The sequence below is a fragment of the Helianthus annuus genome, chromosome 3 (assembly GCF_002127325.2).
Source record: "Helianthus annuus cultivar XRQ/B chromosome 3, HanXRQr2.0-SUNRISE, whole genome shotgun sequence".
In the NCBI taxonomy this organism is placed as follows: Eukaryota; Viridiplantae; Streptophyta; class Magnoliopsida; order Asterales; family Asteraceae; genus Helianthus; species Helianthus annuus.
In genome coordinates, this window is record NC_035435.2 from 166320051 (window position 1) to 166392139 (window position 72089).

A 72089-nucleotide genomic window follows, 5' to 3' on the forward strand; every position below is an offset into this window, starting at 1 on the left:
AGGGTAAAATGGGAAAATTTTGTCTTTTATAGAAGCACGTGACTTGAGCATGCACTACTTTTTTCTTTTTTTTATTTACCTCGGGAGTTTTTACCGTGGTAAAAAAGAAAATTATGGTGGGAAGTAGTACCATCAGTCTGTGGTCAATGAAGTATAGTACAAGTGGTTAATGCATAAAGTTAGTGTACTAGCTAATCTTGTACTTGTAGTACATATATGATGCATAATAGTAACAAGTCCTTTATGCAACCATTTTTGTTGTGTGTTTGGCCTTTTCTATTGTATGGAAATCACGTACATTACCAATTTCTGTTTGGTATTATCAAATTATTATTGGTTTACAATTTATGCAAAATAATAATAATGAATTGTTGCCATCCTTGTGACCAATTTGCAAAGTTTTTGTCCTTTTTATAACTTAAGAGCAATCAGGAGATTTTGTTTTCTATAGCATTAAGATATAGAAAGCTTAGTCACATACAACTATATATGAAAGAACTGATTAATCAAACCAGAACTGAATTAAGCGACAAAACCGAAATTGACAATCAAACTACACCAAACATATTAACCGAATTGCATCGAACTTGTACGAATGTTTGTTATTAGATTTATGGGTCAAGTTGATTGAATGTCATGTGTGATTTTCCTCTTAAGTCTATCGAGGATAGATGCAAAAGTTGATATGAGAGTAAAAGTTCATACATGATTAACTATTCATGCATAGTATAGCTATTTTTTATATTTTTTGTTATATTACTAAAAACTAAAAATGTATAACATACTTAGAAAAAACTATCTTCATCTTCATGATTTTATTTTATATTTACTTTCAAACACTTGTAAAATTGGGGTTCATACTAACATATTGTTTGCTTTAGACCATGTGTACTGGTTAAGCCATATAATGCCTTCACTATGGGGCATTATTCGATACGTGACAGTCCAGTCACCATGGAACATTATAGTAAAAGTGGCGTAGTGGAAATAATGCCCAATAACGCTCATGCAATCATTTCACAATTAATTTTTTTTAATTTAAAACATAAGACCATGTGTAGTGGTTAAGCCATATTAATGACCGTTTTTGTACGTCGAGGTTCGTCCTTTTCCTTCTTCTTATGCGACCTTCTACCGCGTTTCGATTTCTCTGGCACCGGTTCGGGTTGCGTCTCCGGCACGACATCGACATCGACATCGGGTTCGGCTTGTTGTTGTGAAGGTTGCGACCCACCGGCTTGACCATAGCTGAAGGTGGGAGGCATGAACGTGGCGCCACTCAAGTAAGCCGCGTACGTTAAAATGCTCGGGTCCAAGTCTTGAAGGTTATACGGGTGTTGCGGTTGGGTTGTGTTCGGGTTCATGGGTCTTGCGGGGACACCAAAGGGGGGTCGGAATGGATGCATATTTGTATAAAATATAGAAGTAGGAGAGAAAGTGTGATTTTTTTTATAAAAAATAGGATGAAGTGGGTATTATTTATATACCCCGTAAATTTTGGAATTAAAAAAAAGTTAAACATTTGACCGTTGTCAACGGTCATCTCTTGGCCCAAGTGAATTTTCAGCATTTTAATTAAAATGCCAACGTCCATTTTTTTTCGAAGATAACGCCCTATAAAGCCTGCTTTAATGGGGGGGGGGGGGCGTTTTGCGGCGTTTTTTTTCAATTTTTTTTTAAAATACCGCCCCACTACGGATGGTCTTAGTCACAAGTAGCTTGTAACTTTTATTTTTAGTTAACATGAGTGGAAACTTTCCTTTAAGGCCACCAATCTTAAACTGATCAAACCTAAAGACGTTTATGTAGAGTTTTTGAATCAAGTTGACTCTGATTTAGGCTCGAGCCAACAATAATATGATTCGAGCCGAGCTGGCTCGACTTGATAATGCTAACTCAAGTTGCTTGTGAATCTACAAGCTGACTCACTTTTCTCAGTTTTGTTGATTTTCCATACCTATTTCAAACTGTGCAAGCCTTAAATTATACCAAATCAAACTATCAAGGAATTGGCTAATTTATATGATCAAATTGTTTTTGGTTTGCAATTATAGGAATTACCATGCTGTTTATTAAAATTAGGGGTGAGCAAATTAACCGTCATAACCGAACGATTTTAATCAATAACCAACATAACCAATGGTTATGGTTATGAAATGTGTTTAACCGACCGGGTGATTATGGTTATGGTTATGAAGCTTTGGTTAACCCATATAACCGAAACCGAACCGAACTTATAATTTAAGTCTGTGTAATAGATTTTCATTTAACACTAACCAAACAAAGGTTTTTTTTTTTTTTAAGATAAAAGTATTTTTGTAACAAAATGATCTTAATGTAGGTGCCATTTATTTTGATAAAGAATTGTACTTCTAATCAAAGACTTAAGTATTTTTTTTGTTGTTGAGAAATATCACGTTAAAAGAGATCCCACATTGGTAGTTTAACCAAAAAATGTAGTATTGATTATCTTATAAAAATACCAAAGCTCAATCCAACATGGTTGGTTCCATTGGTTTAAAAGTTTGGTTATTAGATTTTATCACCCCCAACTATTGGGTATTAGCCGCTGTCACTATCAACTATTACTTTGACTCTCACCACTTCTAACTTAACACTTTTTGTGTTGTGTCACTCCGGTTGAGTAGTTTTCGGTTCTCTTTTTGTCTTTTAGGAGTAGATTCATCCGTCGTCATTAGTAACTTACAAAGTGTTAACCTAATATCACCAATAACACAAGTCAACCACTTAGAAATGTTCACATGCGGGGTGACACAACACACAAAGTATTAAGTTGGGAGTGAGGGAGTCAAAGTGATAGTTGGAAGTGACAACGACCAATATCCAATAGTTGTGAGTGATAAAATCCAATAACCCTAAAAAGTATGAACTTTAGCCGAAAGTTAGTTTTAGTTAAAGTTTTTGGTTAATAACCGAAATAATCATAACCGAATTTATAACCGATAACCGAAACTAGTGGTTATGGTTATGATTAATGGTAAAAACTGAACCAAAACGACCCATGCACACCCCTAACTAAAATAAAGAAAATTACATGAGAATGCCTAAGTAAACAGACAACAAGATGCGTTGCAATATCTTTTTGAATGGCAAATACAATTCTACCGAGAACAAAACCTTGGTTCTTTGACGTCAAAAAATTGTTATGCACGACCTTCCGTACACTGTGCAGGAAACTAACAACTTCAGAAACCAATGAGTTTGAGAAGCATATTATTAGCTTACTAGAGCCAAATGAATAACTTATTAGAGCCAAATAAGTTTGAGAGCCACATTAGCTTTTGTTTTGATTTTTTTATATACGTGAGCTGGATTTATTTTGACCTTAGCTAAAAACTTCATATGACTCAGCAAGTTCAAAGCAAATTAATTTTGGGTTCTATACTAGAGAGCTACTTTCGACTAAAAAATTTACATCATCCAACAAGCTCTAATCAAATCAGCTCAAGGTTTTAACGAGTTTCTATACTAGAGAGCTACCTTCGACTTAAAAATTTACACCATCCAACAAGCTCTAACCAAATCAGCTCAAGGTTTTAACGAGATTCTATACTAGAGAGCTACTTTCGACTTAAAAATTTACACCATCAAACAAGCTCTAACCAAATCGCTCAAGGTTTTAACGAGCTTCTATACTAGAGAGCTACTTTCGACTTAAAAATTTACACCATCCAACAAGCTCTAACCAAATCAGCTCAAGGTTTTAACGAGCTAATGTATACCAGAAGATGAGGAAGCTATCATTTGAAAATCTTTAATTTAAAGAATTATTTATTTAAAAAAAGCCCTAGACTAGATGTGATAATGTATCTCAAGGGCTATGATCATTTACAGGTACTTTCCTAAAGTCATCCGTAGTCATAAAGCCCCTTTTGGGGCGTTATGCGACACATGTTGTGCCACTTCACACCGGGGCTTTATGGGGCGTTATATCACTAGAGCCCGTAGTCATAAAGTCTCTATCCATCATTACCTAATTCTTAATTTTCAATTTTATTAATTAATTATAAAAACCTTGCTTGTTTTTTATTGGTCCAATCTTTGAAAACTTCCCCCATACCGCCGCTATATATCTCCCCCCCCTCCAAAATTGCATTCATACCGCCCCTCGTGGCGGTCTTACCCGGCGTTATCAAGCGCTATGTGGGGGCATAGCGCCCCACTACGTTTGATCTAAACATACTTAATTAGGCTGAAAGGTGTAAGAGTCATGGTTGAGATATGATTCGTGACATAGGAACATGAATGGAAGGCTACAACACCCCCTTGCCTGATCTACCATGGTTCACATGTATTAAACCATGGCAACCATGGTCCTCTTTTTCATTTTCCAATATTTCCTTTCGTTTTTCCAAGATTTCCTTTCCTTTTTCTTTAGACAAAAATAAATAAGGGGATAGTGGTTTGGTCATGACCACACCCTTAGGATAGTTGTTTAGGATGTTGGATTAGAGGTGGTGATATGACGCTGATATGGAGGGTCATGATGGTCATAAGAGTCATGACCACACCCTATAGACTTAGTGGTTTTATTTCATTCACAACTAATGTCTCCAAAGTGCGTTGATGGTTTTGAAGGTCAAACACCTCTTGGCTAAGTATTTCAACCACACACCAAGCGATGTAACATTTTGCTAGGCCATTACAAACGCCTCTCTTAGAGACTTATTGGTTATATGTGACTCATAAAAAATATGTGGTTCGCCCTGTTATCATGAAACAAAAGACGAGCGTTTTGATACTAGTAGTAACAATTAATCAATATTGTTCGTTTACTTAAGAAGAACTTCTATAGTTGTTTCTGTTACATAAGTAGTAGCTTCTGAGAAGTTCACACATCATGAGATGCTTACGTAGTTACGTGCATTGTTATATTATTCCCATCTTTACTGGTATGCCTAAAAAACGTTGACGGTATATTATTAGCCTCTTCTTATGACCTAATATCCTTTTATGGACAGTATAATATTAAAGTTAACGAAAGTGTCATTTTTTAATAAACACTCTCAAACGACGCTTATATTATCATTTAAAATATTCTTTTTGTGTTTTCTTTTTGTTTATGACTAAAGAATAACTTTGTAAGATTTGATAACGGTATAAATGTCTCTACCTAGTATTTTTAACCTCTAGAGAATAAAATAAAGCATATTAACCTTTTAAGATCTTTTTGGTTAAATACTATTCGCACAACGACAATCTAGTTAATTCATACGAACAAGAACCTAATAACAATAATGTAGGTGATATTATTGTGAAATTATTAGTACATTATTGATAAACTTTGTAAGAAACCAATATAGTGCATAATATAATTCGTGACATTTATATCGTGTTTAAAAATATCAAGTTACCCATTAATTATTAGATTTTTTTATACGAGAAAACATGTGTATATATATTAGTGTTGTTAATGAGTTGAGTTAACATCGATTTAGACTCGAGCCAACAATAATAAGACCCTTCGTACTCACACTACATATCTGCCCCCCCCCCCCCCCCCCCCCCGGTAGCGTGGGGCAACACCTCCCAGGGGGCGTTATGCGGCGGGTTGTACGATGGAGGTGAAAATTATAACAGGGTGAAAACTAATCCTTCTCTCTCACACATATATATACATACATATACCCCTTGGCTCTCCCAGATGCGCGGAAAACCGACCTCCACTCGCCTTAAAGCACGACAATGGAATAATCGGTAAAATCTCGCCTACCGTCCAAGATGAACCAGCGCCACCCATATTCGCCACACCTGGATGCCGCAGAAGATAATAGGGAGAGTGGGAGTCGAACTTGGGTCACAAGGAACACCAAATCTTTTCTTAACCACTCCACTACTACCTCATTCACCCTTAAGAGTCGAAGTTATTTGGCGTTTTAACTTTTAATCCCTTTTCTAACTTTTTACCTAATCTTTTTATAAAAACATAAAGTAATCATGTTAGTTTTGAACTATAAATGAGGATTTTGTTATAATATGTTTGTTAGAAGTGGAAAATCTCCTTATATGCTGGATTGCTGGTAAAGTGGGTTGCAAGTGGTTTTTTCACGCATGTTATTTCAGCATGAAACTATTTGAAGGTATTGAACTTAATCTAAACTTCAAATACTTAGCTAGCGTTTGGTATGAAGGAATGGAAGGTGGAATGGAATGGATCATTCTGATGGAATGAAAATAAATATGTTTGGTTATAATGTGGTAATGGAATGGAGCATTCCAAAGAAACGTAACTCCTTCCAAATATAATAATTTCTATTCCTTGGTATATAGGTGTTTTTTTTCCATTCCTTCAAGGAATGAAAAGAAATATGTTCTTCTTCTTCTTCTTCTTCTTCTTATTATTATTATTATTATTATTATTATTATTATTATTATTATTATTATTATTATACTTATATTTTTATTTGTATTTATATTTATATTTATTAATATTCATACTAATATTATTAATTTTTTTATCATTAATATATTATTATTATTATTATTGAGGCAATTATATTTTTGTCATTTTTAATACAGTTGTGTTTCGTTACTTAATCTTTTTTTGTTTATCAAATTGTATAAAGTAATGAATCATTCTATTCACATATGAGTAACCAAACATCATAATGGAATGGAATGATCCATTTCATTCCGTTGTCCATTCTATTACCTCGTCCATTCCATTCTCTCATCTATTCCATTACCCCATACCAAACAGACCCTTATTATTTATATAAAACACTTCAATAATTATGTACCAAAAAATTTTTAAAAATAATTTATTATTTATCAAGTATTAAAATATCATCCAATAATGATAAAACAAAAGAATATTCAAGTCATAGCAATAATGTATCAGTGTTGTGAATAAATCATATATACGATTGTTGAAGTTTCTAGATCTTGTGGGAAGGTGTAGTTAAAATATATGCAAAACTAATGTATCATATAAATTGGTTTTACAAATACCCATAACTTATTTCTATATTTTTCTGAGTAACCCAAATCACCGGGTAAATAAAATCTATTACGTATTAAAATGAGTGCTTGTTATGACAGGTTGGTGATTGAGTAAGTGGATGATGACCTATGTAACTCATTTATCTAAACGTTAAAAGCTATGATAATATAAGTTAATTTATTCTACAAAAGCTTCTAATTGTTTTTTTCTTTGTCTTGTGTGATAAGTTATTATATCCGCCTTAGGTTTCCTTTTTTTTTTTTCAAACGGAAAATCCTAGATTTTCTTGAATAAATACACTACAACATGTATTCCAGAATTTGAACCTCCAACCTATTTTATTGTGAGACACACATCTTAACCACGAGAATGTTTCTTTAACGACATATGCCCTAGTTATATTCATATATAATCTTTAAAATCATAATATTTTGTTTTTATTCACTTGTGAATTATGAAAGGCATGCATAAAAGGGAAGGCAATTAGGCAAATGAGAATAGTCCATAATATCCTGGAGAAATGAGCTGTAAACTCTATGATTATGGTCCCAACAGTGTCCACCAATCTAAAAAAAAAAACGAAAATGGTGAGGTCTTCACTCAATTACCAGAATAATTAAATACAACTGCACTATATATACTTTAATGATTGGTCAATCTGATGTGTTATATGTTGTCGTTTTATAAATCAATATTTTTGTTTACATGTTTGGTTTCTTGTATTTTTTAAGTTAACAATTAATAATTTAATACAATTATACAAAGAACTCAGATATCTAAATGACCGAATTTCTTAGGTTCATCTAAGGAGTGATACTTAAAGAGAGAACTTAAGGTCGGGTATTAAGCGATTGTGCTACGTTTCAAGTCAACCGGCTGAAGTTGAAGGGTTTTCCTTAGAGAAAGAGGTTGTGTTTTTAATGGCCCGATGTGTCTTTTACTTGTGGGTTCGTCCGTCGTTACTTACTGTTAAGAATTTTATCATTTTTGAATTGCTCAGTGTGCCGAAATACACTACTGGTACAACTTCATCGACGTATCTGTTGGTATGTTACCCCTTCTTTAGCGATTACATATACAAAATCCATTTGATAAATATTTATGAAAATTTATATTTATTTAAAAGAAAAACTAAAACGAAATCTTAGATATTTAGTTGGGGAAGAAAACAATATTGGGTGTGTATCCGAGAAGAAATTAGTTTCTTGCGTATTTAAGGCCCAATGGAGGATAGCGTGTGTGCATGGTTGCATATATTATACAATACGCTTTTAGAGCCCAAAGAAACGTAGTAGCACGTCTATAGGCCCAAGAAATGAAACATATTTGGGCTTAATAAATTGGGTTTTCCCTTTCTATCGGGGGAGGGTTGTTTTGGTGAGATCGGTTTTGGAGAGCCTCCCTATCTATTTCCTCTCTATCTTTAAAGCCCCTGTTAAAGTCTTGGAGAAATTATAGTCGATGATGAGACGTTTTCTTTGGGGAGGGTCGGAAAGTGTTAAAAAAACTCAATGGGTAGCTTGGGAGGTGGTTTCCAAACCTAAAAAGTGTGGCGGTCTCGGCATTAGCAGGTTAAAAATTGTTAATGATGCCCTTCTTGCCAAGTGGGTGTGGAGGTTTTTGTCTGAAGATCTCAGCCTTTGGATAAGGGTTGTTTTGGCTATTCATGGCTCTAATAGAAGGTGGTCTTGCATTCCTTCGAAACAAGGTCTCACGGGGGTGTGGCTTAATATTGTTAGAGTGGAAGCTAAATTATTGCTGAAAGGTAAAAGGTTTACTGATTATATTTCTGGGGTGGTTGGAGATGGGGGCTCCATTAGATTTTGGATCGGTAGGTGGCAAGGGGACACCCCGCTTATGTACAAATGGCCGAGACTTTTTGCAATTGAGAAACATAAAGGTTGTTTGGTGAATCAGCGGATTCAGGTGGAGGGGGGGCGTTTCGATGCTGTGGAGCTGGAGTAGAAGTCCGTCTACGGCTTCGGAGTTATCTGATTTAGTGGAGTGTGAGTCGGTGCTTTCGGGGGTAGGCATGTCAGCGGATAAAGACAAATGGAAGTGGGATGCCGATGCTTCGAGTTTGTTCCGTTAAAGTCCTTCAAGGAGTTATGCTTGGCTCAGCCGGATCCGGATTTGGTATGTTTGGTTAAAGGTTGTAAGTGGCTGCCATCTAAGTGTAAAATCTTTGCTTGGAGAGCGGGCCTGGATTGCATTCCTACTAAACAGGCTTTGGTTCGAAGAAACATCATTTCCGATTCGGATGAGTGTGTTTTTTGTCAGGAAGCTCAGGAATCTGTGGATCATTTATTTACCGGTTGCATTGTTGCTATGAAAGTTTGGAGCGGAATCAGTTCTTGGATCAAAAGTCCTCCTTTATTTGCTTTCAGCTTTAAAGATCTTATGGATTTCTATTTGAGCTCGGGTGGAGGAGCTCCCGCTAAGGATGTCATCCGTGGTATTATCATTGCGGCTTGTTGGTTCATTTGGAAGGCTCGGAACGAGAAGATCTTCAATAATGGTAAAGGGGATTGGTTGGAGATTGTTGGTATGGTTAAGTCCTATAGCTTCTTTTGGTTTAAGAATAGGTGCAAGTTTAAAGATCTAGATTGGGTCGAATGGTGTAAGTTCCCTTTGTATATGTTGTAATTTTGGGGAGCGCGGTCCTGCTTTTTTGAGTCAGGCCGGCTGTTTTTTATAAAATTTCCTTTCAAAAAAAAAGTACTTGGTCCGTTGCATACATCGATTTAGGCTTGAGTTCCACAAATTCTAACCTGCCATATCATTTATGTCATCAACTAAGGTAGTGTTTGGTTGGCAAGAATTATAGGTGGAATGAAATGGATTATCACGACGGACTAAAAAAATGTGTTTGGTTGGTCAAGGTAATAGAATCACCCATTACATAAGTCATTTCATTCGCTCAAATTCATTCCGTCCACCTCTCTTTTTTTTTTCATTCAAATCCCCCTCTCATCCTTCATCACCAACATCATCCACCACCACCTGCAACCACCGTCATCACCACCACCCTCCACCGTCGGCTGCCACCGACCACCACCCTCCGCTGCCACCACCCGCAACTGCCAACTATCACCCACGGCCACTGCCACCACCTGTTGTTTCCGCCACCCGCCAACACCACCGGCACCATCGTCGACCACTACCAGCCATCGCCGCCACCACCCTCCGCCACCGACCACCGCCATCACTTGCCACGGGCCACCGCCACCCATCGGTGTCGACGCTACCAGCCGCCACCCACCACCACCACCCATCGTTGATTTTATTCCATCACTGTTTACGCCACCCGTCGCCGTCGGCCGTCGCCACCCATCGCTATCAAACCATATTTTTTGTGGATTTTCGACTTTCTTGTTTTTGAAGCAATGGACCCACGTTTTACATTAAGCTATTTCTAGCTCGTTTGTCCAATCTTTCATTTCTAGGGACTTGTGGGTGTCTAAAATATTATGGCGGATAAACATTTGGTTGGGTATAAAAAGGTTGCGGTGTATACCCTTGACAACTCACGTTTGAACTACCTTCTCTCGCGCTCGAACCATTTCTTCTCTACTCAAACCGACTCCTGTCGCACTTGAACCCCCTCCTTGGGTTTTAGAGGACTTTTTGCTTGCGCCAAGTGGCCAACCTTAGATTTTTGTTTATTCATTTCGAAGATTGGTTATGTACGTGTAGTAGAATATTATGTGTATTTTGTGTGAAATAAAAATGGTAAAAAGGTTGGGTATTTATAATTGAAATAATTACGATATATATATATAGAGTGTATATATATATATATATATATATAGAAAGGCATGAATAAATACCTAATTACCCTAATCACGTGATGTAATCTCGTACTCACGTACGCTTCGCACGTTAAGTTACTGTACATTTCGACACTGCAACAGGTAAAGTTACTAGTTTGTGTTTATTTCTAGTTTACTAAATACCTTTAAATTTTATAATTTATCAATTTAATTGACAAATTATTTGAAATACAAAAAAGTACATGACATGTTAGGTTGCCCGCCCCACCCCCACATAATCCCATAAAGCCTCTACAGGGACGCCATAGGGGGGGGGGGTGGGCAAAGTTGAATTTGTTGTGACAATGGCGAGCGTCAAACGCATGGAAAAGGGGAAAGTTCATTTTTTTTCTCGTTAAGCAATATTTAAATTTAAATAATAAATCAAATCTTATTATATATATATATATATATATATATATATATATATATATATAAACGTATATTATTCAATAAAATCATATACAATCCAATCACACATCCACAAATCATTCTAAACCCTCAATCACTCATATTCTCTCTACTTGTTTATTAAAAATATCTTTAGACTCGTCACCCGACTCATCACGTTCTGACGTGGGAATGATCGACGACTTGATTATTACAGCGGCTAAGGGGGTGGTTCAACTTTTAAAAGATGAAGTTGAATCTTCACAGCCACGTACAAGAAAACCAACTCCTGAACGAGATCAGTTGGGTGCTTATCAACGTTTGGCAGCTGATATTTTTTTGCTGAAAACCCTGTGTATGACCATACATAGTTTCGGCGTCGCTTTCGTATGACGCACCGAGCTTTTTTGAGAATTTGAGGCGATTTAGAGTGTAGGTATACATATTTTAAACAGAGAGAATGTTCTAGACGTAAACTTGGATTCTCTGTTTTGCAAAAATGTACAACCACAATTTGTTAGTTGGCATACGACAAGTTAACTGATGCATGAGACGAGTATTTAAGAATGCTAGAAATAGTATGCCGAGATAATCTTGACAATTTATTGTAACGCCCCCGAATTTAATTGTAAGCATGCATATTTATAATTTTATGATATGTTCTAATAAGTAAATAGGAAGTAAACCTAGTTAGAAAGTAAATTAAAATTTTTAGTTAGGAGAAACAAGTTATGGCCATTTAAAAATAAGTATGTTAACATAAGGGGTGGAATATGTAAATAGTGAAAGTTAATTTACTAAAACATAAAAGAAACACACGACCCACACATATGAGGTGTGGGTGTGTCGCCTGGAACAAGGAGAAAAGAGGGGAAAACCCTCTTATTCATCAAATCAGTAAAATTGAAAGGGAAATCAAAGTCTGATTGTATGCATGAACACCAATCCTTGATCACCTAAGAATTTCCTACATAAGGTATGTCGAAAATTATGATTTAATGATCATGTATGGAATGGGTTTTTAGTAAAACTTGAAGTTCATATGAAATTAGTATAAGCATGTGTTAGAAATTCCATGTGGAACTTGAAATATGCTTGAATTCGACCTAATTGATAGTTAAAGGTAAAAACCCACTTGGAATTTGGATAATAGTGACTTGTAACATGAGGTTATGATGTAGATTAGCATAAATGATGTTACATGATGATGTTCTTGATAAAATGTCACCTCTGAAATCGAATTAGGATGAGGGTTGTATGAGATTTCAATTAAAATGGATGTTCTTGATGATTTAGACATGAACTAGCTAAGTCATGCAAATAATACTTGTACACTATGCTTAATTAATAGTATGCACGCTAAGTGTTCGTTAAAATGCTTGAATGATATAATCGGATGATTTTACAAGATAAATGACTAGAATTGGGAAATTGTTGCTTGTAGTAAGAATATGTTAAAAACGGAATGAAGAGAATGACATGAACTTAAAGTATGTGATTTGAATTGTAGGAATCAAGGAAGAAAGCTCGAGTCGTTCCGGGTCGCAAACAAACAACGACAAAGGTAAGTTCCTTTACTTACGAAATGTTATTAGTTGCATAATCACAAATAATATCCTTTTTCATGTTGAGATCGTATATTAGTAATGAGTTAGTTGAAAATGAAGTATGGTAAGAACATGGTTTGAATGACATGAAGTGATATAGATCAAGTTGAGAAATTTATGTTTGGAAGGAGTTATGAATATTCTCTCGTAGTTGGCTAGTATGTTATTGTCGAATAAACTTATGTTCTAAATTGTCTAATGGATCGATTGTATGTAGGTAAAGCGACTTGTTAAACGGCGTTACTTGGATCGGACACACTCATGATGCACGCTTCCGCGAAGACGCTAGTTATGGTTTAAACTTTTGTTAAACGGTTTTCTTTTGTAAAAACGGGTCTTTTGTAAGTAACTTAACCCGGTTGTGGATAATTGTTGAACTCGTAGTTGTAGACTATGCTAGTAGTTTATGAAATGTTGGGTTGTTAACTATTTTAGAAACTCTTCGTTAGTTATCACATGGTTAAATGCAGAATTTTTGCTTATGAATCATTTGAGCCGTTTGGTATTTTTGTCAAATGAAGCTCGTTGTTTTCTTTCAAAAGTTTAGACCTTACAAGTTGGTATCAGATCCTAGGTTTGAGAGATTCGAGCAAGTTATGGTTCTCGAACTCAAACCGAAAGCTCTTGTGGAAGTGTGTTCGTTCCAAAGCGCCATGTAAGTAAGTAATTTAAGGTTTTGAACTATGACCTTGAAGGAAAAACGGGAGGGGATTACGGTTAAATTTCAATAATAATTTGATTGAGGTGTAAAGCAATGTTGCGGGAGGTTTCGGGGGTCCACGGATCCATTTCGGGTTGATATAAGGCCTGGAAATGAAAATGGTGAGCTGAACATCGTCTGCAGGTCAGAAGGACCGTCGGCGACGGCCCCTTATGGCGTCGGCGACGGTACCCCTTCATCCGACGGGCTAACTTGCTGCCTATGGACAAGTTTCAGCGACGGAACTTTATAGAAGCCGTCGGCGACGGACACATGTGCCGTCAGCGATGGTGCCTCCTTTTCTTGTTTTTCTGATTTGCTAGTTTGATGTGTGAGACTCTTTAATTCGGTTCTAATACGTCGTTAAACCCTAGTAATGTCTCGAATTGATTATGAAACTAAAAGTTCATGACAGTTAATATGTTTAAATGAGGAATGCATGAAAGAATGGAGGGTCTTGTACACGAACGAATGAAGCAATTAACGCATTTAGAATGCTCGTAAGGAAAGATTGGATGAGTCCATGACTTATGAGAATGAATTATTAAGAACGAATAAAGTATAGAATGACAAGGGGAACGAATGTAATAATGTTTAACATGAATAATTATTTGTAGATGGCAAGTGGAGGGAACACGGATGCCACAGAACGGATAACTCGAAACGAGTTAAACAAGATGATTTCAGATGAAGTAACGAAGGCGTTTGATGCAAACGTTTCAAAGCTAGCACAAGAAGTGGATGGCCAAGTACTAAGTACGGTGGAGAATATGATAACAAGCAAAGTGGATGAGTTGAAAGAAATGATAACCGGAATTCAAGGCAAGAAGGAAGCAAGACGGTGCACCTACAAGGATTTCATGGCATGTAAGCCTACAACTTATAATGGGGAAATTGATCCCATCGAATGCCAAAGATGGATAGCTAAGGGTGTTCATTCGAAGTCATTGTGACAAGGAAGATCAAGTCATGTTTGCCACAGGGCAACTTTTACGAAGGGTTAAAGATTGGTGGGATTCGTATAGTAAGGAGATCGGAGAGAATAGAGTTCAAACTTTGACTTGGCAAGAATTCAAACAACCTTTTGTTAAGTACCATTGTCCACAATCAGCTGTGGATCGAATCCAAGAAGACTTTCTCCGACTCCGACAAAGGGACGAATCAGTCAATGAGATCACAAACACCTTCCTTGATCAACTAAAGTTTTGTGAAGAAATAGTCGGAACGGAGAGGAAGAAGATTATCCGTTATCATGGCATGCTTAAGGCTGAAATTCGGGAGTTCATAACTCCTTCTAAATGTGAAACTTTGGACGAGATCATTGATCTGGCAAGGGATAGGGAAATTGAGATAAAGAGGCAAGATGAACGTGGGGAGAAAAGGCAAGCCGAGAAGGGGTCAACACAAGGCTCTTCTAAGAAACCTAAAACGCATGATCAAGGAAAGAAAGAAGCTTCCAAAGGAGGGTTTCCACGATGTAAGACATGTGGAAAACCCCATTCGGGTGAATGTTTATTGGGAAGGAAGGGGTGTTACAACTGCGGACAAGAAGGGCATCCATACTATAATTGTCCGAATCCCAAGAGGGTGTGTTACAACTGTAATGAATCGGGCCATGTGAAGGCCGAATGCCCAAAGCTTAAACAAGGGGCGAAGAAAGAAGGAAAGGAGGAAGAACCCGCTAAAGCTAAAGGAAGAATGTTTCAAATCTCTACAGAAGAAGCAAGAGCTCATCCGAATGTGGTGTCAGGTATTTTTATGATAAACTCTATACCCACTTATGTGTTGTTTGATACCGGGGCTAGTAAATCATTCATTTCTAGCGAGTTTGCACATTCCCCTTTGTTCACAATAGAAAGAATGCCTACACCACTTGAAGTAGAAATTGCCGATTGTAAGAGTTACCTTTTGCACGAAATATGTAGAAATTGTAGAATCACTATAGAGGACGAAGATTTTGATATTGATTTGATTCCCATGGTCTTGGGAGAGTTTAAGATAGTGGTAGGTATGGATTGGTTATCCCATTATCACGCGGAAATCTTGTGCGAAAGCAAAATTATACATGTAACATCTCCTAAAGGGAAGCGGGTAACCATTCATGGGGAAAGGGAAGTAGGGGCAAAATTTTGTAGTATCTTAGAAGCAGTTAAGTACTTAAGGAATAGAAGTAAGGCATTTTAGCCTATGTTCTCGATACGAAATTAGGAGCCTCAAGAATGGAAGATACTAAGGTAGTGAATGAATACCCGGATGTGTTTCCGGATGAATTGCCGGGACTTCCACCCGAGCGGGAAGTCGAATTCCGTATCGAGTTAGAACCAAATGCCAAACCGGTAGCCAAAGCCCCTTACCGGTTGGCACCCCCGAATTTAATTGTAAGCATGCATATTTATAATTTTATGATATATTCTAATAAGTAAATAGGAAGTAAACCTAGTTAGAAAGTAAATTAAAATTTTTAGTTAGGAGAAACAAGTTATGGCCATTTAAAAATAAGTATGTTAACATAAGGGGTGGAATATGTAAATAGTGAAAGTTAATTTACTAAAACATAAAAGAAACACACCACCCACACATATGAGGTGTGGGTGTGTCGCCTGGAACAAGGAGAAAAGAGGGGAAAACCCTCTTATTCAACAAATCAGTAAAATTGAAAGGGAAATCAAAGTCTGATTGTATGCATGAACATCAATCCTTGATCACCTAAGAATTTCCTACATAAGGTATGCCGAAAATTATGATTTAATGATCATGTATGGAATGGGTTTTTAGTAAAACTTGAAGTTCATATGAAATTAGTATAAGCATGTGTTAGAAATTCCATATTGAACTTGAAATATGCCTGAATTCGACCTAATTGATAGTTAAAGGTAAAAACCCACTTGGAATTTGGATAATAGTGACTTGTAACATGAGGTTATGATGTAGATTAGCATAAATGATGTTACATGATGATGTTCTTGATAAAATGTCACCTCTGAAATCGAATTAGGATGAGGGTTGTATGAGATTTCAATTAAAATGGATGTTCTTGATGATTTAGACATGAACTAGCTAAGTCATGCAAATAATACTTGTACACTATGCTTAATTAATAGTATGCACGCCAAGTGTTCGTTAAAATGCTTGAATGATATAATCGGATGATTTTACAAGATAAATGACTAGAATTGGGAAATTGTTGCTTGTGGTAAGAATATATTAAAAACAGAATGAAGAGAATGACATGAACTTAAAGTATGTGATTTGAATTGTAGGAATCAAGGAAGAAAGTTCGAGTCGTTCCGGGTCGCAAACAAACAACGACAAAGGTAAGTTCCTTTACTTACGAAATGTTATTAGTTGCATAATCACAAATAATATCCTTTTTCATGTTGAGATCGTATATTAGTAATGAGTTAGTTGAAAATGAAGTATGGTAAGAACATGGTTTGAATGACATGAAGTGATATAGATCAAGTTGAGAAATTTATCTTTGGAAGGAGTTATGAATATTCTCTCGTAGTTGGCTAGTATGTTATTGTCGAATAAACTTATGTTCTAAATTGTCTAATGGATCGATTGTATGTAGGTAAAGCGACTTGCTAAACGGCGTTACTTGGATCAGACACACTCATGATGCACGCTTCCGCGAAGACGCTAGTTATGGTTTAAACTTTTGTTAAACGGTTTTCTTTTGTAAAAACGGGTCTTTTGTAAGTAACTTAACCCGGTTGTGGATAATTGTTGAACTCGTAGTTGTAGACTATGCTAGTAGTTTATGAAATGTTGGGTTGTTAACTATTTTAGAAACTCTTCATTAGTTATCACATGGTTAAATGCAGAATTTTTGCTTATGAATCATTTGACCCGTTTAGTATTTTTGTCAAATGAAGCTCGTTGTTTTCTTTCAAAAGTTTAGACCTTACATTTATGTGAAGGTATTCTATCAATTATAATTATTATTATTATGATGATGATGATGATGATGATTATTATTATTATGATCATCATCATTATTGTAATTTATAAGAGTTTAATATAATTAGGTGTTATCAACATATACGGAAGATGATATTTGAGGAATCCGACGCTTATTGACATCCTACTTTTATAAGAAGCCCACCAACGAATACACGGGTTTCCTGGGATGATAAGTAACTTAGACTGTATGCACTGGCCGTGGGTGTCACAGCCCCCGATCCCTATCTCCCGGGAACGGGCGGCCGTGAGCCAGTTTCGGTGGTATCACATTTATTTATCCAATTTGGCAGCGGAAATTTTCATCAGGACCGTAGTTAGGAAATATTTTAATCAGAGTAAACCACCATGATTTATAACATTAAACAAATGGGTAAAACCCAAGTTTTCAATACACACATTTCATAGGAATAAATCCTATTTATTTAATAAAAACATCTGTTTTATTTTCAGGTAACTTTATTTGCCACTTTTCCAAGCCTCCAGTGCTGTCCAGCTGGCTTCCATTTGGCTTTCACATATTGTTACCTGAAACGCGTTTTTAAAACATTTTGTCAGTGGAAAATACTGGTGAGTGATTCCCAGTTTAATCAAGTTTAAGTAAAAACCAATTTGCAGTATTGAGGGCACATCCGCAATTACATTTGTATCCAAGACATCACAATTAACATCAGTGGTACGGTCATACTCAACTTATGGGATGTTACCACGCCAGTAACCAATTTTGTATACAAAACCCCAACATACCCACTATAATTGTATTCTTTACAAATACTCAATAACTGCTTTGTACATATTTAATTAAGTGAGGTTTTGTTAAAAACAGTAAACAAAAAGGTTTACAAAAAGTGAATCAACTCACATTGTTGTTTTAGGTTTTTCGTAAGGGTTTCCTGGAGATAATCTATAAATTACACAAATGCACGTGTGTTAGTATAATAACCCATTTTAACATTAGTAATACTCTCCCCGAGACGGCATTCCAACGACTACGTCGGGCAGAACCACGACAGCCGTTACGGAACCCTAGATCAATCGGGCAGCGTATCTAATACGTCTCCAGGGGTTATAATACTTACATCGTAGCAGAATCTCGCTATTTTAGGGGGTATAATGCCCGGGTATAGTAACGCCACTATAGAATTTTAAGAAAGAAAGGAAATGAACGACGGAAACTGAAAGCCCGTTGCCTTCTTATATAGGGCTGTAATCGCGTCTCCACGCGGCCCGCGTAAAGAACAGGCCAACCCTTACGCGGCCCGCGTCAACCTGGGTCAACGGCGTAGCTTGGTCCGGTCACCATATAGGCTCGACACGCATCGGACACGTGGCCGCACCGGGCTATGCCACAATTCTGGACACTCGCGGCCCGCTTAAACTTAACCAAACTTGTACGCGGCCCGCATGAACTTATGGTTTAAGAGAAGTCTGGTTACACCCTTGCGCGGCCCGCGTTATATTGAGGTGAGGTCCCATGCGGCCCGCCTCAACTTAATTTTTATTGTTTTTAATTTACTATATATATATATATATAATCTACTTTGGGCTCGGTTTTTCACATACGGGGTGCATATAAAGACATATTGATATATTTTGAGATATATTAGGGTGTTAGAAATATTATGAGGATGTCGGTTTTACCGAGGGTTGTTATATCCTCCCCACCTTGTTTTAGAGCTCGTCCTCGAGATCTACTGGAACAAGTGTGGATATTTCTTTTGCATTTCTGATTCAAGTTCCCACGTGTATTCAGGTCCTTTTTTGGAGTCCCATTTCACTTTGACCAGAACTAATCTCTTATGCTTGAGATTTTTAATTTTTCTATCTTCAATCTGTAGAGGCTTCTCTACAAATTTGAGTTGTTCATTAACCTCTATATCCTTGAGAGGTACTACGAGTGATTTATCAGTTAGGCACTTTTTGAGATTAGATACATGAAATACATCATGTATTCCTACCATTTCCTCTGGCAGTTGTAGCTGATAGGCTACAGGTCCTATTCTTTTAAGAATTTTGAAAGGTCCAATATACCTGGGACTTAGCTTTCCTCTTTTGATGAATCTTACCACTCCTTTCCAGGGAGAGACTTTCAATAATACTTTATCTCCTACTTGAAATTCTAATGGTTTGCGTCTGTTATCGGCATAACTCTTTTGTCGATCACGTGCTGTTTTCAGTCGTTCCTTGACTTGAATGATTTTATCAGTTGTTTCTTGTACTATCTCGGGTCCAGATAATTGTTTTTCCCCAATTTCTGCCCAACAGACTGGGGTTCTGCACTTTCGTCCATAAAGTGCTTCGAATGGTGCAGCATTGATACTTGTGTGGTAACTGTTATTATAAGAAAATTCTATTAAAGGTAAGTGTTCGTCCCAGTTACCTCCAAAATCAATTACACAAGCTCTAAGCATGTCCTCCATTGTTTGAATTGTTCTTTCGCTTTGCCCGTCTGTTTGAGGATGATAAGCTGTGCTTACATTTAACCTAGTTCCCATTGCTTTTTGGAAACTTGACCAAAAATGAGAGGTAAAACGGCTATCCCTATCAGAAACAATTGATAAAGGAATGCCATGTAAAGAAACGATTTCATTTACATATAATTTGGCTAATTGTTCCATACTAAAGGTTTCCTTCATTGGTAAGAAATGAGCTGACTTGGTTAACCTATCTACAATCACCCAGATTGTATCATTACCTTTCCTTGTTTTAGGCAATTTGGTAACAAAATCCATTGTTATCAATTCCCATTTCCAAACTGGTATTTCTAATTGTTGTAACAATCCTGAGGGTTTCTGATGTTCAGCTTTAACTTGTGAGCAAGTTAAACATTTAGAAACATAAGCTGCTGCATCCTTTTTCATTCCTATCCACCAAAATTTTTCCTTAAATCCTGGTACATTTTATCACTTCCTGGATGCATCGTATATTTAGACTTATGAGCTTCTTCTAATATACGGTGACGTAAATTTCCTAATTTAGGTATCCACATTCTCTTTTGATGGAACCTCCAAATTCCATCTGTTCCTTGTTCTAATTCCTTAATCATTCCTTTTAATTTTTCACTATCCTCCTTGATTACTGATTCTTGTGCTTTTCTAATCTGATTGTTTAAATCTACTTGTAGATTTAATTTAAGAGAACGTACCCTTTTTGGCTTTTCGTGATACTTTCGACTTAAAGCATCAGCCACCACATTGGCTTTTCCTGCATGATACTGGATATCACAATCATAATCACTAAGTAATTCCATCCAGCGTCTCTGTCTCATATTCAACTCTTTTTGCTCGAAGACATATCTTAAACTCTTATGATCCGTGAATATGGTAAACTTACTACCATATAGATAATGTCTCCAAATCTTAAGGGCAAAAATTATGGCTCCTAATTCCAAATCATGGGTCGAATAATTTTCTTCATGACTCTTAAGCTGTCTAGATACATAAGCTATAACCTTTTGGCGTTGCATTAATATGCATCCATAACCTAACTTTGAAGCGTCACAAAAGACTACAAAGTCTTCAGTTCCTTCTGGTAACGCTAGTATGGGTGTATGGGTTAATCTTTGCTTAAGGATTCTAAAGGCTTCTTCTTGTTTTGGTCCCCATTCAAACTTAACAGATTTACAGGTTAACTTAGTTAAAGGAATGACTATTCTAGAAAAATCTCGGATAAATATTCTATAATAACCGGCCAATCCTAAGAAACTTCTAACTTCAGTTGGTGACTCTGGGGTTTTCCATTTGGTAATTGCCTCGATCTTTGTTGGATCTACATGAATTCCTTCATGGTTAACTAAATGTCCGAGGAATTGTACTTGTTCTAACCAAAACTCACACTTTGAAAATCTAGCATAAAGCTTTTCTTTTCTCAATAAACTTAAAAGTAATTGCAAATGCTTTGCATGCTCTTCTTTACTTTTAGAGTAAATTAGAATATCATCTATGAAGACAATTATGAATTTATCCAAATATGGCTTACATATTCGGTTCATCATGTCCATAAATGCGGCTGGGGCATTGGTTAAACCAAATGGCATGACCGTAAATTCATAATGACCATACCTTGTTCTGAATGCGGTTTTAGGAATGTCCTCTTCCTGTACCTTTAGTTGATGATATCCTGATCTTAAATCGATTTTAGAGAAAAATCGAGCTCCTTGAAGTTGATCAAACAAATCATCGATCCTCGGTAATGGATACCGATTCTTAATCGTGACTTTGTTCAATTCACGGTAGTCAATGCACATACGCATTGATCCGTCCTTCTTTTTAACAAATAAAATCGGTGCTCCCCATGGCGATGAGCTTGGCTGTATGAATCCTTTCTCCAACAATTCGTCTAGTTGTCTCTTCAGTTCTTGCATTTCAGCGGGTGCCAAACGGTAAGGTGCTTTGGCAATCGGTGCTGTCCCTGGTAATAGGTGAATTCTGAATTCAACTTCCCTGTCCGGTGGTAGTCCTGGCAATTCTTCTGGAAAGACATCTGAAAATTGGGACACTACTGGAATGTCTTTTAACTCTTTTCCTTTAGTGTTAGTGATTATAGAAATCAAATACACTATAGATCCTTTCCTTATATAACTTGCAGTTTTTATCACAGAGATGAATTTAGTGGATCTAGATGGCTTATCTCCTTTGATTATGATCTTTTCACCTCTTGGTGATTTTATCTGTATTACCTTTTGATCACATAAGATATTTGCTTTATTGGCTATTAACCAATCCATTCCTAACACGACATCAAATCCTACCAGATTCATTGGGTAAAGGTTTGCAATAAATTTTTGATTAACAATTTCTATTCTTGCTCCCTGCAAGATTTCAGAAATTCTAATGGTTTCTCCATTTGCGGTTTCTACTAGACATTCTTGTGGTAGTTTAGTTAATGATTGATTTAGGAGTTTGCAAAATGAAGTATTAATAAAACTTTGGTTGGCACCAGAGTCAAATAATACTTTAGCAAAAATATCATTAACTAAAAACGTACCAGCAATGACGTCCGGAATTAGTCTAGCTTCGTCTGCAGTTAGCACGAATGCTCTAGCATTTTTAGGATTTTTGTTGGTTGCAGCTGGAGCCAATTTCGGACAGTTTGTCCTAATGTGACCTTTTTCTCCACAATTGAAACACATTCCATTACTGGATTTCTTCTTGCAATTTTCTTCCTTGTGTCCTCGGGCCTTGCAAAAATTACAGTAAGTAGAGCATCTTCCAGAATGCTTCTTTCTGCAGGCTTTGCAGTATGGTACAGAGGTAGAACCTACATTCCTACGATTGGAATTCCCAGAAGGGAATTCTTGAGTAAGCCTTTGGGTTAGGTTTCTCCTCTGGTCTTCTTCTCTAGTACGGATTAACTCATCTGTCAAGGTATTGGCTAGTTCTACAGCTTCTTCTATAGTTTGGGGGCTAGCTGCCTTGACTACATGTCTAATCTCTCCAATTAATCCCCAGATATAACGGGAGATTAATACCGGTTCAGGTGATGCAAGGGTAGGTACTATCCTAGCATATTCAAAGAATGTGGTAGTGTAACCCTTACTGTCTACCCCGGTCATTCTAAGATTTAGAAACTTATTTGCTATCTGTTCCTTTTCATTGGGAGGGCAGAATTTCATTTCTACCATGTTCTTAAATTCCTCCCATTCCATGTTATAAATCCTATCACTTCCTTTTGTCTGGAGGATAGTGTTCCACCATTCTAAGGCTGCATTTTTAAACAGATTTGAAGCAAACATTATCTTATCTTCTTCAGCACATTTGCTTATTTTTAAAACGGCCTCAGTTTTCTCTATCCAGCGTAGGGCTGCAATGGGTCCTTCATTGCCCGAGAATTCTATTGGTTTACAGGACCATAATTCCTTGTAAGAACAACCATATGGCATGGTTCTTCTTCTTTTGGGAATGGGCGCTTGAAGTACGGGTCCATTGTTCACGCTGTTTTCCGGTTCACTTGGTCGTTTACTGCTATGCTTACTTTTATTATTCGCTTCTTGAACCGTTTGAATAATAAATGGCATTGCATCTATAATTCCTTGTGCCACTATATGTTGAACGACACTATTATCCATTTGGTTTCCATTGTTATTGTTGTCCGGATTCTCATTAACCACGTTAATGTTACTCTGGTTATCGTTATTCAGATTATCTTGATTTCCCTCGTCGGCCATCTGAATTTTAAACAATTTACCAAATATTAATATCACAAAAATATTTGAATATAGCCAATCACATGTCACGCACTTTTAACCAAAAGCGTCGAGCATTGCGACTTTTACTCTATTTATATAGTATGCATCATTACACACTAGTACTGAAATTTAAATTACAATACTGACTGGAATGTAAAGCTACAATATTAATAGTAGGCATCCGTATTGTTTTTTTTTTTTTCTAACACATACACACATATTTTATTATTATTATTATTATTATTACTACTACCATTCCTGCCATCACCTTCACTGATATGGATTCATCCAAAAATCCATATTACGCACATCGTATTTCCATACGAGGCGTTCTCCCACCTGTCGCATACGATCACTGCTTTCTAAAATTTCCTCCCCAAAAGTCCTAAGTTCTTGGACATTTTCTGCACTCATTGGGGGTGCAGGTTCTAGGACTGGGTTTGGAAACTGAGGTACGGGTTCCTGATACGGAGGCATAGGGGCCTGGTACGGGTATGGATTCTCTAAAATTTCCCTAACATATGCATCACTAATGTTATAGGGATCTTGAGGATCTAACCCTGGGTAAGCTCCTAAGTTGGGCATTGGCACATTTTCCTGTATTGGGTTTTGTTGCACGTAGTCCCTAACATCGTCCCACCAGGGGTCGTAATTGTTTGGGTCTAGGGGATCTGGTGCAGGTACCCTAGGTATCTCCTCTGGGTTGTAATCAGGCATTTCTATCTGGTTTTCTACTTCCATGGGTTGGTCAGGATTTTGTGGTTGTGGTGCTAGCATTTGTTCCAGGTTTGGGTCAGCAGCAGTGGTTGCTAAAATATGGATATTAGCGATACCCCTATTGAGCATATCCTGATTATAAGCATCAGTCTCTCTTTTTGCTGCGGCTAACACTCGCTGTTCCTGCAACTTTTTCATTCTTTTCCTACGCTCGTGCGCTCCCCTACTGAACCATCCCCTCTTTTTTTTCTGAGGAAATGGCTCTTCAGACTGAGCCTTAAACACAAAGATTCCTTCTTCTGTGTCAGCAGAATACCCTGAGAGGGCAGGCTGAGAAGAGGAGGTGCCTTCGCTCCTAGGCGAACCAGATAGTTGACGATAAGCGTCAGAAGGTCCTTGGTCACTCATACTGTAAACTAACAAATAGTCAGATAACACAGAGCAAGAAATACAATCATACACGTATTTCCATAATTTATTTCCTAACACTTTGAATTTTGATGTCAGCAGAACACTTCTGTGGCTGAATCAGTGGCATAGCTCTGATACCACCTTCTGTCACAGCCCCCGATCCCTATCTCCCGGGAACGGGCGACCGTGAGCCAGTTTCGGTGGTATCACATTTATTTATCCAATTTGGCAGCGGAAATTTTTATCAGGACCGTAGTTAGGAAATATTTTAATCAGAGTAAACCACCATGATTTATAACATTAAACATATGGGTAAAACCCAAGTTTTCAATACACACATTTCATAGGAATAAATCCTATTTATTTAATAAAAACATCTGTTTTATTTTCAGGTAACTTTATTTGCCACTTTTCCAAGCCTCCAGTGCTGTCCAGCTGGCTTCCATTTGGCTTTCACATATTGTTACCTGAAACGCGTTTTTAAAACATTTTGTCAGTGGAAAATACTGGTGAGTGATTCCCAGTTTAATCAAGTTTAAGTAAAAACCAATTTGCAGTATTGAGGGCACATCCGCAATTACATTTGTATCCAAGACATCACAATTAACATCAGTGGTACGGTCATACTCAACTTATGGGATGTTACCACGCCAGTAACCAATTTTGTATACAAAACCCCAACATACCCACTATAATTGTATTCTTTACAAATACTCAATAACTGCTTTGTACATATTTAATTAAGTGAGGTTTTGTTAAAAACAGTAAACAAAAAGGTTTACAAAAAGTGAATCAACTCACATTGCTGTTTTAGGTTTTTCGTAAGGGTTTCCTGGAGATAATCTATAAATTACACAAATGCACGTGTGTTAGTATAATAACCCATTTTAACATTAGTAATACTCTCCCCGAGACGGCATTCCAACGACTACGTCGGGCAGAACCACGACAGCCGTTACGGAACCCTAGATCAATCGGGCAGCGTATCTAATACGTCTCCAGGGGTTATAATACTTACATCGTAGCAGAATCTCGCTATTTTAGGGGGTATAATGCCCGGGTATAGTAACGCCACTATAGAATTTTAAGAAAGAAAGGAAATGAACGACGGAAACTGAAAGCCCGTTGCCTTCTTATATAGGGCTGTAATCGCGTCTCCACGCGACCCGCGTAAAGAACAGGCCAACCCTTACGCGGCCCGCGTCAACCTGGGTCAACGGCGTAGCTTGGTCCGGTCACCATATAGGCTCGACACGCATCGGACACGTGGCCGCACCGGGCTATGCCACAATTCTGGACACTCGCGGCCCGCTTAAACTTAACCAAACTTGTACGCGGCCCGCATGAACTTATGGTTTAAGAGAAGTCTGGTTACACCCTTGCGCGGCCCGCGTTATATTGAGGTGAGGTCCCATGCGGCCAGCCTCAACTTAATTTTTATTGTTTTTAATTTACTATATATATATATATATATAATCTACTTTGGGCTCGGTTTTTCACATACGGGGTGCATATAAAGACATATTGATATATTTTAAGATATATTAGGGTGTCAGAAATATTATGAGGGTGTCGGTTTTACCGAGGGTTGTTATAGTGGGCCGCTTGTCCAATTGCTTGGAAAGGCCAACCACACTGAGGTGACAACGATGGTCCAACCCTAGTACTACAAGAAGTCGCGTCTCAAGATCTGTATGTTTGGCATGCGCTCTTTGGTATGGTCGGGCAAACAATGATATCGCTGTTTAAAATCATAGAATTTGTTCGATGATGTGATAGCCGGGGTTGCACCAGATTCATCATTTTATGCAAATGATGTGGAGTACAAATATGAGTATTATCTTTTCAATGGTATTTATTCAGAGTGGGTTACGTTGTTGAATACTCTTTCGTGCTCGGATGACTTCAAACGTGTATATTACATGAGTCGGTAAGAAAATATATCGAATGGGCATTCAGATTGTTACAGAAACAATGGATTATCATTGCCAACCCTCACATATATTTGAAAAGAGATAAATGTGAAACGTAATTTATACGTTTATTATCTTGGATAACATGATCTTGGTGGACATGGGCAGAGCCTTTTGTGTCGACTTTGATGATACGTGTCAATTGACGAACCCACTACTAAACTACGTCGAGTAAGAAACAATCTAAATGAAGATACATGATAGGGATATATACTTGAATCTTTGAGCGGATTTGGTTGAATATATATGGAGTAAACTTGCTTACAAATTACATTGAAATTGAAGGTAAACGGGCAACAAGCTGCGTCGCTACCCCTTTTTGAATACTAAAATCAAGTTTTTAAAATCTATATTCATAGATTTCGGGGTCATGACATTACTATGCATGCCATTTTGACTCCACTAAGCAGGTCCATAGCTTCTGGCGCAAGAAAACCAAAAATGTCTAATGCAAATGTGAATAAATTATAGCCTAGTGGCATCTTGGGGGTAAGAGAAGGCTTAGGGGCAAGGTCCTAAGTCCGGTTCCCACCAAATTATGTTTCCTCCTGAATTGGTGTATATGCATTAGAACCTAATAGAGATGGATATGATTAGACGGTTTCGCTGATGACACGATAATACTCCCATAATAGACTAGTGATCCAAATTTACTGTTAAAAAATATCGAAATAAGGCCATGGGGTATGGTGAGGCGGGAGTTGGGCTTGGGTTTGGGTTGGGGCATTAGTTGACACGTGGCTTGGGTGGCAGACATGGGCTAAATCCACATTCAACACGGTATGGTGGGGCGGGGGTTTTGTGGGCTTCGCTGGGCTGACCCGCTGGGCCATTTGAATATTATTTAGAACAAAAAATTTAATTTTTTTTAATATTTTTAAATAAAGAAAATTACAAAAAAAAACATTCCTAACTTTTATATTTGATTTTTTTTTATCTCTTCTCTCATCGTCAAGATTAGTTGTAACTCTTCACCCTCTAGGTGATCAATGGGCTGGGATAGAAATTTCAAATCATCCCGTTTTTGTTTCTGGGCATCTCTAGCGGGAAGTTAGTAAACACACGATTCCCGAGATACGACGCATAACTCGCTTCAATGGGCATAGAAGAGTGTATGAAAAATGGACGGGGTATTGCACGAGTGGGTGGTGGGCTAGGATTATTTTCTTGGAATGCATACGGGTTGTTCGGGTCAAAAGGACGGTTGTAAGGATGCATTTTTTCGTTTTGTAAAAGGAGAATTGAAAATGTATAGAAAATGTGGTTGAATGTGGTAAAAAAATGGAAGAAAAATGTGAGTTTTATAGTGAAAAAATAATATTTTTTTTAATATAGCCGTTGGCCAACGGCTAGCCCAACGACTATTTTGTTTTGGCCATACACAGCCCGACATGTCAGCTCGCTTCCCCCGCCCGGCTTGAAACCCAAGCCTCAAGGGCCACGCCCCAACCCAAGCCTACCTAGGGTGATACCTTAGGCGTTTTCTTCCAACCTACGCCCCAATTCAAGCTCCATACCCATGTCCTAAGATATATTGCTATAATAAGTTTGCCGACAAAATCAAGATACGATAGCCTAGCATATTTTCAACCAATGACAAGGCGACACGTCTGGTGGATCCCATAAAACCGGAGATCAGCAGTAACTAGCTTCAAAATTCCTAAACCAAAACCTCTAACGCTTCGATAACACGTACACTACGCTTAAAACATGTACCCCACATCCAAAACTAATATTATTTCCTCTGAAAAAAAGAATATAAAATCATTATCCCCCCATTAACGACTTTCTAAGTTCCATCCATCACTCAGCATTCAACAAAACCTTCGATCTGGAAAATGGAAGGTTTGGTGAAAGGGTTGCTTAATGTGGCATTAGGTGGCGATGATGATCGGAACCAGCGACAAGAAGATGGAACCGATGAACGATCCAGATCTACTTCTTGGGCCCAGGTTAGTGTCGTTGATTTAGGATGATTGTTGTTGTTGTTGTTGTTGTTTTAAGGTTTTTGATTAATGATGGATTGGATGATGATGTTCAGGTTGTGTCTGGTGAGGAGGATCATGAACAGCAGTATGGCGGGAATAATAATAATCGGAGGAGTGAGGTTAGTCATTAGTGTGATTTTAAATTGAGTTGTTACGGTTAGGGTTTTTGATGATTGTATTAAGATTTAGAGTTTGACTCTCTCTTTTTTTTTTTTTTTTTTTTTTTTTAGGGAGGGGATTATGGGAGGAATCAGAATTGGGGATCTGAATCTGATGGATCAAGGAGACCTCAAAAGGTATTACTTGCTTGATAACTGATTTTTTATGGTAGTCTATGGTTATTTGTGTATAATGTATAAATAATTAAACCGACCTTTATAAGTTTTTTTTATATAAATAATATGTTATATTTCGAGAAAAAAAAGTTATAAATTTTACAAGAGAGAATGATGCTAAAAAAAGAAATTATACCCAAATATGTGTAGGAAGCTAGTAGGAGATGTCACAGGTCCAAGGAAATTCTAGGAGGAAAAAAAACATGTCTTAAAAAGAAACCGCACTGACACACCGTCATATATTTTTAAACGCACTTAGTTTTCTTTTTACCCTGTTTAGGCAAAATCTTGTTTATAACCAAAACGGCTTGTTTAAGAAAATTAAAAAACCGAGTAAATTACAAAACTCGTCCTTTATGTTGACACCAAATTGTAAAGTGTGTCATTTGTCTTCAAAAAGTATAAAAAACGTACGCGATGTTTGCAAACCCTTGCACATTATGTCCTTTAGCCCTAACTCTGTTATTTTTCATGGTTAAATCAGACCAAACGTACCCCACATGAGGGTATTTTGGTCATTTTGGTTTTTGACACATAACACAAACTGAACAAAACATTGCTCACCCATACTTCACATAGATCAACTGCTTCACTACTCATCACCTAATGTAAGAAACATTTGAAACGCAGGTCGCGAATGAGGGCTATGAAGATGGTAGGCAAGGTGGTTATAATCAAAGCCAGCCCGAATCAGAAGACGGTTGGGAGACAGTTGGAAAGAAGCCTCCAAGAAGACACCAACAGGTCCAGTTAAATTCAATTCTATAATATCTACATGTTCAACAACATTTGATTCAAATCAAGTCAAATTCGACAGGTTCGCAAGGACAACTGGGACAATTTCAAGCGTCCTGCAAGCGAGCAAGAGTATTCTAACGAAGTCGAAGATAATTCTCAACTAGAACCATCACAAACCGAGCTTAACGACCTTGGAAAAGCGTGCAACAAGCTCTGGGAGCTCGATTACAACCGGTTAACACCAGGAAAAGATTACGAAATCGATTGTGGCGAGGGAAAAAAGTCGTACCAAAAACAAGATATGGCAGAAGGAAGCCTGTTCACATGGTTAACTGAAGATGTCCTAAAAAAGCCAACAATTTCGCGATTTTGTTCGCTTTTGGATAATTATAATCCGCACGAAGGGTATAAAGAGCTAGTCACATCTCAAGAGAAGCAAGAACAGGCTGCGTTTATCGAAGAAATTTGTAGAACTGCGCCGATTAAGTATCTTTATAAGTATTTATGTGCAAAGGGTGTTGTTTCTGGTGATTATCAGGAGTTTAAAAGGCTGTTGACTAGTCTTTGGTTTGATTTATATGGTAGAGGCGGTACGTCTAGTTGTTCTTCGGCTTTTGAACATGTTTTTGTTGGTGAGATTAAGAATCGCGGCGAGCAGTCTGTTTCTGGCTTCCATAATTGGCTTCAAGTATGTGTTTTTGATCTTTGAGATGAAAGTAACAGTCGAAACACTTGTTTTTGTGATGAATTTTTTTTTGTTTTTTTTTTGTATGTAGTTTTACATGGAAGAAGCAAAGGGGAGGGTTGATTATCAAGGCTATATCTTTCCTCGAAGGCGCGGGGAGACGGTAAGTTTACTAAACTGAGAAACACAAAATAGAGGAAGGTTAACGTACATTACGGCTTAACGTACATCACGTACGACAGGTAATTACGCACGTTCATTTTAAAATCACGCACGTTATAACTCAAAAATCCAAAATCACGCATGTTGAAACACAATAATCACGCATATTGAAAACATTAATCACGCATGTTATATAATAAATCACGCACGTTGTTGTACGTGAAGTACGTTAAGCCGTAATGTACGATATACTTTTTCCACAAAATAAGATAAAATTTGATAAGTATTGACAAATTTTTAAACCGACAGACTAAAATCCCGCCTAGCCTCCGATTAGTCACTGATTAATTGCTAGTTCCGGGTTCACCGAGTAATTTTTATCTAATCGGCATTGTCAAATCTGGTCCTAATCGGCCAAAAATTCTAGCGATTCTGGCAAAAATCTGTAAATTCCGGCCATATTTCGCCCAAAGCCTGTAAATTCTGGCAATTAATCCTATTTACTTCAAAATATGGGCCGAATAAGGTGTTACAGATTACATATAAAAATGTGTGTATATACATATAAAACTAAAAATTACATATAAAATCCGAATCCAGTGAATCCCAACAAATCCCTATTAATTCTAATTAATTTGAAATTCAAAATCGGAGGAATTTCGGTCCTATACTCATGGGCCCGTTATGCATGTTTTTAAGTTGGGCCTCTTTCTAGCCCACTTGCCTCTATCTATCTCACTCACTATACTATATGTAAATCGGAATCGGTTAATGATTTGTTTTGAAATGCAGCCTGATTCGGAGACGCAGTTGCTGACGCTTCAGTTTGAATGGAACGGTGTGCTGAAATCGGTGTCGAGCACGATGATTGGAGTGAGCCCGGAATTTGAGATAGCATTGTATACACTTTGTTTCTATATGGGTGGTGAGGATAACTATGTGGAACTTGGTCCGTACTATGTTAACATCAAGTGTTATCGTCTTGGTAACAAACTTGGATCTGCTTTTCCCATTGCAGAATCTTGAGTCAAATGATAATGTCTCTTATGTATGTGTAATCTAAGAAAAATATTTATGTATGATAAACCCCATATGTTGTTATATGTTTTTATTTATTGTCTTGACTTCTGTTTTCCTAAGTATATTGGTATTTGGTAAAGTAAGATTAATACAAAAAGTGTTATCAAATGATATTGTTAGGGATTGGGTATTGGTTCACACACAACACACGAGATCTACGTGGTTTGGTCGATGTGGCCTACGTCCACAGACTGTAAGCCTGCAACCAGGGTAATTACTTTATTGTTACTTTTCCGCCTCAATCGTGAGGAATTACAACTACAAAATAAAAACACAGAGTAAGATTAGGATTTAATGCAGAATCCCAGAGAAAACTAATAATAATCTAGAATAAAAAGAGAATCCTAGAGAAAACTAATAATAAGCTAGAATAAAAAGAACAAACAAATGGGCCAGACTTATGTTTTCAATACTCTACCACTTTAATGTCTTTTAAACCGGGCCTAATAAGCTAGTCAAGCCTTCATAAAGTCAACACATTATATCTAGCTTGACTGATATAAACCACTATTTGTTAAGCGGATTTATCGACATCAAGTTTGTAAAAAGAACCAAATTCTTTTTAGTATTCGTCCTCAATTTGTGATAAAACATATTGTTGCAAAATTAATCTGGCCGTGTCTAATTCAGTTTTTGCGACCGGTGAAGGTTTTGCCTTACATATTTTGATCTTAGATTTTGTGACCGCTTTTTAACTGACTGACTCGTAACTGCTTTTATTTTTTTTTTGTTTTTCTACATTTTGGTTTATATTTAATAATTCATTTCCCTTATTATTAAATGTGCAGATATATATAATATATCCCATTCACTAAATTTTTGTGAATTAACAAAATATGCATATTGCGTTAAAAAAAGCATATAACACAAATCATGTAAAGTGGTGAGACCATGTACATGACAAATTTCCCATACCAAGCACATGCGAGAATTAGAGGAGTACAAGTCTTATTGTTAGGAATGGTATTTTGGTCCTTTCTCAAGTGAACAGTTTTTCCTATTAATTTTCAAACGGCTATAACTTTTTCATACGTTAATATTTATTTTAAAAAAGTTACACTGTATTAATAAGCATTTTATTCTCTTTAATTCAAGTAACCTATTGCTATAGTTTTCTTAAAAAAATATTTACAAGGTTTCGAATACCCATTAGTCCATTACGTGATTATGTGATTTTGAATACACAGCACGTGACTACGTGATTTTAGATACACATTACGTGATTACACATTCAACATAAAGTATTATGTGATTACACATTCAGTATAAATCTATTACGTGATTTAGAAATATTATATATTACATGTTTTTGTTTTTACGTAATTACGTAATCACTTAGTGGGGTTTCACATAAATACCATAATGAAATCACGTAATAACGAAATAGATATTCAAAATCACGTAGTCACGTAATAATACATAGTCAACTATTATTACGTAATTACGTAATCACTTAGTGTGGTTTCACATACTATATTGAAATCTCGTAGTCATGTACTGGGTATTCAAAATCACGTAATCACGTAATGAGTATTTAAAATCCTGTAATTTTTTAAAGAAAACTATAGCAATAAGATACCCGAATTAAAGAGAATGAAATGCTCTTTAATATGATCTAATTTAAAAAAAAATATTAACGTATAAAAAACTGATAGATGTTTGAAAATCAAAGGGGGAAGGAGGTTAAGTGAGAAAAGACCCGAATACCCTTTTCTCTATTTGTTTTTCAACTGTAAAACTCTTTAAATTACGTAATTGACACTTTTTATATTGAGCCATTAATCTTAGGGAATCAATAGATCTGAATGTCTTGTATACTACGTTACGTTCACCCCAATCCTCCTGTATGGCAACCTTTCTCATCATGTGATACGATAAAGGGAAAACAAGTAAGGTGAAGTTAATGTCAAATACATCAATTATTCCACAAAAGCTAATTAACTTTAACTATCTATTAATAATACAAGCTTGTGAACAATACACTTGCCACATGGCAGTGTACTGTTGGCTGCATCTGTTTATTTTTTTTTTCCATTAGCCCTTCTTAATGAGTATTTATATACTTTATTATTGGAATGTGTAATGAATCATACTTAATGGCTTAGTGGTTGCTGTGTTTGCTGGTCTGTATGTAAACCTGGGTTCGAGTCCCGGGTAGATCTTTTAACCCTATTTTTGGTTTTGGGGTTTCACATGACACGCGTCTCTGTATTTTTTTTCGATACACGCGTCTCCACAGCTTTCTTCTCACTTTGCACCTAGCCGGCTGCTTCAGTATGTCTGGCATCATCTCCTCCATAAACTCTTTTTCTACGTGTAAACAGTCGGCTAGGGTTCACCTGTAAGAGATGTTGCTGGTTCAACATGGAAACAACGGTAGAAGACGAACATATAGGCATTCAGCGGTCCGATTTCAACACCCTCACTCACCGGAAGGAATGGCGATTGCTCAACTTTCTTCAATGTTCATCTCTATGTATCTCCACCACCGGTATTCTTTTCTCTCTTTATATTTGTTTGTATGATTTCACATCTGCAGACCTATTTTTGAACTTATGTATGTTTCTTTTTTCACATCGTAGTCTGAATTGTTGTAAATTAACCTAATGTGCCCCAGCAACCACTCACGATCGAATTTGTTCTTAATTTTGTGAGAATTTAGAAATTAGAAATTAGAAGTTGAGTATGAGTGCAGGTGTGTTCAGATGTTTTGGTGTACACCATATTCATGGTAGTAGAATCCAAACACTTATTATAGTTTACTTAACCTTATAATTATTAGAGTATCATCAAAGTATTATTATATAGAATGATCATGTTTCTTAGACTGGTCGGTACGGGGGACGTCCTAGGGGGTCCCGGGCCGGCGACGGGCCTATACACCGGCCCCCTAGGACCGTTCGCGTCCTCTCCGGCTCCTCACAGACGTTCTCGACAGCTCGAACGACCTTCAACAAAGGGAACCTGTACCCGAAAGCGACACAGGGTTGTAAACCGTACTTGAGGTAGACACCCTTTGCCCCATATGGGTGATGAGAGTTCTAACAAGCCTTTGCAGAGACAGGGTAAGAAATCCTTAGTCAAGCCCTTCACTAGCCTCTGGCTTTCCAACTATCTTACCTATTCTAGCCTTTTTTCGTAGAAGTTTATCCACCAAAGGTACGTTATCACTAGAGCGAAGCAATAGGTAAAGTGCTGAGAAGTATATCCGTAGCTCTGTACAGCAATCCTTAGCTCAGTACAACAATCCTTACTTGCTTCTTTGCCGTCGAAGTGTCCCGCTATTACACAGGAGATCTCGAGTAAAGGTAGGCCCGGTGCTCCTTCCCTTGCTAGTCCTAGCGGGGTTATCAGGTACTCTGAACCCTCAACCTTTCTCCCAAGCATCTTGGTTTCCCTCAAAGTACAGCTAAATAACTAAAGCCTCTTTCGCTTTTTTTACTCTTCCTTGCTGAAGTGAGTCTATTTTATTCCGTACCATTTTGTCTCGCCCTAAATGGAATCCCTTAGTTAAGCTGCGCCCCGACCCGAGTCCCCACGTCCGCTTTTCTCCTCTGGGTGCTAGGCGCTTCCGTGGTTCGCGAGAAGGAAAAAGGACTCATCCTTTGTTGCATCTGGCGCGAGATGATAAAGAGAGAGCTTCGTCTATCGATGAACAGCGGATTGACGGAGCTCTTGGCATTGCTTTGTTTTTCTCTCCTTTCCTATCGGCGAGTTCCGACCCTTTTGTTCGAAATTTCTTCGTTGAACCGCTTGCAGAATCAAATCCTATTCCACAAGATCCTATATCAGCTATACATCCTCCTTGCATTTATGCCGGAGACGTCGCCAGTGCTATGGGCTTTGGCTTATGTAGATCAAAAATGATGAATGGGATTGTGGCACTCCACTCGCCGCCAATGCGGAAGGATGACGCCGAAAAGAATGGAAGGCTCTTTCGCTCTGCTGGATGCGTCGGATCCCGTATAAGAAGCAAGCTCTTTACCCTCAAATTCAAACATGTGGGCGCAAAAGGCTATCCTGCTCTATTGTTCCAAGCCGATGTGAGATCACTTTACCCTCCGGAACCAATGCTAAATGTCCAGGGAGTCTCTCCCATGACCGGTGAGCTATCCAACCCACGCAGAACCAGCACCTCATTGCTTTCGGGTCTTTAGAGCAGATACATAAAGGGGCTCACCATTGAATTTGTTCTTAATCTTATGAGAAATTGACACTTAATTAAGAATGAATGTAAGTTTAGGTGTGTTACTGAGTTATTTGATTTTGATTTATGTATATTAAGTTGATAAGTTTTGGATGTTAATGTCTGAATTTCAGCTAGAATCTCTGTTGTTTCTCACTTTTCGGCGTCATCCAGTTTGCATCGAATTGGAACAAGTTTCATTGACAATTCACCCGTTTGGTAGTACGTGTTGAAGCTAGCTCTATTGTAGATTTGTACAACTTTGTGTTAAGGTTTAATACGCATTATGTCACATTAGAGTGAGGGGGTGACCGTGGATGAAGTCCATCGTGAACTAACTCGATCGCTGCCATGTCTTAGACAACGACGGCGATGGTTTGTAGAGGTTATGGTCGGAGACTCTTTAAACCTATTCTGTTGGTAATCATCTATTTCTCTGTTGACTGTTTCTAGGGTTTTTTTTAATGATTCTTATACCCATTTCCAATGTTTTTTCTTTATTGAGAGTTTTGATGTTAAGTAGAAGGATCGTGTTTCACCAAGCAAGGAAGCTATTAACCAGGTTTAGTACTGGCAACGATGGAAGTTTTCGGCTAAAAATGCTTAACCCCGATGAATGCCCATCTGCAGCGTGTTGGGTTGTAAAGCTCTGGGGGGTGGGGTTTTGGGCAAAGAAGAGATGTAGCGAAGAGAAAAATGGGTTGGATCCAGGGGCGGTTCTTAGAAGGCCAATGGAGGGCCACGGCCCGAGCAAGTTTTTCGGCCGTAGTGCTAATTTTCCGCATTTCGATCGAAATTTTTTATATATACTATGTTTGGCCCGGGCTTGCCTGGGCTTTTTTTAGTGCCCGTGTCTTTCGGCCCTGGCACGTTCAACGGGCAAGATCCATCGCTGGTACTTGGATCCAAATATTAACTTTGGGATTACTTCAAGGAGATATGTACGAATTTCACAAAAGGTGTGTGTAAGGCTGTAAGGATGAGAAGTTGTAGGTATGTAGTTTCACAAAAGCTTTGGCCGGAGGCGTGCTATGTTCTCAATGAAGCCTGATACAAGGTAAACGTTATACATGCTACTTTGTTGTGCTCTCATATGGATAGGGTCAATTGTTTGAAATAAGTATGTAGTTTACTTTATTAATGGTTATTAATCAGTAACATACTACGAAAGTTATAAGTAATTATAGCGTGTATGACGAAACCCAAGTAATAGTACAGTGTTCCCATTTTGCTATGAATCAAGCAACATACTTTCATCTTTGACCCATTAGCAACTTGCTTTCATTTTTAACTGTTCACATAAACATATTATTTTTTTTCATCGACAACAGCAATGTAATTTATTATTTTGGTTTTGGTTTGCTAATTGAGAAAGAAGTTAAAGCATGCTACTACTTCATGTGATATTCAAAGTTTGTTGCTGCTATTATTGTCACACCCCAACCGATGGCGGAATCATCGGGGCATGGCACTGAGCGAAACAGATTGTCCAGAAGTTTCCACAACAATTATCATTACTATTCAATTTATATAATACGTCCTATACCGTAGCGCAAATAGCAAACAAATTATTACAGATAACATCTAGTCAAATATTCCGTTCCGACAACTCAGATTTTAAATATAATATTGTTTATCTTTGTCTAGAGACTCAAGCTGCAAGATCTACAGACAACTATGCTCTAGACTCTTATTCTAGCTTCGCCTTCCTAGCAGATAAGCATCTTAAACACCTGTCACATACGTTAAAATAAAGTCAATACATAAAATGTAAAGGTGAGCATACAAGTTTAATAATAGCATAATAGAGTTCGAAATAGTTTACGCATAACCAGCACGTACACAGAGGAAAACGAAGCATGTTAATTATCGACATGGATCTATCGATACCAATGACTGCGGGTTGACTGGCCGAGGCAGTTCGCAATACATGATTACCACCGTAATCTATGCAAGTAATTGTCCTTAACAACCCCCGTGTGAACGGGTACTGAGTCCAAACTATAGTACTATCGTCGTTAAGGCAGGTAGACAACATTCCACGTGTAAACATAACAACAAGCATTCATTTAGTCACGTAATACATGCGGTAACGGTTAGCGTTTAAAGTAATTGAGTAGTGTGTTCTATTGTGATTTAGAATAAGTAACGTATGTAACACCCAAAAGTGCTACAACATAAAGGGTTCGAGTATACTCACAGTGATTGATGGATTGAAGGGAGCACGTGAGAGTAGAGTTAGCCTGAATAGTTCGATAGCATAACGATAAGCAATGCGTAAAACGGAAAACAAGTGTTGGAGGGTCGGACAACTGGTCGATCGGACGGTTGTCCGATCGGACGGCTGGCCGTTCGGCTTGACAGTCTGTTCGGACAGCTGTCCGGTCGGTCGGTTGGCCGATCGGATGACTGTTCGAGTTGATTGTTTCTTCCTTTGAGAAGGATGTGTTTGTGTATGATGGTTTGACTTTTGAAGTTATCGTTGTAGCATTTGAAATCATTGAAGTATCTTTACCTTTCAGGTCGGTCGATCAGACGGCTGTTCGATCAGCCGGCTAACCGATCGGTTAGGTACTTCAGTAGACAAGTCCTTAGCAGGGTGTCACCTGATCGGACGGCTGTTCGATCGGGTGGCACTCCAAGCGCATTGAACATGTTGAGAATCGACTAAGTGTTGAAGTATAATATCTCATGATCCGAAGAGTAATCCATTCGGACGGTAGTCCGATTGAACAGCAGTTCGTTCAATACTAGACTTCAATGAATTGTTCAAGTGTGGGACCATGTGCTAGCCGATCGGTTGGCCTGGTCGATCAGCTGTGTCACGGCTCCCCGACCCACCCTGGACGGAGTCGGGGGCCGCGAGGCAGTTCCCGGTGATACCTGTGGTATTTAATTTATGCGGCAGCGGAAGTCTTTTATTACAGGATCTTTTCACCGTAAAAATTTCTCGTTTAATATATTGTACAAAGTTTTAGGGATAAATTCCCATAATTTACAATCAGTTGATTTCACACAGAAATCATTATTTGCCAAAACATGTTTTATTTATTTATTCACACTGAGCCACTTCTCTGAGCTTGTAGTGCTTTTACTGTACTTTTCCTGGATCACACAGATCACCTGAAACATGTTTGAAAAAGGTTTTGTCAGCGGGGAAATACTGAGTGAATCATTCTGTTTTCTAAAACGACCCGTTAGTTACAACTTTACAGTATTAAGAGCGATTACAATGTTTTTATCAACCAATTATCAAGAATGGGTATTTGTCACTCGACCGGATCTGTGACTGTGGTCATACCACTATTGGGTCCCGTCGCCCCAATTAGTGACGGTTTACTCACACAGAGTAATACTCACTCACATAGAGTGATAATAATAGTAATGTGCACAATACCCCACATACCAGCTGTAATTTGGTGATTACAAAGACTTAATCCCTGTAATTATAACCTTGAAAATAATTTGAGGTATTGTAATACTTACTCACAAATGGTGAGAAAACAGTTTAAAAAGAAGAATGACTCACATTGCAGATTAACGAGCAAATAGATATTGCCTACTGATTAGCCTTGATTACACCTAGTTTAACACAATGCACACACAGACAGGTTAGTAACTAATACAGCAGTTACATCAATTCACGAGATTAAACCCTCACAACGATTAATCAGTGCAATACTCGATAATTCAATCGGATTCACAACGAATAACAGAGCATAGTCCGAATTCGAACAGCACTCTAATATTCAAGTCGAAATCACGACGAATAATCAAAGTACAAGCTCAATTGAGCAGCACCTGGACTATCGTTGGATAGTTATAATCAATCGGACGTTGAATCGTAATAGCGATCGAGTTATTACCCTGATTGCGGCAGCGTTTCGATAATCGTGTGTGTTGTGAACTGTTTCGACTATAACTCAGTGCATAAGGTGAATTTGGACGTCGAAGTAACACCAAAATTCAAGTGCCAACGTCCCCTATTTATATCTGAAAAATGTGCTCCCTCGCGCCACGCGAAGAAGACATATGTACCCGTCGCGTGGCGCGACGGGTCTATTTCTTAGCCTAGGTTGTTTCGTGTCCTAGATAGCCTTGCTGAGGAAGTTAAACGAACAATTTTCGTTTCTACAGCGAATTTAGAGGATAAACGTCCACTAGGGTTTAACCCCCCTGAGTTTTAGGGGCCCTGATCCTGATTCCGATTGTTATGAAAATTTTAGGGTTTATGCGGAATTACTTGGGTTTCTCAATTAGGGTTTCCTTAATAGCTAATTACCATCCTAATTATCGATTTTCGTGACAGTTGTTACAGGCTGACTGTCCGATCGGCTGGGTGTCCGTTCGGACAACAGTCTGATCGGTCAGCATCCTGACCTGGTCGGCCTGTTCGTCTAACACTTGGCTGTTCTGGTTTGTTTTTTCGTTATATCGAGGTGTTTTGACAACGAGTCGAACCATAGAACCCTCGTTCTTACTTGTTCCTCCTGATCGGACAGGAATCACCCAAATCCGGCCGGTGAACTGTTCAGAACGGAGTTTAATGTTTAACCCGAAATCGGTGAACCTCGTGGATAGAATCCAGATATTGAGTCATGCGACCACCGGAATGATTAGCAAGTCGGCACAAGCTCCGTTTCTATTGGTTTGAAGGCATTGAGTGTAAAAGAGTTGAAAGAAAGTTAGAAAAACCATCTTTCAATCCTTTTCACCGTGTAATGTTTAGATCCATGAAAGATCTTTGTTTGTTTATGTGGAAATCGGCTAGATCCAAGTTATTCTTGGTGGATTGAAGCCAAACATGAAGTTCTTTAAGAACACCATGATGACATCATCCTAGAACACTTGAATCTTGATGATTTCACGGTTAGAAATCAAGATTTGAAAGATAGAAAGGTGTAGGAGTGCGTGTAGATCAAGAAAGTACAAGATTTAGGATGAAATCTTACCGAAATCGAGAGAAATCTGAGAAAAGAAGGGGAGCACGAGCTGGTCGGTCAGAGGTTTCCAAAAGTAGAAAGTTTGAAAGTGACAAGGGGTATTTATAGGATGCCATAAGAGGAAAGTGATGGCCGATCGGCCAGGCAGCTCGATCGGACAGCTTGTCCGATCGGACAGCAGTCCGATCGGCTGGCTGTTCGATCGGCTGGTAGCCTGATCGTTCAGCTGCACGATTCGAGTATTCGGTGCGACGATTTTTGATATTTCAATTTCGATTGAGGACGATGCGAGTACGATAGAGTTCCCTATTCAAATTACTTTTAATCCCAACCACTATATATAACATACAATCATCTATATCTCGCGCTATCTATTCTCCACCAATTATCATGATTCGATTTCGATTGAGTTTCGATTTCGAGTCGAGTTTCGATTGATTACCACACATAACATAAAGTAGACACGCACAAGTAACACATAAGGCACACACACAATTATATTAACACCAAAGTTCGCGTAATTCGAGTCTCGAGTTCGATGATGATTAGATTAGTTCGATTACTGATTAATTGACTTTATCGCATTGTTACTTCCTATCATTCACAGTCGTAAAGCGGTTCGCATCGATAAATAAACTTCGATTAATTCGATTGCAATTTATTACTCCACATAATACAACTAATGTAAACATAAAATAGACTAACTACAGTCAAAGAAGTCAATCTTGACTTTGACTTTGACTTTCGGTAACACGGGGTGTTACAGCCTCCCCTTGTTTAGGGAATTTCGTCCCGAAATTAGGCTGAAAACTGCACAACACCGTGAATCAACTTTTGCTACTTTCTCTCTCTAGACTTTCATTTAAACAACTGCGGGTACTGCGCCTTCATGTCGCTTTCGAGTTCCCAAGTGAACTCTGCGCCTCGTTTGCCTTCCCATCGGACTTTCACAATAGGAATGCGCGAGCGTCTGAGTTGCTTGGTTTGGCGATCCATGATTTCGACAGGCTTCTCCACGAAGTGTAGTGTTTCGTTTATTTGAAGGTCGTCGAGAGGTACAATTAAGTCATGCTCAGCTAGGCATTTTCGGAGGTTTGACACATGGAAAGTCGGGTGGACGTTACTAAGTTCCTCCGGTAGTTCGAGTCTGTAGGCGACTTTTCCGATCCTTTCCAGAATCTTAAAAGGTCCAATATATCGAGGCGCTAGTTTCCCTTTCTTGCCGAATCTGACCGCACCCTTCCAAGGTGATACCTTTAGGAGTACGTAGTCGCCAACGTCAAATTCCAGGGGCTTGCGTCTTCTATCGGCGTAAATTTTCTGTCTACTTCGAGCTTTCAACAAGTTGTCTCGAATTTGGAGGACTTTGTCAGTCGTTTCTTGCAATAGCTCAGGACCGGTTAATTGCGAGTGACCGATCTCGTGCCACACAATAGGCGATCTACATCTCCTTCCATATAGGGCCTCGAATGGTGCCATCTGGATGCTGGTATGATAAGTGTTATTGTACGAGAATTCGACTAACGACATATATTTGTTCCAATTACCACCGAAGTCTATGACACACGCGCGGAGCATGTCTTCAAGAGTACGGATCGTTCTTTCAGTCTGTCCGTCAGTTTGAGGATGGAATGCGGTACTTAAGTTAAGCGACGTACCGAGAGCTGCTTGAAAGTTTCCCACAATCGCGAGGTAAACCGAGCATCACGGTCAGAAATAATGTCACGAGGCGTACCATGATTACAAATGATCTCGTCGGTGTAGATTCGGGCTAATCGTTCTACCTTGTAGTCTTCCGGTATTGGCAAAAAGTGGGCTGATTTGGTCAAACGATCAACGACAATCCAAATGCTGTCGTGACTTGATGACGTGGGTGGAAGTTTGGTTATGAAATCCATAGCTATTGTAACACCTCGGAAATTCACGTCCTATAATGTGTGCACACGTGTCAAATGTTTAAACGTGTGGAAGAAATATTATAGAAGGACTAAAGTTGACAAACATGCAAAGTATGTGAATATACGTATTCTAAGTGTCAACTGTGAATAAACATAATGTACATTAACCCTACACGATGCTCATACCTCCAAACGAATAAATCATGGATCATACGAAGCTAAAAGTGAGAGAGTTCAAATTACAGGGGCTAAATGTGTCAACATGTTTAAATTATACCTCTGAGTGACCTTTTGACAAACCCGAAGCCTTGTAACGGTTAATTATGCTCACTAGAATACACGGTTTAAATTTCGTAAAGTTTCGGTAACGTATGAGAAAGCTGTGATCTGATTCGTGTGCGAGGGGTTAAAGTGTCAACATTGAAAATTAGGCCTTTTCGGGTAACAATAAAAGTTAACCGGGGACTTAACAAAGTGGGAAAATGTCTTAAAGCCCTTACATGTTAATTTCAAGGGCTCAATGTGCAAAACAAGACATGAAAACGACCTTTAGAAGGGCCAGGGACCAAAACTACAATTAAATAAAAGTTTTGTTGGATGACCCTAGGGGCTCGCGTAGCGCGAGCACTAACTACTCATGCAGTAGCGCTACACCACTGCCATGTCTGGACAGAAACTGATTTTCTTTGATCTTTTGCCTGCCATAGCCTGTATGCTCGACCTTTAACCAAGTTTCCTCATCCCTTGACCCCTAAAACAACCCCTAAACTTGTAGGACACCTGTGGGAATGTTGTGGTGAGTCCTAGACTTGCTTGTCAATCATCTATGGTGTCTTAGTCCACTATATAAAGGACCTTCAAGTCACAACCTTTCCTCACACCATTTACAAGCAATCTGAGCATTGGAGGAGCTTACAAGCAGATCAAGGGCCTTCCTAATCAACCATTAATCATCTAGTAAGTTGCCTAACCCTTCTAAACTAATTCTAGCTGTATAAATAGCTTAAAAGTCAATATATCGTGCTTAACGGTTGACTTCGTGATTAAGTGTCGATAGCTCAGTCGTATGTCAAATTAAACGTACCGTTAGATAGGTAATTATATGGGTATTAAACCCTTATAAGGGCAAGTACCAATTCCAGACCTAACTAGGTCGTTTGTCGGGTCAAACGTTGACCGAAAAAGTCAACAGAATTACAAAATACGATTTAATGCACGATTAATGATCCGAGAGGTGTGTAACCTGTTTTAACCTTAATATAACATGGTAATAAGTATAAAAACTTGTCTACGCTTGCCCGACTCGACAAATTTCTGTTTAAACCCGGTTCGGAACCGAAAGGCGCAAAACCTTGACTTTTGCTTTGACTTCGGTTCTGACCCGTTTTAGTTTGATTCGAAGATGCCTTAGTGCTTCATTAGGGTAGGGTTGCATGATAGGATAAGTCTCTGTACTTGTTTCGTTGATTATCCGATGCATGCACACGTTCCCGTTAATCGCTTAAATTGGACCATAATGCCCTTATGACCATACAACGAGAATTTTGAAAATGTGGAAGTACAATAATCTTAGTTACTGATCATTAAACATGTACGTAAATTTTCACGTCAATCGGAAGTCTAGATTAAGAGATACGCGCATTAGCGTAAATAATAAGCTTTTTATTAATTAAACAGCGCGATTAGCGCATAGCCTATCTAAACCCGATTTTCGGTACCAAAACTTTTACCCACTGATGTTAAATAATATTTTGGGATTTTTGAAGATTTTTAATTATTTTTAAACTGATCTTAAGCTAGGCTTATCGCATTAATTCGGTTAATACCGAATATGACCTTTTAGGCCATAAAACGAGTTTTACGAGTCCGTTTGATACCAATCCAATTGCCACTGATTTAAAATAATAAATAGAGTGTTTTGAGCCTGTTATGCTGATCAGAAAACTCAGAATGGTATTTTAAACCGTACGTCGCTTAAAACGGCTTCATACGCGTATTAAACGCATAAATTGGGTTTAAAGCCATTTTGGGAAATGAGACTCTTCACCAACTGTTGTGGTCTGTTAAAATTAATAATTTTGCTGATTAAATCAGACCCGTATCTCAGAAGTATTATAAATCTCTTTTATAACCCTTAAAATGACCGAAATACCCCTACGGGGCATATTTAGGGATTAAACTCGTTATGGGCATTATGGAAGATATCATAATGATATCACAACATAATTAAAGCGTATTAACTTAGGAAACCTGTTCGCGACCCTTTCGGTTACCCGTTATGCATTATACGTGTTCGGTTCGGTTTATGTAACTAGTTTGCATAAACTAGCCGAAACGGGTCAAACGATATCATTTTTACCTCAAAATCCAGAATGTGAATAGTAAACCCATATTAAACAAGTCATCAAACTTGTCGGGTCTAAATCATATTCTATCCGGTCTTCGCTTAATCGTGCGTACGAACCGTATCGTTAAAACTGACCGGTCTAAGCTTAAGCTTAATTAAAGACCCGTTAGTATTCTAATAGGTTATATTAAACCTTCGTTCCAGATTAGGAGAACCAGTAAAAGCTACGTGCATTTTGCTTATTGTGATTAATACTTGCATCAGGTAAATACTCTCAACTTATTTTCCCTATACGGGCTTGGGTTACGGTACATAGCGTACCGCTTGATCGAGCATCGAATCTCCACGCTTAGTGGGTAGTTGAATAATTTGATCGGCTCGTTTAAACAGTCTTGTTTACTTTACAGCCTTTGGGGGGTTAATGACCATGTCCCGGATATCCTTGGCATCATCTTACGAGATGGCCACGACCTGAGCACGGGGTGTAGGCGTACTCCCGTGTATAACTCACTTAAAGTGGTGTGTCTATTGATCTTTAACCCGGACAAGATCCGGGCTACTGAACGCATAAGTAACATGTAATTCGTTCACAAGATTATAATGTTAAATAATTCTCCCAAGTTAAATAAATGTTTATGCCTTGTGCATCCAAACCAATTTTTAATCATTTTCCAAAATGAGTCGGTTGATTGTATTTACCAGTGTAAACTGACGTATTTTCCCAAAAAGACTGAATGCAGGTACTAAGCGAAATTGGCTGGATTGTCTCTTAAGCATCAATAAAAGTCTCGCAAGCTTAGGATGCCAGAAGTCTGTTGAACTATAAATGTTATTTTGTTTCGATCCTACTGTGGATAAACACCGGATATTGTGACTTTGATTACAATAAATAAATTCGGTTGTATCTTATTTTAAATTTGCTTCCGCTGTGCATTATTATATTGTGTTGTTTGACTATTACGTTGCCAACCACGTCACGATACTCCCCCACCGGGCCCACCGGTGACACATGGAAATCGGGGTGTGACAGGTTGGTATCAGAGCCAACACTGAGTGAATTAAACGCTAGCCTTTTGTGTTTAATCTCAGCTACACAATTGCATAATTCTAAACTTTGAGTCTAGACTTAAAACCTAGGACAAATTCTGCTATTAATTTGACCTTTATTTTTGCATATATTTTGTTTGGTTATCTCATGCCATATTGACAGGAATTGCCAAAATGCCGCCAAGATTCTTCAGGAGAAGAGGAAGGGGCAAGGGGCCAATCACCGCCCCCAATAATGATGAAGCTGGACCCTCGAATGCGAGAGCTCCATCCACCACGGAGAGTGACGATCCCCAGCAGAACCGGAGGAACCTCCTTGAGCCAGCTCGACGGTCGGTCTCACACAGTTCAACACCTCCTAACCCTTATGGGCCACGATCGGATTACGAGGCCAGCAACCCTCAACCTTCATACATACCATTACAGCGATCCTTATCGCACAACTCCTTCGGTGACCCTACACCAGTTTTTTGGGGCCGGTTTAACCCGGCAAACTTCCTACAAGAACCAGGAAATTTCAACCCATTAGGTCCAGAGGATCATTTCTCTGGAGATCATGCGGACGACATGGACGAGGATACGGACCCTGTCGAGCCTGCCAGGGGCACACCAAACCACCCGATAGAGATCTCTGACGGATCTTCCTTTCACGGATCGCCCTATGTTGGTCCTGATAGCTTTCAAGCCATATTTACCAGGCACGAATGGTACTATACGCCTCCTCGCCATTCGCCGCCTCAGCAGCAGCAACAGCAGCAACAAGATTCCCCTGAGGATCCAAGGTTCGTGGCAGTCACGCCACCACCTCCTCCGCCACCAGTTCAACCGGCACCCCCGCAACCACCAAGGCGTAGGAGAACCGGAGCGCGCATGTCTGTGCGAACAGGAGACTTTCATTTTAGTTCTCCACGCCAATCAAGTGCCAGCCACTACCCGCCACATCAAGAAGATCCACAAATGGGTGGGCCTTCGCAACCAGTTGCACCGCAACCCCCGCCTATGGGTTTTGATAACCCAATTCCGGCATACACGAGTTCCATGGCGTATAACCCGTTCGAACCGCCAGTGCACAACAACTACAACTATGCCGAAGCAGACCCGTACATGGTAACGGCTAACTATAACACTCAAGGACCCTATGGAGATCCATGGGGAGTAGGATACCCAACTCGTGGGTACCCGATACCTCCCAGACCTATTGTTCGGGCACAATCGCAACCACCAAGGTTCTCCCCACCAGAGCATGAAGAAATTCTGCAAAGATTGGACTATGTAGAGCGAGAATTTCACAGGGAGCGAAGGGAGCGAGAAACGTTCTTCCAGGGACTGACAAGCTTGATCAAAGGGAAGAGCAAGAAGGACCGCTGACTCCTTCCAACTGTTGTTAAGCCCCTGCGTGGGCATATCTTATTGTATAAGCCCCTGCGTGGGCATATCTTATTGTATAAACCCCTGCGTGGGTATGTATGTAGGTATGTATGTTTAATTTGACCCCTGCGTGGGTCTATCTTTCTGTCAACCCCTGCGAGGGTATTTTATTGTGTAAGTCCCTGCGTGGACTATTATGTTATTAGGCCCCTGCGTGGGCATGTGTTGCTATTAAACCCCTGCGTGGGTATGTGTGTTATTGAGCCCCTGCGTGGGCAAGTATTTGTTTAAACCCCTGCGTGGGTAAATGTTGTTTGAAAAGACCCGTTTAGGGCAGCGTGTAACCTATGTATAATTAATGGAATGTTTGTGTTATAAAAAAAAAAAAATTCATGTTTGCCTTATGTGCATAATTAATTTATATTCATTCCTTTTGAAAATAATCTGCCTATTTAAATATTAATTAAGAATCTTAAGTGTGAAACCTAGCCCTCGAGTCAATTGAAAGACCGGGCCAAGATGGTAAGACCCGTTTAAAAGATTCAAATCCCTGTTAACATCTTAAAACATGTTAACACTCCTGGCAGAAGTGATTCGTTAAAATCATATGTCATTCTTATATATATAAGGATTCTTTAGAAGATTCCAAACCCAATTATATGATCTCTGAATCATGGGTTGAGAGCATCAATTAAGATGGTCATAATTTACCATACGTGGTAATATGGTGCCTACGAGCCCAGCTCACTTCCATATGAGCCATAAGGCAGAGGTAGCTATGACTCCCTGTCTGATGAGGGTAAAGAACTTGGTTCAAACCTTAAAAGTCTTGATTCTCTGAAATCATAGCTTAAAATTCAAATTGTCCATGTGACTAAGCCTTATGTGCTAATATATATTGTTATTGTTTACAATTAGGATAAATTTTAATTGAAATCCTAAATTAATACGATTAATAAGTTAACCAAATATGGTCTCTGATTACCATGGTTAACGAGTTACCCTAAGGGGTAATTCCTTAAAAACTCCCAAATAAAACATTGTCCTTGTTTTCTGCAACAGCTCAATCCAAATGGCTGACTCAAATGAAATAAATAGCCATCCAGTGGAGCAAAATAGGAACGGCCAGATTACGTTAACGGGTGCTGAATTAAAAGCGATCATAGACGGCGCTGTTACACAGGCTTTGGAAAGGCAATATGAGGAATACAGTGGTACTCGAAGTAGGACCCACTCTGCACCACATTCAAAGCCCAAGACACATTCTGAGGCTCATAGCAAGCCTCCTCCCAAAAAGAATGGACCCAAGAAAGATGGTGATGACCGTCAGTCCACCAACCATCAAAGTGACCCATCTCAACAATTAGTACTGCATCAAGAACCCCGTAACAAGGGTTGCACCTATAAGTACTTCGTGTCTTGCAAGCCCAGGGATTTTACTGGGGAAAAGGGGGCCGTCGACTGTATGACTTGGCTGGACGAGATGGACACGGTGGTAGATATCAGCGGGTGCGCTGAAAGGGATGTAGTTAAGTTTGTGTCACAATCCTTCAAGGGTGAAGCGTTAGCATGGTGGAGATCTCTGATTGAGGCCACCGGAAAAATCCCATTGTATAATATGTCGTGGGATCAATTTGTCGCCCTAATCAAGGATAACTACTGCCCTCAACATGAGGTGGAGAAGATAGAATCTGACTTTCTATCGTTGGTGATGACGAACCTAGACTGTCAAGCTTACCTGACAAGCTTCAATACGCTGTCCCGGTTGGTTCCTTACCTGGTAACCCCGGAACCAAAAAGAATCGCTCGCTTTATCGGAGGTTTAGCCCCGGAAATCAAGGCAAGCGTAAAAGCTTCTCGGCCAGCTACCTTCAGGTCTGTAGCTGACATTTCCTTATCCCTCACTCTGGATGCGGTCAGGCAGAGATCGCTGAGGAATAAGGAGGCCGAGAAAAGGAAGCGTGAAGACGATGGTTCGCGGAAGTCGAACAAGAAGCACCGTGGGAGCGGTGACAACAAGAAGGGGTCGGAGTCGAGGAAGGATGGGCATAATTCTGGTGAAAAGCCCAAGTGTAAAATTTGCAAGAAGCAGCACTATGGAAAGTGCAGACTGGAGTCAAACTCTCAGACTCAGTCAAAACCCTTTGCTTGTGGAATTTGCAAGTCCACGGATCACAAAACCCTGGATTGCAAAAAGATAAAAGACGCAACGTGCTACCGTTGCAATGAAAAGGGGCACATCAAGACCAACTGCCCAAAGTACAACAAGAAGCCTGAGGAGGTTAAAAAGACTAATGCTAGAGTCTTCAAAATGGACGCGAAAGAGGCTGTGCAAGACGATAATGTCATAACAGGTACATTCCTTGTAAATGATGTCTTTGCAAGAGTACTTTTTGATTCAGGAGCAGATAAGTCTTTCGTAGATCATAAATTTTGTGAATTGATGAAATTACCTGTCAAAGCCTTAAAAGTAAATTATGAGGTAGAGTTAGCAGATGGAACCATAGAACCCGTCTCAACTATGTTAGATGGATGTGTTATATCCATTAAGAACCATTCTTTTCCTCTGTCTCTACTTCCGTTTAAATTGGCTGGTTTTGACATAGTTCTGGGTATGGACTGGTTATCTCATAACCAGGCCCAAATTGTCTGTAACCAGAAGCAAGTGGTAATAAAGACTCCGTCCGGAGAGCCCCTTACCATTCGGGGAGATACCCAGTATGGGCTGCCTGAGCAGGTGACTATGCTCAAGGCTTCCAAGTGTTTGAAGAAGGGGTGTGTCATTTACATGGCGCAAGTGATCATTGACGAGCCTAAACCAAAGTTAGAAGACATCCCTGTCATTTCTGAATACCCAGAAGTGTTTCCTGAAGATCTACCTGGTCTACCACCAGATAGACAAGTCGAATTCAGGATCGATATCATCCCCGGAGCGGCACCAGTTGCTAGAGCACCATACAGGTTGGCACCCACAGAAATGAAGGAGTTGCGGACGCAGCTAGATGAATTGCTGGCTAAAGGTTTCATTAGACCTAGTTCATCTCCTTGGGGAGCGCCAATTTTGTTTGTCAAGAAGAAGGATGGGTCGATGCGTCTGTGCATTGACTATCGCGAGCTTAATAAAGTCACGATCAAGAATAGGTATCCTCTGCCCAGAATCGACGATTTGTTCGATCAGCTGCAAGGGGCAAGTTACTTCTCAAAAATTGATTTGAGGTCAGGCTACCATCAATTGAAGGTCAAAGATGAAGACGTTCACAAAACTGCATTTAGGACTCGTTACGGACACTACGAGTTCCTAGTGATGCCTTTTGGGCTCACTAATGCACCAGCCGCGTTCATGGATCTCATGAATCGCGTCTGCAAGCCATACTTGGATAAATTTGTCATCGTTTTCATCGACGACATTCTTATTTATTCTAAGAACCAAGCTGACCATGAGAAACACCTTCGTTGTATTCTCAAACTTCTACGTCAGGAGAAGCTCTATGCCAAATTCTCTAAGTGTGAATTTTGGCTACGAGAAGTCCAATTTCTTGGACATGTGGTCAGTAAGAGTGGTATCCAAGTGGATCCCGCTAAAGTAGAAGCTGTTATGAATTGGCAAGAGCCAAAGACGCCTACGGAGATACGTAGCTTCCTGGGATTGGCAGGATATTACAGGCGTTTCATCGAAAATTTTTCAAGGATTGCTGCACCCCTAACTTCTCTAACTAAGAAGAAGATTAAGTTCGTTTGGGGCCCTAAGCAGCAAGAAGCATTCGATATTCTCAAGCAGAAGTTGAGCAACGCTCCTGTACTGACTTTACCTGAAGGCACTGAAGAATTCGTAGTTTACTGCGATGCTTCACACACCGGTATGGGGTGTGTGCTTATGCAGAAAGGCAAGGTTATTGCCTATGCGTCACGACAATTAAAGGTGCATGAAAAGAACTACACCACCCATGATTTGGAATTGGGTGCCGTCGTGTTCGCGCTGAAATTGTGGAGGCACTATCTTTATGGAATCAAGTTTGTGATCTATTCTGATCACAAGAGCCTCCAGCATTTGTTTAACCAGAAGGAATTAAACATGAGGCAACGCCGTTGGATGGAGACCTTGAATGATTATGATTGTGAAATCAGATACCATCCCGGCAAGGCGAATGTAGTCGCCGATGCCTTGAGTCGTAAGGAAAGGGTGAAACCCATCCGAATCAATGCCAAAAGCATAGAAGTGAGGAACAACCTAATGGAAAGGTTGTTAGCTGCACAGAAGGAAGCTGTGTTGGAAGCCAATTACCCGAATGAAAAGTTATGAGTAACTGAGGAGCAGTTGACTCTTAGCAGAGACGGAATTTTAAGATTAAACGGACGAATATGGGTTCCAGTTCATGGAGGACTACGAGATGTTATCCTCCAGGAAGCCCATAGCTCCAAATATTCCATTCACCCTGGAGCTGATAAGATGTACCAAGATCTGAAGGCAAATTATTGGTGGATAGGCTTGAAAAAGTCGGTAGCCGCCCATGTAGCCAAATGCTTGACTTGTGCACAAGTCAAAGCTGAGCATCAAAAGCCGTCAGGCTTGCTACAACAGCCTGAACTTCCCGAGTGGAAGTGGGAATGTGTAACTATGGATTTTATTACCAAGTTACCCAAGACGAGGAAAGGAAATGATACAATATGGGTTATAGTTGATCGACTGACTAAGTCAGCACATTTCTTACCCATCAAAGAGACTTATAGCTCAGATATGTTAGCCCAGCTATACGTTGATAAGATTGTAGCCTTGCATGGCATACCTGTGTCTATTATCTCTGATAGAGATACTAGATACACGTCACATTTTTGGAAGAGTTTCCAACAATCTTTGGGCACACGTCTAAATTTTTGTACGGCTTATCATCCTCAGACTGACGGTCAGAGTGAACGTACTATTCAAACGTTGGAAGACATGTTGCGGGCGTGTGCGATCGATTTGGGTGATAGTTGGGATAAGAACCTCCCACTAATCGAATTCTCCTACAACAATAGCTACCATACCAGTATTAAGGCTGCGCCCTTCGAGGCATTATATGGTAGGAAGTGTAGATCGCCCGTCTGTTGGACGGAAGTAGGGGATGTCCAGTTAACAGGACCAGAGATAGTGTTCGAAACAACGGATAAGATTGTCCAGATTCGTGACCGTCTCAAAGCTGCCCGAGATAGGCAGAAGAGTTACGCTGATCCAAGGCGTAAGGATTTTCACTTCGAAGTAGGTGACAAAGTCCTACTTAAAGTGTCACCCTGGAAGGGGGTGATGCGGTTTGGTAAGAAAGGCAAGCTAAGCCCGAGATACATAGGACCTTTCGAGGTTGTCGAACGTGTCGGGTCAGTTGCCTACAAGCTGAACTTACCAGAAGAGCTCAGTGGAATTCACAATGTGTTCCACATCTGCAATTTGAAGAAATGCATCGCTGATGAATCACTGGTAATGCCACATACAGATGTGCGTATAGATGAGAGCCTGAAATTTGTGGAAAAACCATTGTCGATTGAAGATCGACAGGTTAAGAAGCTTCGTAGGAAGCATGTACCTATTGTAAAGGTCAAATGGGATGCCCGTAGAGGTCCCGAGTATACGTGGGAAGTCGAATCCACGATGAAAGAAAAGTACCCTTATTTATTCCAGTAAATCTCGGGTCGAGATTTATTTTAAGGGGGTGAGGATGTAACACCTCGGAAATTCACGTCCTATAATGTGTGCACACGTGTCAAATGTTTAAACGTGTGGAAGAAATATTATAGAAGGACTAAAGTTGACAAACATGCAAAGTATGTGAATATACGTATTCTAAGTGTCAACTGTGAATAAACATAATGTACATTAACCCTACACGATGCTCATACCTCCAAACGAATAAATCATGGATCATACGAAGCTAAAAGTGAGAGAGTTCAAATTACAGGGGCTAAATGTGTCAACATGTTTAAATTATACCTCTGAGTGACCTTTTGACAAACCCGAAGCCTTGTAACGGTTAATTATGCTCACTAGAATACACGGTTTAAATTTCGTAAAGTTTCGGTAACGTATGAGAAAGTTGTGATCTGATTCGTGTGCGAGGGGTTAAAGTGTCAACATTGAAAATTAGGCCTTTTTGGGTAACAATAAAAGTTAACCGGGGACTTAACAAAGTGGGAAAATGTCTTAAAGCCCTTACATGTTAATTTCAAGGGCTCAATGTGCAAAACAAGACATGAAAACGACCTTTAGAAGGGCCAGGGACCAAAACTGCAATTAAATAAAAGTTTTGTTGGATGACCCTAGGGGCTCGCGTAGCGCGAGCACTAACTACTCATGCAGTAGCGCTACACCACTGCCATGTCTGGACAGAAACTGATTTTCTTTGATCTTTTGCCTGCCATAGCCTGTATGCTCGACCTTTAACCAAGTTTCCTCATCCCTTGACCCCTAAAACAACCCCTAAACTTGTAGGACACCTGTGGGAATGTTGTGGTGAGTCCTAGACTTGCTTGTCAATCATCTATGGTGTCTTAGTCCACTATATAAAGGACCTTCAAGTCACAACCTTTCCTCACACCATTTACAAGCAATCTGAGCATTGGAGGAGCTTACAAGCAGATCAAGGGCCTTCCTAATCAACCATTAATCATCTAGTAAGTTGCCTAACCCTTCTAAACTAATTCTAGCTGTATAAATAGCTTAAAAGTCAATATATCGTGCTTAACGGTTGACTTCGTGATTAAGTGTCGATAGCTCAGTCGTATGTCAAATTAAATGTACCGTTAGATAGGTAATTATATGGGTATTAAACCCTTATAAGGGCAAGTACCAATTCCAGACCTAACTAGGTCGTTTGTCGGGTCAAACGTTGACCGAAAAAGTCAACAGAATTACAAAATACGATTTAATGCACGATTAATGATCCGAGAGGTGTGTAACCTGTTTTAACCTTAATATAACATGGTAATAAGTATAAAAACTTGTCTACGCTTGCCCGACTCGACAAATTTCTGTTTAAACCCGGTTCGGAACCGAAAGGCGCAAAACCTTGACTTTTGCTTTGACTTCGGTTCTGACCCGTTTTAGTTTGATTCGAAGATGCCTTAGTGCTTCATTAGGGTAGGGTTGCATGATAGGATAAGTCTCTGTACTTGTTTCGTTGATTATCCGATGCATGCACACGTTCCCGTTAATCGCTTAAATTGGACCATAATGCCCTTATGACCATACAACGAGAATTTTGAAAATGTGGAAGTACAATAATCTTAGTTACTGATCATTAAACATGTACGTAAATTTTCACGTCAATCGGAAGTCTAGATTAAGAGATACGCGCATTAGCGTAAATAATAAGCTTTTTATTAATTAAACAGCGCGATTAGCGCATAGCCTATCTAAACCCGATTTTCGGTACCAAAACTTTTACCCACTGATGTTAAATAATATTTTGGGATTTTTGAAGATTTTTAATTATTTTTAAACTGATCTTAAGCTAGGCTTATCGCATTAATTCGGTTAATACCGAATATGACCTTTTAGGCCATAAAACGAGTTTTACGAGTCCGTTTGATACCAATCCAATTGCCACTGATTTAAAATAATAAATAGAGTGTTTTGAGCCTGTTATGCTGATCAGAAAACTCAGAATGGTATTTTAAACCGTACGTCGCTTAAAACGGCTTCATACGCGTATTAAACGCATAAATTGGGTTTAAAGCCATTTTGGGAAATGAGACTCTTCACCAACTGTTGTGGTCTGTTAAAATTAATAATTTTGCTGATTAAATCAGACCCGTATCTCAGAAGTATTATAAATCTCTTTTATAACCCTTAAAATGACCGAAATACCCCTACGGGGCATATTTAGGGATTAAACTCGTTATGGGCATTATGGAAGATATCATAATGATATCACAACATAATTAAAGCGTATTAACTTAGGAAACCTGTTCGCGACCCTTTCGGTTACCCGTTATGCATTATACGTGTTCGGTTCGGTTTATGTAACTAGTTTGCATAAACTAGCCGAAACGGGTCAAACGATATCATTTTTACCTCAAAATCCAGAATGTGAATAGTAAACCCATATTAAACAAGTCATCAAACTTGTCGGGTCTAAATCATATTCTATCCGGTCTTCGCTTAATCGTGCGTACGAACCGTATCGTTAAAACTGACCGGTCTAAGCTTAAGCTTAATTAAAGACCCGTTAGTATTCTAATAGGTTATATTAAACCTTCGTTCCAGATTAGGAGAACCAGTAAAAGCTACGTGCATTTTGCTTATTGTGATTAATACTTGCATCAGGTAAATACTCTCAACTTATTTTCCCTATACGGGCTTGGGTTACGGTACATAGCGTACCGCTTGATCGAGCATCGAATCTCCACGCTTAGTGGGTAGTTGAATAATTTGATCGGCTCGTTTAAACAGTCTTGTTTACTTTACAGCCTTTGGGGGGTTAATGACCATGTCCCGGATATCCTTGGCATCATCTTACGAGATGGCCACGACCTGAGCACGGGGTGTAGGCGTACTCCCGTGTATAACTCACTTAAAGTGGTGTGTCTATTGATCTTTAACCCGGACAAGATCCGGGCTACTGAACGCATAAGTAACATGTAATTCGTTCACAAGATTATAATGTTAAATAATTCTCCCAAGTTAAATAAATGTTTATGCCTTGTGCATCCAAACCAATTTTTAATCATTTTCCAAAATGAGTCGGTTGATTGTATTTACCAGTGTAAACTGACGTATTTTCCCAAAAAGACTGAATGCAGGTACTAAGCGAAATTGGCTGGATTGTCTCTTAAGCATCAATAAAAGTCTCGCAAGCTTAGGATGCCAGAAGTCTGTTGAACTATAAATGTTATTTTGTTTCGATCCTACTGTGGATAAACACCGGATATTGTGACTTTGATTACAATAAATAAATTCGGTTGTATCTTATTTTAAATTTGCTTCCGCTGTGCATTATTATATTGTGTTGTTTGACTATTACGTTGCCAACCACGTCACGATACTCCCCCACCGGGCCCACCGGTGACACATGGAAATCGGGGTGTGACAGCTATACTCTCCCATTTCCATATAGGGATTGGGGGTTGTTCGAGTAAGCCATAGGGTCTTTGATGTTCAGCCTTGACCTTGCACAAGTCATGCATCTTCCGACATAGAGAGCGATATGCCTTTTCATGCCCGGCCACCAGTACTTATAGCGAAGATCCTGGTACATTTTGTCGGCACCGGGATGAATAGAATACCGGGATTTGTGGGCTTCGTTGTAACATCCCGTGTTTTCGAATGTCAAAGTCAAAGTCAAAGTCAAAGTCCAAGTCAACTTTGACTGTAAATAGTCCATTTTCAGTTTTATTTATATTATGTGGAGTAAGTGTTGTAATCAGAAAGAGTCGAGGTAATCGAATGTTTTAACGCAAACCGATTTACGAATGTGAATAGTAGGAAGTAACAATGCGATAAAGTTAACTAATCAGTAATCAAACCGATCTAACTATCATCGAACTCGAATCTCGAATTACGCGAACTCTGGCTGTTGTATTACGTGTGTGTGTGCCTTATGTGTTACCTGTGCGTGTTTACTTTACGTTTTGTGTGGTAGTCAATCGAAACTCGAATCGAAACTCGAAACTCAAATCGAATACAATCGAAATCGAACTACGACGAATGATAACGTTAGGATAAGGTGAATTATAGATGATTGTATGTTAGACATAGTAGTTGGGACTGAAAGTAATTTGAATAGGAAACTCTATCGTACTCGTATCGTCTTCAACCAAAATCGGAATATAAAAAACCGTCGCAAAACACTCAAAAAGGGGGGTCACCGATCGAACAGGAGACACTGATCGAACAGGCCAGCCGATCGAACCAGCTGTTCGATCGAGCAGGCCAGCCGATCAGGATGTCTGTCCGATCGGTTAACACTTTCCTCTTTTGGAGCCTATAAATAGGGCTGTCATTGTCATCTTTACCACTTTTGGAAAGCTCTGACCGACCAGCTCCTGTTCTTCACCTTTTCTTAGATTTCTCTCAACTTCGGTAAGTTTCCAACTTAAATCTTGTACTTTCTTAATCAAAACATGCTCCTACACCTTTCTATCTTTCAAATCTTGATTTCTAACCGTGAAATCATCAAGATCTAAGCATTCTAGGATGATGTCATCATGGTGTTCTTCAAGAACATCATGTTTTGACCTCAATCCACCATGAATAGGTCGGATCTAACCGATTTCCACATAAACAAGTGAAGATCTACCAGAGATCTAAACATTTACATGATGTAAAGGATTGAAAGGAGGATTTCCAACTTTCTTTCAACTCTTTTACACTCAATGCCTTCAAACCGATAGAAACGGAGCTTGAGCTAACCCACTAATCATTCCGATGGTGGTGTGATTCAAGATTCGGGTTCTATCTACGAGGTTCACCGACTTCGGGTTAAACGTTAAACTGACGTTCCGAACCGTTCACCGGCCGGACTTGGGTGATTCCTGTCCGAGCAGGAGAAACAAGTAGGAACGAAAGTGTCATGGTTCAACTCGTTGTCAAACTACCTCAATATAACGTCAAATAATCAGAACAGCCAAGTGTTAGACGAACAGGCCGACCAGGTCAGGATGATGACCGAACGGTTAGGCTGTTCGAACGAACAGCCTAACTGATCGGACATGTCAGCCGAACGACCAGGCCAGCCGATCGGCTAGCATGTGGCCCACACTTTGACAAATTCATGAAGTATGGTATTGAACGAGGTGATGTTCGATCGAACGAGCTGTTTTGTAACATTACTCATCGGATCATGAGATACTATGCTTCAACACTTAATCGATTTTTCAACTCGTTCGACGCGTTGGGGTTCCACCCGATCGAACATGCTATCAGAACGAACAGGCTGTTTGATCGAATACGCTGCTCGATCGAGTGACAACCTTCTGAGGACTACTACTGAAGTTCCTAACCGATCGGGTAAGCTGACCGATCGAACGGACCGTTCGATCGATCGACTTGAAAGGTAAGTACACTTCAGTGTTCTCAAATGCTACAACAAAAACTTCAAAAGTCCAAACCATCATACACAAACACATCCTACTCAAAGGAAGAAACAATCCACTCGAACAGTCCAACCGATCGAGCCTACCGGCCGATCGAGCAGGCTGTCCTAACGGATTGTCTAGCCAAACGAACAACCCACTCCATCGAACATGCCATTCGATCGACCAGGCTGTTCGACCCACTTACACTTGTTTTCATTCTACGCGTATTCATCGTTATGCTATCGAACTGTTCAGGCTAACCCAACTCTCAAGCGCTCCCTTCAATCCATCAATCAACCGCTGTGAGTATACTCGATCCCTTTTTGCTTTTAGCACTTTTGGGTGTTACATACATTACTTATCAAAATCACAAATCGATCACACTACTCAATTATTTGAACGCTAACCAATATGCATGTATTACGTGACTAAATGAATGCTTGTTGATTGTGTTTACACGTGGAATGCTGTCTACCTGCCTTAACGACGTAGTACTATAGTTTGGACTTAGCACCCGTTCACACGGGGGTTGTTAAGGACAATTACTTGCATGGATTACGGTGGTAATCATGTATTGCGAACCGTCTCGGACGGTCAACCCGCAGTCATTGGTATCGATAGGTCCATGTCGATAATTAACATGCTTCGTTTTCCTCTATGTACGTGCTGGTTATGCGTAAACTATTCGAACTCTATATGCTATATCAAACTTTTATGCTCACCTTTACATTATATGTATTGACTTTATTTTTACGTATGTGACAGGTGTTTAAGATGTTTGCTTGCTAGGAAAGCGAGGCTAGAATAAAGCTCTAGAGGCCCCCAACAAATAGTTATCTGTCAGGAAAAAGCAACTAGAGCATAGTTGTCTGTAGATCTTGTCAGGCTGGGTCTTTAGGAGCATTTGAACAATATTTAGTTTTGTTATGATTAAATCTGAGTTGTCTGAACAGAATTTATTGTTTGGATATTATCTGTAATAATGTATTTGTTTATTCGGGATACGGTATGAGACGTATCTTTAACTGGATTATATAAATAGTTGTTATGGAAACTTCTGAACAATTTGTTTCGCTCAGTGCCACGCCCCGATGATTCTGCCATCGGTTGGGGTGTGGCAGATTTGGTATTAGAGCCATAACTATAGGGAATTAGGCAAGACACGACCTAGTCCGGGTCGCTGTCTTAGAGACCTAGACTATAGTTAGGAACCAACAGACCGAGCTTATGTGTTAGATTCTGATATTCTTCACTATCACTACACTCGAATTTCCAAGTAAAGTCAAGCGATTTAGCCGAGATTAGGTGTGAGAGCCGCAAACTCTCGACTAAATTGATTGATTAATGTTGATTTTATCAAATCATCAATGGTTACCTCATTATTTTCGATAACGAACGAGGAGAGTTATACCAAATCAGGAGTGAAATCCATATTTTGATGAATAATCTCCTCAAATTTTACTAAAACAAGGAAGAAATTGCTAAGCCAGGGGTGAAACCCGGACCTTGGCAACTTATTCCCAACTTTTGCTCATCTCACCAAAGCCTCGACGGACTCCAACGACCCGAACTCACGAGTATGACCTAAGGATTGCGTGGTGAATACCCAAGAATCGAGGCAGAAGCACGAGCCTGAAAGTCGAAACGTGACGACAAGTCTAATGTGAATAGTCGAAACGTGACGACAAGTCTAATGTGAATAGTCGAATCGCTTTGGGTAGTCGATGTCTAGTAGCCGCAGACAATCCAGTTCCCGATTTTTGTGTTTTGAGTCGGCAGTTGCGACTCTGATGCTTCGTTGATTTTTATGTGTTTCATGTGTATCTACCTGTTTATGTGTTTAATTTGGATGTTCGCTCGATTTTTGCTATCACTTCGATCGACACACACGACTCGTATTGCTATTCTACCTCAAAACGCTAGCAAGTCGTTGCAATTCTAGACGATACCATAATGCGATATACGCTATACTATACTCGATGTGCTATACAATTATACGAAACTACTTGATGTGCTATATACGAACGACAAGCGAGCTTTGAATAATAGGTTTCTGTATTCTGACTGCATCCGCGATTAAGTGCCTACGTGCTTATGTGCTTCTGTGTTTGTGTGTCTTTGTGCTCTATGTGCCTAAGTGCTTCGATGATTACGTGAATCTGTGATTATGTGCCTACATGTTAAAGTAATGTGTGATTCGACGTGTTTCTAAGCTTTAGTAAGTAGTAGACGTGTGAGGTAAGATTCGATTTGTTGTGTCTAAGACATACGACAATGTCTGTTGCAGGGACACTGAACCCCACTCACCCGCCAAGAAAAGAGAGACAAGCGTCTCGCTGCTATCATCGCCAAGCAAGTGGCAAAAGCTGTGAGCGAGGTGTATGAAAACGTCAGCAAATCGTCTGAGGAGTCGCGAACTGAAGTCCCTAAGGACGCTAACAAGACTGTTTTTAGCTTCAAACAGCTTAAAGCATGCGGACCCAAAGAGTTTACCGGAGAAGATGACCCTACCGCCATGTTTCAATGGTTCGATTCAGTTGAAGTCACTCTGCGCCAAAGCGGTTGTCCTGAGAATCTCCGCACCCTCAATGCTACAGGCGTCTTCCAGTCCCGAGCTCTAGACTGGTGGACGGCCGAACGAAACAAGCGCGGAAATGATGCAGCTTATGAGCTGACTTGGGAGGAGTTAAAGGCGATTATGATGGACGAATTTTGCCCTCCCCATAAACGCCAAAAGCTGGAGGACGAGTTTTGGTGTATCAAGCAGAAGGATGGAGACAACGCTGCTTTAACCGCTCGCTTCAAACAGCTCGACATCATCTGTCCCGATCAAGTCAAGACGTCAGACATGGCCATCAAGAAGTACATTCGAGCTCTACCCGAATGTGTTGCCGATTTCGTTCATGCCGCCAAGCCATCATCGATTGAAGAGACCTACCTGCTTGCCGTTGAGATCAATGACAATCGGGTAAAGTCTGGTTTTTGGGATAAGCATACCAAGTCTCTGCACCAAGCCACCGCCACGTCAACCGTCGACACCACCCCTGCTCAAACCTCCAAGTCATCAAGAAGAAAGAAGAAGCATAGCAACAACAGCTCCAGCAACAAGAACTGTGCTGTGACAACAACTGCTGCCCCTCTGCAAGCCGTACCGGCTCAGCAGCAGTCTCACCACCGACAAGCTCCAGTGATCAATGCGCCGCCAGCTAAGCGCGCTTACACAGGTCCCCACCCGCTCTGCCCGACGTGCTCATACCATCATCCGGTGGGAATCGCCTGTCGTTTTTGCGCCCACTGCAATCTTTACGGGCATTTCACTGCAAACTGCCGCTATGGTCCCCGGCAAGCCCCAGTCCAAGCCGCCGCTCATCAAGCACTACTTCCAGCCCCTCAAGGCCAACCTGCAGCTCAAGCACCCGCGATCAATGCTCGAGTCTGCTTTGCATGTGGTGACCCTAACCACTTTGCAAACATGTGCCCGAACCGGGTTGTGAAACAAGAACCCCAGCAACAGCAGCAATAGCAGCAGCCCCAGCAGCAACAGCAAGCAGCCAGTGCCAGAACCTTTAACATCAATGCTCGTCAAGCCCAGGCTGACAACAACGTGGTTAATGGTACGTTCCTTGTGAATGGTATTTATGCATCATGTTTGTTTGATACTGGAGCCGATAATTGCTTTATGTCGTTTGAATTTGAGAAGCTCCTTAGTCGTAAGCGTTCTTATCTCCCCTCGTCGTTTGAAGTCGAAGTCGCTACCGGAAGAACCGTCGCTGTTAACTCTGTTCTCCGTGATTGTACTCTCGAGCTCAACAATCACATCTTCCCAATCGACCTTATTCCGATGCAACTCGGCAGTTTTGACGTCATAGTAGGCATGGACTTTCTTCGCGAAAACCATGCTGAAGTTGTGTGCTTCGAAAAGATGATACGATTCTCGCTCGCGAATGGTGATTTATTGTGTGTGTACGGTGAAACAGCTTCGAAAGGTCTTAAACTTTTGTCATGCGTCCAAGCTAGCAAGTATCTCCGCAAGGAATACAGCGCTTTCTTGGCCAACATTGTAATAGCGGAGAAGGAAAAGAAAAAGAAAGCCGAAATTAGAGACGTTCCAGTGGTTCGTGAATTTCCTCAGGTGTTCCCTGATGACCTTCCTAGACTACCTCCAAGTCGTGATATCGACTTTCGTATCGACCTCATTCCTGGAGCTAACCCTATTGCCAAAGCCCCTTACTGACTCGCGCCATCCGAAATGTGGGAACTCTCAAACCAACTCCAGGAGTTACTTGAAAAAGGCTTTATTCGCCCGAGCACCTCTCCTTGGGGCGCACCTGTAACAACTGCCACTAAAATCAATAATTAGGACAATAATTAGTCAATAAGGAAACCCTAATTGAGACACCCAATTAATTCTGCACTAGCCCTAAAATTTTCAGAACAATCAGAATTAGGATCAGGACCCCTAAAACTCGAGGGGGGCAAACCCTAGTTGATAATTATCTAAAATAAAACGTAGCTATGTTCTGATTGGCTGGATTTTTGAGTCACCTAAGCTATACCCGAGCTAGGCAGCCTATGAATTAGACTGCTTAGCTTACGGACCGTAAGGGGGTTAGGCATACGGTCCGTAAGCGAGCCTCAAAAATTCCTATAAATAGCCGACATTGGCACTTAGCTTCTGGTGTTAAAACGTCGCATAAATTCTGTCTGTACGACGAGTTAGAGCAATTACAGTTCACAACACACACACGCGAATCACGAGGTGCTGCCGCAATCAGGGTAATAACTCGATCGCTATTACGATTCAACGTCCGATCGATTATAACTATCCAACGATTGTCCGAGTGCTGCTCAAATTGAGCTTGTACTTTGTTATTCATTGTGATTTCAACTTGAATGTTTGAGTGTTGTTCGAATTCGGACTATGCTCTGTCATTCATTGTGAATCCATTGGATTATTAAGTATCGCACTTGATAATAGCTGTGAGGGTTTAATCTCGTGAATTGACGTAACTGCTGAATTAGTTACTAATCCCGTTTGTGTGTGCATTGTTATTTAAATTAGGTTAGCAGGCTAATCAGTAAAGCTTATACTCTGCTCGTAAATCTGCAATGTGAGTCATTCTCTTTTTATCAACTGTTTCACAAAACTCCAAATTATTTTCAAAGTTATAGTTACAGTGATTAAGTCTTTGTAATCACCAAGTTACAGCCGGTATGTGGGGTTTTGTATACATTACTTGATAATCTTCAACATTGGGGCAGCCAATGGGTGATATGACCATAATCACAGACACCACTGGACAGGTGGGCCAGTGGGTTGAGTGGTAAAGTACCGTGGGTAGTTGGTTTAATAATCAGAAACATTGTAATCGCTCTTAATACTGTGAATTATAACTAATGTGTCGTTTTAGTAAAATGAATGATTCACTCAGTATTTCTCCGCTGACAAAACCTTTTTCAAACATGTTTCAGGTGATATGTTGTGAGCAAAGAAAGAAAAGTGCCGTGAAGCACTCCCAGCTTAGAAAAGTGGCTCAGTGTAAATAAATAAAAGAAACATGTTTTGAAAATAAAGATTTCCCGGAGAAATCATATTATTGTAAATTATGGGATTTTATCCCTCAGTTATAAAACGAGCAGTTTAAATTATTGAAAGATCCTGTTTTTAAAAGACTTCCGCTGTCGCTTAAATTAAATACCACGGGATTCCTGTCCCGCGGCTCCTGAAACGGGTCAAACCGGGTTGGGGGCCATGACAGGAAAAGGTGGTATCAGAGCCACTGTTTTAAGCTTACTGATTAAGCTCACTGTTCTAATTAATTTAAGACTATTGAAAAACAATTAGGAAAATTTTATTTGTCATTCTGTGAATACATGCTTATTAACTGACTAATTGTTAAAATTACAGTATGGGTAAACAAAAGATTTCTGCTATCTACCGTAAATTAGATAGTACACCCAAAGAACGGGGAACCTCTTCCTCCAAATCTCCTGTCAAGTTAGAGGAAGGAATCTTTGTCCGTAAGGCAAATTATGAAAACCCACTTACACCGGAGAAAAGGAATTTGATTATTAGGAAGGGTCAAGAGAAAAAGAAACCCCAAACCAAGAGAGTGAGGTTTAACCCGGAAATTCAGGAAATTAACAGTAATCCACCAGGGGAAAATAACTTAGAAGAAAAAATGGGCAAATCTGTATCTGCTCGCTACTGTAGCAGAAAATGCAAATCTTTAAACTCTAAATCTAGGAATAAGTACTTCCCAGTAAATAAATAAATAAATAAATAAATCTGAGTGTGTTCCGTTTGCTGTTATGTTGTACAAATTGGTGTGCAATAAAAATGTTTATTTGTTAAGCTTTGTTCCAAAGTTTTAACTTGGCATTTTTGTGCATTTTGCATATATGCTACACAACATGAGTGAGCTATCCGAGGCATTTCAGAACCTCAACCTCTATCTTGTGCCAATTGAAGTCTCCCACAACTTCACTGGTTACATTGCTGACATAGAGGAACCTCTGGAATTCCAAGCTCCACCGCTGGAAAAAGCAAAACCTAAAAAGAGGAGAAGATATGTAGGGTGGCGAAAAGTGCGCAGAAGGAAACCTAGGAGACTCCCTAAAATAGAAAATCCTGTGAGTGTGAGCAAGGGAAAAGAAATAGAAATCGGAGAAAGTTCCAAACCAGCAGAAATAGGGATAAACCTAAAGCAAAAGGGAATAGAAATCGGAGAAAGCTCTAAACAGCCTGAAGAAATCACATTCCAGGACGAAATAGACCGCCTACTTGATAATTGTGATATACTAGAGCCTATCAACGATAATCTCTTTTCTTATCCTGCTACAGCCCAATTCCCAATAAACCTAAGACCAGCTATTCCAGACCCACTAGTTCACACCCGGCCATTAGGCCAAATGGAGGAATGGTGGAACAATGACTGGCAATTCCAAAATATAGTCAATAGTCCCTATAGTTTTCTCCCACAGTTTGATCCAGAACCTATCCCTAATCCGCCAATGAGCTATGAAAATTTAGCTGAACTGCGTCAGTTTGGTGAAGAACTGATAGGCACCGGGAATAGGATCCGGGAAATGGGGGAGCAGATCTCTTGGAAGTATGACGAGAGGGAGCGTCGTTACTAAAACTGCCAGTGAACCAAAAGATAGGATGGGTTTAGAAAAGTTTGTTTGTATTATAACTAATATAGTAAAAACTGACTTTGTAAAATGGGCAATAAAACAATGTAAGATAACCAGTGTGTATTGAAGCAGGTATAATATATAAAATAAAACAGAAGTCGAGGCATCGACAATTTTGGCTATGCTTGCATGTTATACTGATCTATGTGTTTATCTGTAATTTTGTTATCAATACTTAGACACTAATAATTTCTATTAATACTAATTAGCAGATGGAAAACGCTAATAGTGAACCAGTTAATGAAGTAAATCAGTCTGAGCAAAATCAGGAAGATCAATATATAACTAGACAAGATATTGAGCACTTTATTGCTCAAGGGATAGCCAATGCTATTCCAGAAATTGTGGCTGCTGTTCAGAAACCTGCCGAATCACAATTAATTCCTAGTAAACGTACTCCGGAAGATAACGGCAGTAACAACATAAATGAAGGCGGCAATCATGACGATCATGATCCGCAACAGGCCCCACTCCCTAAGAGAACGAAAGCTGCAACACCTGGTTGCACTTACAAAGAATTTCTTGCCTGTAAACCCGCAGAATTTGCAGGTAATGAAGGGGCAACTGCCACACTGCGTTGGTTAGAGAAAACCGAAGCGGTAATTGCAATAAGTAAATGTGCTGAGGAAGATCAAGTGATGTATGCGTCAAACTTGTTCAAAGAAGGGGCGCTAGAATGGTGGAATACGGTGCTACAAGCAAAAGGAAGAAGGGTGGCCTATGCGATGAATTGGGAAGAATTTAAGAGTCTTGTCGAAAGAAAATTCTGTCCCGAATACGAGAAGGAACAAATGGCAAACAAGTTCCTGAGCCATCGTATGATAGGAGTAGACTGTCGAGGGTATACTTCGACATTCTTCGAATATGCGAGAGTGGTACCTTCCCTGGCTTCGCCAGAACCGGTACTCATTTCCCGTTATATTTGGGGATTAATCGGAGAAATCCGTAACATCGTTAAAGCTGCAAGACCACGCACGATTGACGATGCTGTGGAATTAGCTAATACCTTAACCGATGAACTAGTTCGTACAAGAGAAGAAGACCGTAAGAAGGAATTGGCTCAGAAGATTACCCAAGGATTTCGTACGGGTAATAATAACCGCTTTAAAAGAAGAGGAACAGGGCAATCCTCAACCCCGCCATTCTGCAGAAATTGCAAGAGAAAGCATTTTGGAAGATGCTATATAACCTGCAATTTTTGCAAATCGGTAGGACATAATGAAGATAACTGCAAAAAGAAAGCCATAGTCTGCTATAACTGTGGAGAAACCGGACATTAGAAAACAGAATGCCCTAAATTGGTTAAAGCCGCAGATAATAAAGGCCAGCAAGCTGAAGGGGCAACTAAGAAAAATGCGCGTGCATTCCAGCTGACCACTCAAGAAGCCGAACTCATTCCAGACGTGATAGCGGGTACGTTCATAGTACATAACGTCTATGCAAAAGTATTATTTGACTCTGGTGCAAACCAAAGTTTCATTAATACTGCATTCTGCCAAGCTCTTAACCTACCTCTAACTACCCTTAGGCAGATCTTTACTGTTGAAACAGCAGATGGAAATTCTGTCAATATAGACAAGGTTTTGCAAGAAGGAAAGATAGAATTTGTCACACCCCAACCGATGGCGGAAACATCGGGATGAGACGAAGTGTGTAGATTGCTCAAAACGTCATAACACTATGTGACAACAATTAATTTAAATTCAAATTTCATTTCAAAACTAAATGTCATACATAATTAAAAAGGAAATAACAACTTTGTTTCATAACATAACATAACAAACAAAATGATAGATTAATCTAGGTGTGTATCTAGTCCACCCTAAACTTGTTTCATGAATCATCCATACTTCAATAATCAACCTGCAACATGTATTAAAATAGAGTTTCAATGCAAAAGCAAAGAGCGAGTATACAAGTTTGTTTACATAGCATAACAGAATAAAAACTCATATCCAACATGAACATAACAAAATAGTTTCAACGTGCTAGTTTACGTAGTCCAAGTGATAGCCCAAGTTTCCCAATGCGTTTAAGTACCTAACCCAAAGTTTCACGGGAGGTTGATATGTCTCCTCCTAACAATACCCCAAAGACTAACGGGGAGGTGCATTACTCCTATAGCGCTACTATTGTTAAGGCGGAACTACACACAAGAATTAAACGTTCACATTGCACAAAAAGTCTCAAGATTCACAAGTTTCATGTTTCATGTTTAAATGGATAGAGTAAGTTTCAAATAAGTTTCAAGTGTCGTGTGCGTTTAATATAGAATACATGTTGCACCCAAAGTGTTAAAAGTAGAAATGGGTTCGAGTATACTCACAGTTTACAAGTGGTGACTTGAAGTTCCGAGAGCAAGTTTGTAGATGAGTTAGTTTGGAGCACCTTGTCCTTCTACACAAGGAAACGTAGGTGTGGGAGTTTGGCGTATACGGAAGATTATAGATTCGGAGTTTTTAAAATATAAAGAAAGTAACATAGGTGAAAATAATCATCTTGTACACATAACTCTTGTTCTTGACACTATTGAAACTCAAAAGAGTTGGTATGATTTCATGGATTCTAAGATCCATTAGAGTCGTAACAAGGGCATGGTCATAGATGATGTAACGTCCACTTAACAAATAACTATTAAGTCATCATCAAGTCTTAGTTACTTAGATGTATACATATAGAATAACTTAGATATTATATAGTTTTACAAGTCTTAAGATTCAAGCATGAGGTAGGAGATTAATGTCTCCATTTAGGTACCTCTTTGTGTCATAGAATACATACATGAGGTAGGAAGAACAAGCTTCCATTTAGGCACCTCTATTGTTCACCACTACACTTGTTGTTATAAACAACAAGGAGGGTCATGAACATACAAGTATTAAGGTATTATCAACAACTAATCTATGGTAAAACATCAAGTAATGAGTGGATTCTTATGAAGGATAGCCCAAGCTAATCCAACCATCACACATTCAACAAGTTTCACACTTGAACATTACTTGTGGGTAAAACCCTAATTAAAACAGAAGGTTTATGAGGTTTTAACCTCTGATTTAGATGTCTCAACCATGTTTTTAAGCTTAACCAACCATAAGAGGGGTTGTAAGCATTAGGACATTGGTTTGAGATGTGTTTCACACAAGTTAGATGAAGTTTGCATAAGTTTGAAACAAAACAGAAAGTTTTAGTCCATTTTAGGGCAAATCCAAGCCTGATTCTTCCAAGGAAAAACCAAGGATTCAAACCCAAGGAAATAACAAAGCAATAGGAAGAAGAACCAAGTGATTTGGTTGAGAAATGAGCAAGTTACACTCACTTTAGTAAAGCTTCACGAATCTGTCCAAAACTCAGATTCTCAGCTGATTAGAGAGCAATTTAGTGAAGATTTAGGAGTTGTGAAAGTGTAAAGAGGGTTGGAGAAGGTGGGTATTTATAATGGAAGAGTTAGAAGGTGATTGGAGGTGATTAGAGGTGGATTAAAGGTGATTGGGTGAGGTTGGAGAGTTGGATTTCGTGCAAAATTTGAAAGAAAACACAAGTCTGCCGAAACAAGGCGCTCGCGTAGCGCGAGCATCAAGCCCCATACCCGTCGCGCTACGCGACGGGGTCCAATTTTCTGGATTAAGTTTGAAAAATGACAATTTGGCCCCTGTAGTTCATAGTTTAGGGTTTTTAAGAGTTTTAGGGGATGTTCTTGTCATATAAGCATTGTTTAAGGGCAAGACAAGTATGATTATCATAAACCAAGTATAATTGAGTGCATGAATGTCGAAATTAAGTATCGTTCTCGTTAAAAATACGTTCAATGCATAAGTTTAGTTTAATTATAAGTTTCGCACATAGTTTCCAAGAATCACGATTAAACATAGACTGATTCGCCAAATCGAACATACGAGTATACATAGAATGCGTTTAACATAGATGTAACAAAATATAAGCTTCATTAATGATCCAAGTCTCGATTTGATAAAGATTACAAGGAAAGAAACGATTACAAGAATACAAAGTTTCCAAAAATAGAATTACGAATCAAACTTTCTATAAATGGAAAGTACGAAATAGCCGGGCGTTACAGAATTGATAGGTCATAAGCTTTCTGCAAACCTATTACCTATGAATTTAGCTGAATTCGATGTGGTATTAGGAATGGACTGGTTAGTCGCCAACCATGCTCGAATCCTGTGTGATAAGAATTCCGTAGAAATCCGTACCCCCACAGGAGAAGTAATATCAATTTCAGGAGATAGACCTCGAAAGCCACTGAAATTCATTTCAGTAATGAAATTGGCTAGTTATTCAAGGAAACAAGAAATGGTGTATATGATTTCTGTAATCATTAACACTAAAAGTAAGGAACTCCAGGACATCCCTATGGTTTCAGAATACCCAGATGTTTTTCCAGAAGAATTACCTGGTTTACCACCTGATAGAAAAGTAGAGTTTAGAATTCATTTAATTCCAGGTACTACACCAATAGCTAAGACACCTTATCGATTAGCACCTACCGAAATGCTAGAATTGAAAAAGCAATTAGATGAATTACTAAGCAAAGGATTCATACAACCTAGTTCATCCCCTTGGGGTGCACCAGTGTTGTTTGTGAAAAAGAAAGATGGATCAATGAGAATGTGTATCGATTATAGGGAATTGAATAAAGTTACAATTAAGAACCGATACCCATTACCTAGGATTGATGATCTTTTTGATCAATTGCAAGGAGCTAGGTATTTCTCTAAGATAGACTTAAGATCAGGATATCACCAGTTGAAAGTGCAAGAAGAGGACATACCTAAAACTGCTTTCAGAACCAGGTATGGTCATTATGAGTTTACAGTCATGCCCTTCGGATTAACCAATGCTCCAGCCGCATTTATGGACATGATGAATAGGATCTGTAAACCCTACTTGGATAAATTTGTGATCGTTTTCATTGACGATATACTTATTTATTCCAAAAGTCAGGAGGAACATTGTGAGCACTTGCATGCACTCTTAACCCTGTTAAGAAAGGAAAAGCTTTATGCCAAATTCTCGAAGTGTGAATTCTGGCTACAAGAAGTGCAATTTTTAGGTCATATGGTGAATCGCGAAGGAATTCACGTAGATCCTGCTAAAATAGAAGCAATCACAAATTGGAAAGCTCCACGAACGGCTATGGAAATTAGAAGTTTTCTAGGCTTAGCTGGATACTATAGACGATTTATTAAGGATTTCTCTAAGATAGCTGTACCCTTAACTAAGCTAACCTGTAAAGCCGTTAAGTTTGAATGGGGGTCTAGACAAGAAGAAGCCTTTAGGATTCTAAAGCACAAATTGACAAATGCTCCAATTTTAGCTTTACCCGAAGGAACCGAGGATTTTGAAGTATATTGTGATGCTTCAAAATTAGGATATGGATGTGTGTTGATGCAACGCAAAAAGGTAATTGCGTATGCCTCTAGGCAATTGAAAAAGCACGAAGAGAATTACACAACTCATGACCTAGAGTTAGGAGCCATAATTTTTGCCCTTAAAATTTGGAGACATTATCTGTATGGAAGTAAGTTTACTATCTATACGGACCATAAGAGTTTAAGGTATATATTTGGGCAAAAAGAGTTAAACATGAGGCAAAGAAGGTGGATGGAAATCCTAAGTGATTACGACTGTGATATTCAATATCACGAAGGAAAGGCAAACGTAGTCGCAGACGCCTTAAGTCGTAAGTATCATGAAAAGCAAAAGCGAGTCCGTGCTCTTAGGTTAAATCTACAATTAGATTTAATGGAACAAATAAAGGAAGTTCAAGGAACGGCAATCAAGGACGATGCCAAAGGAATGAAAGGTTACCTAAAGGAATTAGAACAAGGAAAAGATGGAATTTGGAGATTCCACAAGAAACGAATTTGGGTACCTAAGCAAGGAGAATTAAGAAATAAGATTTTAGAAGAATCTCATAAATCTAGGTATACTGTACATCCAGGAAATAATAAGATGTACCAAGATTTAAGAAATAATTTTTGGTGGATAGGAATGAAAAAGGATATAGCCGAATACGTATCTAAGTGTCTAACCTGTTCACAAGTTAAAGCCGAACATCAGAAACCTTCAGGACTACTACAACAGTTAGAAATGCCTGTATGGAAATGGGAACTCATAACAATGGATTTTGTTACTAAGTTACCCAAAACCAGAAAAGGTAATGATGCTATTTGGGTAATTGTGGATCGATTAACCAAATCAGCTCATTTTCTACCAATGAAGGAAACCTTTAGCATGGAAAGGTTAGCCAAGTTGTATGTAGATGAAGTAGTATCCTTACATGGAGTCCCACTCTTCATTGTATCGGATAGAGATAGTCGTTTC

General features: G+C 39.3%; 5 protein-coding genes and 1 long non-coding RNA gene across 7 annotated transcripts in view; 5 read left to right on the forward strand and 1 right to left on the reverse strand.

Moving 5' to 3' along the window:
• LOC110930546 (FCS-Like Zinc finger 2) overlaps positions 1-308 on the forward strand; it is a 1530-nt gene extending 1222 nt beyond the window's left edge. Inside the window, exon 2 of the mRNA XM_022173862.2 lies at positions 1-308. This exon is cut by the window's left edge and continues 200 nt beyond it. The gene's annotated coding sequence lies outside the window, so the exon portion shown is untranslated.
• Positions 309-9016: 8708 nt separating this feature from the next.
• On the forward strand, positions 9017-9610 carry LOC110932486. Its single transcript, XM_022175816.1, has one exon. The coding sequence runs from the start codon at positions 9017-9019 to the stop codon at positions 9608-9610; it is 594 nt and encodes a 197-aa protein (XP_022031508.1).
• Positions 9611-16058: 6448 nt separating this feature from the next.
• LOC110928258 lies at positions 16059-17242 on the forward strand. Its single transcript, XR_002586246.2, has 3 exons — positions 16059-16199; positions 16734-16787; positions 17048-17242. It is a non-coding gene; the product is annotated as an uncharacterized LOC110928258 (long non-coding RNA).
• Positions 17243-28463: 11221 nt separating this feature from the next.
• On the forward strand, positions 28464-31774 carry LOC110930545 (poly(U)-specific endoribonuclease-B). Of its 2 annotated transcripts, XM_022173860.2 has the most exons (7): positions 28464-28676; positions 28766-28831; positions 28943-29008; positions 29678-29791; positions 29865-30473; positions 30562-30633; positions 31425-31774. In XM_022173860.2, the coding sequence occupies exons 1-7, from the start codon at positions 28563-28565 to the stop codon at positions 31656-31658; spliced, it is 1275 nt and encodes a 424-aa protein (XP_022029552.1). In that variant the 5' UTR covers positions 28464-28562; the 3' UTR covers positions 31659-31774. The 2 variants fall into 2 exon arrangements, with proteins under 2 accessions (XP_022029552.1, XP_022029553.1); XM_022173861.2 differs by lacking the exon at positions 28943-29008.
• A 3512-nt stretch (positions 31775-35286) lies between these two features.
• Positions 35287-35523, reverse strand: LOC110928256. The gene has a single exon (XM_022171359.2). It carries the CDS (start codon positions 35521-35523, stop codon positions 35311-35313), a length of 213 nt encoding a protein of 70 aa, XP_022027051.1. The 3' UTR covers positions 35287-35310.
• A 10784-nt stretch (positions 35524-46307) lies between these two features.
• LOC110932485 (extensin-like) lies at positions 46308-47501 on the forward strand. Its single transcript, XM_022175814.1, has one exon. It carries the CDS (start codon positions 46308-46310, stop codon positions 47499-47501), a length of 1194 nt encoding a protein of 397 aa, XP_022031506.1.
• The last annotated feature ends 24588 nt before the right edge of the window (positions 47502-72089 follow it).

Bases quoted from the DNA above. Each gene is read 5' to 3' on its own strand.
- LOC110932486 (XM_022175816.1), top strand. From the start codon at position 9,017: ATGGAAGTGGGATGCCGATGCTTCGAGTTTGTTCCGTTAAAGTCCTTC.
- LOC110930545 (XM_022173860.2), top strand. From the start codon at position 28,563: ATGGAAGGTTTGGTGAAAGGGTTGCTTAATGTGGCATTAGGTGGCGAT. The intron at 28,677-28,765 runs GTTAGTGTCGTT...GATGATGTTCAG, and splicing joins GATCTACTTCTTGGGCCCAG to GTTGTGTCTGGTGAGGAGGA. The intron at 29,792-29,864 runs GTCCAGTTAAAT...CAAATTCGACAG, and splicing joins CTCCAAGAAGACACCAACAG to GTTCGCAAGGACAACTGGGA.
- LOC110928256 (XM_022171359.2), bottom strand. From the start codon at position 35,523: ATGCAAGGAGGATGTATAGCTGATATAGGATCTTGTGGAATAGGATTT.
- LOC110932485 (XM_022175814.1), top strand. From the start codon at position 46,308: ATGCCGCCAAGATTCTTCAGGAGAAGAGGAAGGGGCAAGGGGCCAATC.